The sequence below is a fragment of the Hevea brasiliensis genome, chromosome 3 (genome assembly GCF_030052815.1).
Source record: "Hevea brasiliensis isolate MT/VB/25A 57/8 chromosome 3, ASM3005281v1, whole genome shotgun sequence".
Classification (NCBI taxonomy): domain Eukaryota; kingdom Viridiplantae; phylum Streptophyta; class Magnoliopsida; order Malpighiales; family Euphorbiaceae; genus Hevea; species Hevea brasiliensis.
In genome coordinates, this window is record NC_079495.1 from 84,196,457 (window position 1) to 84,268,545 (window position 72,089).

At 34.9% G+C, this 72,089-nt stretch overlaps 1 protein-coding gene across 6 annotated transcripts; it reads left to right on the top strand.

The window, feature by feature from the left end:
* The first annotated feature begins 33,879 nt into the window (after positions 1 to 33,879).
* LOC110658270 (heterogeneous nuclear ribonucleoprotein 1) lies at positions 33,880 to 39,659 on the top strand. Of its 6 annotated transcripts, none has more exons than XM_021815809.2 (5): positions 33,880 to 34,084; positions 34,198 to 34,326; positions 34,601 to 34,834; positions 36,090 to 37,293; positions 39,067 to 39,659. In XM_021815809.2, exons 3-4 carry the CDS (start codon positions 34,613 to 34,615, stop codon positions 37,281 to 37,283), a joined length of 1,416 nt encoding a protein of 471 aa, XP_021671501.2. In that variant the 5' UTR covers positions 33,880 to 34,084; positions 34,198 to 34,326; positions 34,601 to 34,612; the 3' UTR covers positions 37,284 to 37,293; positions 39,067 to 39,659. The 6 variants fall into 6 exon arrangements, with proteins under 6 accessions (XP_021671501.2, XP_021671503.2, XP_021671505.2 ...); XM_021815811.2 differs by having other exon boundaries at positions 34,611 to 34,834; XM_021815813.2 differs by having other exon boundaries at positions 34,198 to 34,289.
* Positions 39,660 to 72,089: the final 32,430 nt, after the last annotated feature.

The window sequence follows — 72,089 nt, forward strand, 5'->3', positions numbered from 1 at the left end:
ACTAAGTGATGCACAATAACAATTTGAAATGTGATACATAAATCTTTTACTGACAATTCACAAAATCCCATTTAATAAATAACTTAATTAATTTCTTATTGACATCATTCATGATGTCATCACCTTTGACTTTTCTATCTTCTTCTTCTTTTTTCTTTTCTATTAGTTCTTTAATTTAATTCTCGATTCTGAAATTTTCGTTTCTCCGATTTTATTTGACAGTTAGGTCAGGAGTCAGCTCTCGGAGTCAATTGACCAAATTGCCCCTCGCCGGTTCATCCCGGTTTGCAAATAATTCCATATTTCTTCCAGCTCCTTGACCTAATTATTTGACTGACTAAACAGTTCTTTTTCGTGATTTTCTCTTTTTCACTGTGTTCATAAGGGTCCTAAGGACCGCGGCGTCATTTTTTACGGTTCGAAATTTGAGTTTAAAATGACTTCGCAGTCGTTCCCGAGGAGGTCACTCATTGCTGTGACTCTCAGCTCGTTTAACTTCTTATGTTCTGTTTTTCTTATTTATAGTTAACTAATTAAACATTACTAATTATTTGTGTTTATGGCTTTTCAAGTTGTCTTAAGTGTGGCTCTAATCTCCTTAATTGTCCGGATCGACACCGGTCACCGGAACAGTGAAATATACCAGGCTATGCAAACGGGGGTGTTACAATTCTCCCCCCCCCCTAAATAAATTTCGTCTCGAAATTTTACCTGGTATCAATTTCTGAACAGCTGTGGGTGTTGTCTCCTCATGTCCTCCTCTCGTTCCCAAGTAGCTTCTTGGCCCGAATGATGGTTCCACAACACTTTTACCAACGGTATCTGCTTGTTCCGTAGCTGCTTCACCTCATAAGCGAGAATTTGTATGGGTTCTTCTTCATATGTGTAACACCCCTCACCCGACTACAGTGTAGTCGAGCAAAGTGTGCTACAGTCGGTGCCGGAGCACCCTATCTTATCTTTCTTTATTCCTTTCATAATTTGATCTCATTATATTTTAATATTAATTATTTTTTTGACGGAGAAACCAGCGGAGTTTCCCCTATTTTATTACCAGTTGACGTGTTTTACTATTTACCTGTTTGAAAGTTTCAACAATATTTTCCGAATAAAGTCTTATCCATGCTAATCATAATTATCTCATCAATCATTCTCATAATTTTCTCATATTTCAAATCTCATTCATACATTTCAATTTCATAATCATTTCCATGCATACTCAATTCGTATGTAAACATTCTCAAATTACATAAGCAAAATTTTCAAATTTCCTTAATTTACATAATTTATAAAATAATTACAAAATTTCATAATTTACATGATATACAAATTAATTACAATTTGCTAATTTATATTACAATATAAGAAATAATTAAAATACACAAAATACATGATATGCTTAATGTGAGCCCTATCTACATGCATTGCTGAGGAGGTGACAACCTTTGACACTCTGCAGATCTTAAATCTCAATATTTCGATCCAAACGTCGGTGGGTTCTAGCTTGATACTGCTGCGAGGAAACAATTCCATCGCGCTAAGCATTGCTGCTTAGTGGTGCAATAATATAACAAGGAAATAATATACAAATAAAGATAGACATAAAACATAATTCAAATAATCAAGATTTATTTATACTTCACATGCGGTTTCTAAAATTTAATGTGTTATATCCTAATTTAGTCTTCTTTGAAAGTGTTTATTTGCCAATGTACAGTAATAATGTACAAAGAAAAATGATTTGAAAATAATAAATTTATGCTTATATTATTATGTAAGTCTCATTTGCAATATTTATTTATTTTATAATTTTCTTTGCTAATCTTTTAGCATTTTCCCAATACTTGCTAGGTTGTCTCAGATTATCTCATAATAAGTAAATTTTAATATCTGTCCAGTTCATTTCGATTCTTTCTAATAAATAACTATTCTAATTTATTTTAGGTCATCTTACTCATTTATTTTATTTAATTTCTAATATTTTAAATTGCTAATATTCTTAACTTATCTCAATAAATTTCACTGCCCAAGTAACCTATGACAGGCTGACTAAACTGGATAACGGGTCGTTGGCACTGGACACCGCGGTGCCTCGGGCAGTCATACCATGGGACGCAGAACGTCAACCACGTATGCAGTCAGTATGGCTAAAAGGGCCATGACAACACAATCGGGCATAAAAGCCATAAATGTTGGCATAAAGCCATGAATACGGGCATAAAGCCATGAATATAGGCATAAAGCCTTTCGCAGTACTGCTAAAACAATACCCTATTGGCATGCCAATCTATCCAATCTGACACACGTGTCTAGGCAATACAAGGGCACATAATATGATTAAATATTAATATATTGTGTTTTATGAATTCATTATTTCATGATAAATTTCAATTATAATTCATACATTCATTTGATCATTTTTATGATCACAATTCACATCAATTATCCTTTTATACCATAGTACTCAAAATACTTCTCCTCTCTACAATAATGAGAACTAATGTCTCATTCATACATTAATATGGTTCATTTATTCATTCATTATGTTATTCATATTGATGACAATTCTAAACAATGGTTCACATGTACCATTGTATTCAAACATTTTTCCTTTCTCATTTATACATTCAAGAATCTACTTTTGTAATTACAAATTTTATATTTCAAGTTGAGTTACTAATATTTTATGAATTCCATTTGTGATGGGCATATAAGCCCTAACTATCTATTCACATCAATTAGGTGACTTATTTATCATGTTTCAAGTAATCCATGAAAATTTCATGGATTTCAAATTTATGCTCTTAATTTCCTTTTAACAGTTTTGACTAAGATGCATAGTCCACATTTGTCATACAATTCTAAGCATTTAAGCTTAGAATTGGTTCTAGGTCTTCATCTTAGTTTGTTACTTATTTTGATTACTATTCACCTTACTAGTCAACCAAAATGTTGACTTTTTCATACTTAAGGGATATGTTAATTCTAATTACACCAAGATCCCACATTTTGAGTTTTACATTTGCTAGTATCAATTGCCAATTGTAATTTAAAGTCCCCTAGATGCATTTCTAATTTCAAATTTTGAATTTCAAGTTTTGGTGTCACTATTCACCTCATTGGTTAACAAAAATGTTGACTTTTGGATAGAAAATAGGTGTATTGGTTTTAACACCCCAAACATACCACATTTTGTATTTAAAACTTGTTGGAATTGATTGCCATTACCATTTCTATGCTTAAAACCAAGAGGGCAGAATTTTCAGTTTTTGAAGCCTAACTTTACTGTTTCATTAAGCCCTGTTGCAGTGGGAATTTGAGGAAATGGTAAACATGAAAGTTGTTCCTTATTTTGTCTAGTTGAATTTCCTTTTTTGAATCACTCCATTTGAAGTTTTTTAGCTCCATATATGGTCCAAAAACCACAGCTAGCCGGATTGCCAAACTGCAGAATTGACCATATCTACAGTAACATGAACAGTGACTGGAATCACTTTGTTGGATGGGTTCTGGCCATAATTTGGGATAGGTTTCTTCATGAAAGTTGTTTGTCTATGTCTTATCTTGTTTCTGTAAACATTTCAGGTCAATTGACCATTTCTACAGTGAGTTATGGCCAAATGAACAGTTTCATTTGGTCATTCTGCAGAATTGGCTTGCAGGGTACCCGGGTTGGGGCCAACTTTTGGTCCACTTGCTTTGGTCTTTTGGGCATGGTTTCTTCAGCAAAAATGTGCCATTATAAGTCTAGTTTCATGTCCAATTTGCCAAACACCAATTGAACCTACACAGCCAAAGTTATGGCTGTCCAAGTGGGCTTGAATCACAGCCTCATTGCTGCTGTCATTAGGCAGCCTACCAATTGGGTTTGTAACACTTTAGTTCAGTTCAAATTATGATTAACTTGCCTCAAATGGTCACTAATTGACCATTAGAATGTCCATTAATCATTTCATAAGCCAAAACCAAATTTCACTCCTCAAAATCCTAATTCAACAATTCAAAACCATGTATAATCATTTCATTTATGAATTCACTTATAAGTTACACTTTAAGGGCAGCCATACTTGCATATTAGATTCCCAAAAGTTATCACCATATCACCTTAACCTTGGCTGCCCAAAATTTAGGGTTAGCATACCAATGTCTTTTATCAAAATTTCTTTGTCATTTAATCACCTATATAGCTCTTAAACATGAAATTGAAGTGAGATTTAAAGTTTAGGGCACTAACCTTATTAAAGCTCCCACTTGAGCTTGTCAATCTTTAAAATTTCTCCCTCTAATGGCTGTCTAAATATGATTTAGGATGTAAGGATAAATTTTTGTGAAGTGAGGATGAGGTTTTGTGGTGTAAAGGGTGAGGTTTTAGCAAGAAAAAGAGAAAGTTTTAATGGAGATTGTGAGGGAAATAGGGGCTGCTGGAAATGGAAGAAGATGAGCAGAAAAATTTCTCAAATTTGAACTCCTTTTTGACCTTTTTTAATTGGTTTAAGAGTGCTTGTTGAAATTTGATTGGTTGGGAGAAAGTAAATGACATCATGTGATGTCATTATCCTTAATTTCCACTATTTTTCTTTTCTTTTCTTTTCTACCACATTTCAATTTAATTTTTAGCAATATTTATTCATATTTTGAGTTATAATAATTATTTACTTAACTGGACAAGTCGGCCAAAAATCACCTCTGAAGGCAAAATGACCAAAATGCCCTCCGTTTGGCTTAACGGGCCAAAATTGTCTGTACCGATTGAAAAATTTTTCTAAATATTTTCTTGGCATTCTAATGCCATAGGAACCTCAATGACCCTTCTCTGGAGTCCCAAAAATTATTTTATGAATTTTTCCCCGGGTCTAGGGCTCCTCGTTGCGAGAACCGCAACTTCCCTCTGGTTACCCATCGCTTGGGCACCAGCTCGTTTAACTTGGTTGTATTTTATTTCTAAAATTTTTTCTAAATTTTTCTTATTAATATTTGAGTTAATTATGGTTCCTCACTTTAATTTAAATATTTTTCCCGACGTTCTAGCAGATCACGAGCACCGATGAGAATGTACGGAGTTGCTACCGGGAGGGTGTTACAATATGTGAGATCTGGATTCACTTCAATTTCTTCTACTGGTAGTACATGAGATGGGTCTGATTGATACCTCCTCAACATAGACACATGGAAGACATTATGTATCTTTTCCAACTCTGGAGGTAGTGCCAACCGATATGCCAAAGGACCCACTCTTTCTAGAACCTCATATGGCCCAATGAAACGAGGACTCAGTTTCCCCTTTCTGCCGAATCTCATAATTCTCTTCCAAGGAGAAACCTTGAGGAAAACTTTCTCACCCACTGCATACTGAATATCCCTTCTTTTCAAATCAATGTAGGACTTCTGACGGTCTGATGCAGTCTTAAGTCGACCTCTAATCACCTTGATTTTCTCTTCAGTTTGCTGAACGATTTCGGGTCCAATCATCTTTCTTTCACCTACGTCATCTCAACACAACGGGGTTCTACATTTTCTGCCATACAAAGCTTCATATGGAGGCATTCCAATGCTTGATTGGTAGCTGTTGTTGTAAGCAAACTCAATCAAAGGCAAGTGTGTATCCCAACTACCCTCAAACTCAATCACACAAGCCTATAGCATGTCCTCCAAGATCTGAATTACCCTCTCAGACTGGCCATCTGTCTGTGGGTGGAATGCAGTACTAAAGTTCAATCTAGTTCCTAGGGCTCTCTGAAGACTACCCCAGAATCTAGAAGTGAACCTAGGATCTCTGTCTGACACGATGGATACTGGCACTCCATGCAGTCTCACAATCTCATCTATGTATACCTTGGCCAATCTTTCCAAACTATAATCCACCCGGACTGGCAGAAAATGAGCAGACTTAGTTAGTCTGTCGATAATGACCCATACTGCATCATGACTCTTCTGTGTCCTCGGAAGTCCCATCACAAAATCCATCGTTATTCTTTCCCATTTCCATTCGGGCACTGGTAGTGGATGTAACAACCCAGTGGGTACTTGATGCTCTACCTTTACTTGTTGACAAGTTAGGCATTTGGATACAAACTCTGCTACATCTCGTTTCATACCCATCCACTAGTAATGCTCCTTTAGCCCCCTATACATTTTTGTGCCACCAGGGTGCATGGAAAAAGGAGACTCATGTGCTTCCTTCAAAATGATCTTCCTCAATTCAACATCATTGGGAACACATATTCTGCCCTGGTGTAGCAGTAGACTGTCATCTCTGATTGAGAATTCTGGTTTCTTGCCCTGCCTGACTTCTTCCATCAACTTCTGATACTTCTGATCATTCTGAGCAACCATTCTAATCTGATCAATCAACACTGGCTGTACATGCCATGCAACTGCTGTCTACCCATCATTATTAATCTCTAAGCTGGCATGCAATGATCTTAACTCATGTACCAAAGACAAAGGAGTAACCCGTAGACTTGCCATAGTCTTGCGACTTAAGGCATCAGCCACAACATTAGCTTTCCCTGGCCGATAGTCTATCAGACAATCATAGTCTTTTATCAACTCTAACCATCTCCTCTGTCTCAAATTCAGCTCTTTTTGGGTGCCCAAATACTTTAAACTCTTATGATCTGTGTAGATGTAACACTTTTCCCCATACAAATAGTGCCTCCAGATCTTAAGAGCAAACACAATAGCTGTAAGCTCCAAATCATGTGTTGGATAGTTCCTCTCATGCGATTTTAGATGGCGTGATGCATAGGCAATGACATTTCGATCTTGCATTAATACACAGCCTAACCCATTGTGAGAAGCATCACTATATATCGTATATTCTTTACCGAGTAGGTAAAGTCGGATCGAGCCTCGACCAAACATCTGTTCAATTCATCAAAACTTTGCTGGCATTTGTCCGTCCACTGAAATTTCACATCCTTTCTAAGCAGCTTGGTCAATGGAGATGCCAACATGGAGAATCCCTTCACAAATCTACGGTAGTATCCAGCTAAACCCAGAAAACTGCGAATTTCTGTGACATTTCTGGGTGGCCTCCAATTAAGGACAGCTTCAATCTTACTTGGATCTACCTTAATGCCCTCTGCTGATACTATGTGGCCCAAAAAGGATATGTCCTTCAGCCAAAATTCACACTTCGACAATTTAGCATATAGCTGTTTCTCTCTCAAAGTCTGTAGTACAATCCACAGATGTCTATCATGCTCTTCTGCATTCCTCGAATAGACCAATATATCATCTATGAATACCACAACAAACTGGTCGAGGTATGGTCTGAAGATAGTGTTCATCAGATCCATAAAAGCAGCCGGAGCATTAGTTAACCCGAATGGCATGACCAAGAACTCGTAATGGCCATAACGGGTTCTGAAGGCAGTTTTAGGAATACTCTGCTCTTGTACTTTCAGCTGATAATAACCTGATCTCAGGTCAATTTTGGAGAACATACCGCACCCTCAACTGATCAAACAAGTCATCAATACGGGGTAATGGATATCTATTCTTTATTGTCACCTTATTCAACTGCCGATAATCGATGCATAACCGAAGAGTGCCATCTTTCTTCTTTACAAACAACACTGGCGCTCCCCAAGGTGACACACTAGGGCGGATAATGCCCTTGTCAAGCAACTCTTGCAATTGTACTTTCAACTCTTTTAATTCTGTAGGTGCCATTCTATATGGTGTTATGGAGATTGGGTCCACACCAGGCATAACATCAATTTCAAACTGCACCTCTCTTTCTGGAGGTAATCCTGGCAATTCATCAGAAAATACATCCGAAAAGTCACATACAGTAGGGATGTCCTTCAGTGCTGGACTCCCCACTTGGGTGTCTACTACATGTGCCAAGTATGCTTAACACCCCTTTCTGATCATTCTTCTGGCTAGTGCAGTCGAAATGAAGTTTGATGGCAGTAACTGCCTCTCCCCGTGTATTACCACATCACCGTATAAAGGGAGACCAAAAGTGACTGTCTTCAGTCTACAGTCAATCATCGCATGATGCCTGGTTAACCAATCCATGCCCAAGATGATATCATACTCTCTGAAGGGCATTTCAATCAAGTCTGACAGGAAAACATGTCCTTGGATCACCAAAGGACAGTCTCTATAAATTTTATTGACCGGGACCTCTTGTCCTAATGGACTAGTTACTAGCACTTCAAAACCCATTTGCACACATGGAACAACAAGTGAACTAACTATGCTAGCACTAACATATGAATGGGTTGAACCCGAATCAAACAACACAAATACTTCTTGATCAGAGATAGAGAATGTACCAGCTACCACATCAGAAGTCTCAGCCTCTTCTCGCTGTCTCATTGTGTAGATTCTGGTCGAAGCACTTCCTTGTCCTGACTGACCAACTGTGCCTTGACTGCCTGAAGCAGTGCCTCTACCTCTGCCTCTTCCTCTGCCAACAGACTGTGAACCTCTGGGAGCAGGACTCTGAATAGATCCCTCGGCTGTAGTAGGAGCTAGACCATATTTTGGAGCACTAGTACAGTCTTTAGCTATATGGCCCTTGCCTCCGCAGTTAAAGCAGGCTCCAGTGGCCCAGTAACACTCCCCCCCATGAATCTTGCCACAAGTCTCACAGGGGCGGGCAGAATATGAACCCCTGCTTGACTGCTGACCAGACCTAGGGGGTCTCTGTCCGGAGAATCGGCCCCTACTGAATCTTCCACCTCGACCCCTGCTGGGTCCACTAAACTTCTTTCTCTTTCCAGAGGTAGCACCAGAACTCTGTTCAACTGATTTTTCCCCCTTGTCTTTTTCTGATTTCTCAGCTTTTTCTGATTTTTCTTTCCTTGGGGTTACTTCTGATTCAATTCTCTCCAGTTCAAGTGCTTGCGACATAAGGTCTGAGAAGTTGCTGTGTCGAAATCCCACAACTTGCATCCTTATGCTGGGCTTCAAACCCGTCTCAAATCTCTTGCATCTTGCCTTGCTGGTAGTAAGGAGGCTTCCCGCATAGTGACTCAGGCGGGAGAACTCCCTCTCATACTCTGCCACCGATCGGTTTCCTTGTTTCAGACTCAAAAATTCTTGCAGTTTCTGGTCAACATACGCATCTGGGATGTATTTTTGTCTAAACTCTCTGATGAAGTTATCCCAGGTCAGCACTGGTGGTTCAACCAAGCTGTGGAGGATGGTCTTCCACCAATCATACACATCCCCTTGCAGTAGAGACACGGAATACTCAAACTTCAGCTCATCTTGGCAGTGCAGTTTCTTAAACACTCTGTCCATTCTTTCAAGCCATTGCTCTGCCTCTAAAGGGTCCACTGTACCCTTAAATTCTGACCCCATACTTGATAGTTTATCATATTGTGCAGTGGAGGCAGTGGTTGTGCCACAGGTGGTTGGGGTGGAGCTTGAACAAGCATACCCCCAGCCATTTGTTGAAACATTGCCGCCATCTGGCTGCAAGTATGCGAGGCTGCGGCATTTGTGGGGCTGGTGCTGCTGACCCACTAACATTCGGTAAAGCTGGGGCTTCCCCTTGTGCCTCAGCTTCAATAGACTACTCAACTGAGCGATCCCCTTCATCCATAACAGTCTGGAGTAGGGTATCTCCTGAATAAGTAAAACATGGAGATTTCCCTCTGTTAGTTCATATTCATGATGTAATGCTCTGTATGTAACAATTATGGACATTGAGCAGTTATACTTAACAAAGAAAAGACACAAATTCATAAGTTAAAACATACTTCAAAAACTTGCTCTGATACCACAAAAACATGTCACACCTTACCCCTCTGTAAGGCATAACATGATCCCATAGAATACCTAATGAACTACCGAACTTCACCTATCGATAACTCATTAAGTACCCTACAAAGGATTTTAAAACAATTTTCTTATTTTTGACAAGTGGTGAGCATTTTCTAGTAAGTACTTAAAACATTTAGTTAAAATTAAAGCTAGTTAATATTTTAGTCCATTTTAGTTTTCCGTAAATTCTATAAAAATTTTGACAGAGTTTCCTCTGTATTTTGAGAAAACCGTTCTTCAAATACCTGTAAAAAGCACTTCTAAAAATTTTCTCAACCACTACTTCAAATTTCACAATCAAACTCAATAAATTTCTCAACATACTAGCAATACATTTCATTAGTGACAACACAATTTATATACATTCTTACAAAATTTACATCAAAAGAAATACAACTAAACTTTATTACAACTTCATACAAATTTTTGTACAAGCTACTCAAGACCCATTTTTACATGTCCATACATTTATGTGCAATATATACATCAAAAGAAGTATTTACAATTGGGGTATAAATTATACCCGAAAACTTTAAGCTGATGCTCCTCACACCTCAGCAGCTCAGTCTGCTGCTCTTCTAGTCTCTATATCTGTGACAGCAATAGAAGCTATCGCTGAGTACTAGGACTCAGTGGTGCACAACATACTAAAATAATCTTTATGCAAAACTTAAATCACATTTATTCAAAAATTTGACTAAACATGAGCATTAAACACAAAAACATAAATTATGAGATTTTAATGCAAATCAGGTTCATTTCAAAGTATCAAAACACATTTCATAAAACCCACAGTTAGATCATGCCATTCGAAACAAATAGAATCTCAATAGCCAGAGGCTAAAGAGAAATCATATCACAAGGCTAGCTAGCTCAAATATATGGATATCCATTCACATCCTCTTCTACTGGCACACCTCAACACTTCTCCAGAGAAGGAATTAAAATTCGAAACTAATTACCCCCACTAGTCATGCTAGTGAGGTGTTCAAATATATGGTCATGACACTGTGGTTTTAAAACTTATCTTAACAATTTGCTAAACATTTTCATTTCAAATATACACAATAACTTTCAACAATTTAAGTCAAAACATCATAAATAATGTCACAAATAAATTTTTAACAATTCGAAGCAAATGTAAAATACATATTTCATTCACTTTATCAATAACTTTAAAACATGGTGATGTTGTTCACAAACCTCAAGCAAGTCACCTCTTAGCCTCGACTCAGTTCCTCGGGTTCCTTCCCGATATTCTTTTCAATTGAAACACACAATTTTATAATGTTTCAGCACTAGAACTTAACACAAATCTAAAATAAATTTAACTTCACATTTACTTAGTTCTAACGTGTTAAATTCGACGTTCTCGAAATTTTTGTGTTTCGGGTTACTACTCACTGCACTATTCAAGTCAAATAGTTGACTTTCTAAGGCTTAATAGGTATGAGAACTCCAACTTCACCCACATACCACATTTTGATCATTAAACTTGTTGGTTTTGGTCATTTTCTCAAAGCTTAGGTCATTTTGGCAAAATTGCCAATTTTCGGTTTTGGTGCTCTGAAGTTGCACTGTTCCATTGGTCGATCTACTGTTGGAATTTGACAAAACTTCCTTCATAGAAAATGTTCCTTATTGTCTTAAGTGTATTCTCATTTTTGGATCACCTCAATTGGAGTTTTGTAGCTCAAGTTATAGCCAAAATAAGTTTACTGTTCACGTGCACTGTTCATACTGGTATTTTGGGTCTGGCAGATTTTTGGTCCAACTTTGTTCAGTAATTTGATCAAGTTAAGTTCATAGTTTGGTCTAACTTTCTTCATACGAAATGTTCTACTATGTCTTAGGTTTCCATCGATTCAAGAATCACCTAAATCCGAGTTTCCTAGAGAGAGTTATAGCCCTTCAAACATTACTGCTCAAATAGAATTCTACAGAATCGCAGGTTTGGAAACTCAACATTGCTCAATAATTTGAATGGGTTAATGGCCTAATTTGGGTTGGTGTTCTTCATGAAAGTTTTAGGTCTATATCATATCTAATTGTTGGTAAAATTTCAGGTCATTTTGACCTTCCTAATTCGAGTTATGACCTTACTGTTCATTTGGTCAGTTTGGTGCAGTGGCAGCCTGCTCTCATTTCACTTTGGTCAATTTATTCACCAAGTTTTAGTCAGTTTTTGGCCATGGTTCCTTAATGAAAATTGTGCTATTTTATGTTTATTTTCATCTCCAATTGGTGGCATATCAATTGGGCTTGTAAAATTTGAGTTTTGGTCCTTCAAAGTGGGTTTGGTCATGCTGCCAGCAGCATGACCATTTGACCTACGAATTTGATTTTCATTCCAACAATTCCCACACATCTCTTTTGGTCATTATTGACCATTTTTCATCTCACAATAGACCAAGGTCATCATTTATGCATTTCTCCAAATTTTGGTTCACAAACCCTAGCCTCCAAACCCTAATTCACTTAAATTGTGCAATTAACTAAATTCAAAACTTTAAACTATAATCAATCAACTAAGTAGGGTTCCTAAACTCACTCAAACCCATTAAATTCATGCAATCCATACTCTCTTTAGGCTGGCCGAAATTTCAGTTTACTCCTTCTCCCATGTTTGTTTCATTTCAAGTTTATTTACAAGCTTTTGATGCCACACTAACACTAATTAAACAAAAAAAAATTGAAGTTTATAATACTATACCTTGAGCAGAATTTTCTTCCTCCTTTTCTTCAAATTTTTCTTCTTTCTTTTCCTTGAATCTTCTTTCTTAGTTGCCCAAACAAGGTCTAGTTATGGTAAGACAATTTTGTATGGTTGGATTTTAGTTTTTCAAGCTCAAAAATGAGCTTTCATGGTGGTTTTGTGAGGGAGATAAGAGAGTGACGTTTTTGAGAAGATGAAGATGACTTTTTGTTGTTAATTTTTTTCTTTTCTTAATTTATTTTAGTTGATGGAAGACCACAAAATCCCATTTAATAAATAACTTAATTAATTTCTTATTGACATCATTCATGATGTCATCACCTTCGACTTTTCTATCTTCTTCTTCTTCTTTTTTTCTATTAGTTCTTTAATTTAATTCTCGATTCCGAAATTTTCTTTTCTTCGATTTTATTTGACAGTTAGGTCAGGAGTCAGCTCTCGGGGTCAATTGACCAAATTGCCCCTCGCCGGTTCATCCCAATTTGCAAATAATTCCATATTTCTTCCGGCTCCCTAACCTAATTATTTGACTGACTTAACAGTTCTTCTTCGTGATTTTCTCTTTTTCACTGTGTTCATAAGGGTCCTAAGGACCGCGGCATCACTTTTTACGGTTCAAAATTTGAGTTTAAAACGACTTCGCAGTCGTTCCCGAGGAGATCACTCATCGCTGTGACTCTCGGCTTGTTTAACTTCTTATGTTCTGTTTTTCTTATTTATTGTTAACTAATTAAACATTACTAATTATTTGTGTTTATGGCTTCTCAAGTTGTCTTAAGTGTGGCTCTAATCTCCTTAATTGTCCGGACCGACACCGGTCACCGGAACAGTAAAATATACCAGGCTATGCAAACGGGGGTGTTACAAACACAATTTAAATGCTGCACAATTACATTTCACAAATTATCAAAGCTCATTATAGAAAAATTTTGGGTCAAATAATTTAATAAACACAGTGTTGCCAATTCATACACAACTTAAGCCATGACACAAAATTTCTGATCAATGCCGTGTTGTACACCACGACAAAGCAATCTACAATCCCACTAATCAAAATCAATGAGGGAGGTGGCTAGCTAGCTTATGAATACTCATCCGATCTACAACCTCAACTGGTAAACCAGAGAGGGAGGAAAAGAATCACACTCACCCCAGACTGATAAGTCAAAGAGGGAGGAATATAATCACACTCACCCCATAAATTCAGGAGGAATATAGTAACAGTGTCATGCCAAGTGTCAATCAAAACAATTCCAAATCACAATATTTAAATATTTCATACAAATCACAAATCATATTTTATCTCAAAATTTCCATTTGCAAAGTAGGCAACACAATAATTTCCAAATAAGATTCTCAAAGCCAAAACAATAAAAAATTATTCATAACTCATTTCTCCAAATAAATTTTCTAGTAAAAGCAGTGAATATAAAAAGTATTGTGCACAGACACAATTTAAAACTATAATGTTCAAATAAATTTTTAAGTAGAAAATAAGAAATCAAAAGTATTGTGCACAAACACAATTTAAAACAATAACATACAATAAATCATAATTTATTTCAATTGAAAAATTCAAAAGAAATAACTATTGTGCACAAGCACAATTTAAAACAATAACATACAATAAATCATAATTTATTTCAATTGAAAAATTCAAAAGAAATAACTATTGTGCACAAGCACAATTTAAAACAATAACATACAATTAATCATAATTTATTTCAATTGAAAAATTCAAAAGAAATAACTATTGTGCAAAAACCTCTGATAACTGTCTCTTGGCTCTGACTTAATGTTTCTTTCCCTTTCCCTGAGTCTTTGCTAATTGAGAAACACAATTTGAAGTTTTTTAGTACTCATTTAAATTGTCTCTAACGATAATGCTTAATAATTAATTCATTGAGTTCTATTATTTCCTTAGTCAACCTGAGATGTCGACCCTCGATGCATTCTAGGTGAATTAGGTTTTAATATTACCAATATGTCACATTTGTAGCCTTTTAGGGTTAGTACATGTTACCCAATTTATTTCCATGTATATTGAGTTTTATTGCAATTTGCCAGATCCCGGTATACTAATTTGACCTAGCCGGATGACTTAGTTTCCTCAGTTTTCGGGTTTCGGTCAAAACTAAAAACTTGTAGATTTATGTCTTATTGCACGCGGGGTAAAATTTCAGGTCATTCTGAGTTATGTAGAGCAAGTTATGGTCATTTTACTATTGCTGGTCAGAATGTACCAAAATTGGTCACTTTAGGTCATTTTAGGTTCGGCCAGTTTTTGAACCCGAACTTGTGTAAGCTATTTGATTTGCTTATGGTTATTTCTGGGATTTGGTGTCTTCATAATACTTGTATATATATGTCTCAACTATTCATGGTAAAAGTTTCAGGTCAATTGGACCTGTTTTGAGTGAGTTATGGCCAAAACACTAACTGCTGCCCAAATGGTCAATTTTCAGGCCTTAAGTGCACTAATCCGGATTTGGTCATTTTTCAAGTTACCTTACAAGCAGAATTTTGGTAAGCTTCCTTCATGAAAGTTGGCACATTTTGTGCCTAGTTTCATCTCCAATTGGTTTCATACCAATTGGAGCCATACACTTAAAGTTCTAGGCCAAAATGCACACTGCCCTATTGCACATTGTCCATCATTCATCAAGGATACATTTAACACCTACCAAATTACACATTCATGCCATTTCTGTTTTGTACCATAACCTAAACACATTTCACAACATATTTTTGGTCACTTTGGCAGCTTATAACCACACTCAATATGCACCTTATAGTACAGAATTTTTCAAGTTCAAATTACAAACAATTCATCACCTAACCTAGCTCATTTACATGTCCAACCTCACACCATCATACATATACGCAAGCTGCCATAGCAAGTACTACAATTCAACATTAATATTCCATAAACCAAACCATGAAATAACATTTTTATGTTTCACCATTCAAGCTGCCGATTCATACATCACTCTCCATTAATTTTCAAGCTTCCAAATTCAAGTATACATTCACATATACTTAGTATACATCACCCAAATTAATTCCTACACACATAAACACTTAATCAACCCTTTAATCTACCATTTACATGCAAGAATAAACTGCCCTTAAGGAGTTTCCATGGCTGCCAAAAATACACATCTCCCTTTAAACATCAAACCTCAAAAATCTCTCCACAATTAAAGTACCCATAACATCCACACAATCTTTAATGAAGCAATAATAAAAAACACATACTTACCTCTTTGGAAACTCTTCAAAACTTCACCAAAACTTGGTCTTCTTGCTGCCTATCTACTGCCCATGGTGTGAGGATTAACTTTAATGAAGACAACTTGTGAAGATCATGGCTTGAAGGTGGTGAAATGGGAGCTTGCATGCAATTTGGCTATGGTGTTTTTGGGAGCTTCATTTCGGCCATCAATGGAGGAGTGAAGGAGATGAAGTGGTTTGTGGAAAATTTAGTCCACTTATATCTATTTATATGTCCCACTAATCTCCACTAACTCAAAGTTAATTATTTAATTAATCAACTTTTAATTATTCTAACTCATACCCCTTAATTTCTCTTATTTTCATTACATATTTAATTTCCTTTTTCATGGGGTTCCCAAAATTTAATACTACTTATTTTTAATGGATATTTAGGTCAAAAGACAACTTGGGGTGTCAAATGACCACAATGCCTTTCTGATTTTTTGGTAACACCGAGTTTTGCCGTTTTCTCGATTTCTCGTTTTTCTTTGTACTAATTAATTAATTTTTCTTTGATATTTCTAATGGTATTTATACTTCAATAGACATTTATTTAAGTCCTAAAATATTTTCCAGGGTTCCCCGCAGTCCAGGGCTAGTCAACGGTCCACACCGTAACTTCCCGGTGCGGTCACCCATCGCTAGGGTTCTCGGCTCGTTTAACTTGGTTACATTTCATTGTTATTATTTTTTCTTTGTTTTTCTTGTATTTTCTTTTCTTATATTTCATTATTTTATGTCTCTTCACTAATATTTAAATATAGTTCTAGGCATTCTAGCTGTCCGAACAGACACTGGTCACCGGAGCAGTAGAACGCATTACCGAACATAGGGGTGTTACACCATGTCAGTTTAAGATCAAAGTTATTAGCCTCCACTGTGGGCCTGGTAACACTAGATTAGAATCCTTGGATAGTTAGGGCTCTATAGTCCCTCAAGGGCCTTGGCTTATTGTTGGCGGCTATGGCTGGAGTTTCAAAAACTATTGGTTCTGGTTCTTAATGTCTCCTTCCTCTCTTGATGGCTCAAGAGTCTTGTCTATTTCAAGATCCAATTCAAGCAACTCTTTTTCAGGTTTAGTTCTGATCATAAATGAAATAGAGAGCCTAAAAAATGATTAAAAAGTAAAAGAAAAATAAGTAAATTAAGTAAACAAAAACAAATGCATAAATCATCTAAATTGCTTATTGCTTAATATTACTAAATTTCGTAGCAACTATGCCAAAAATTTGTTTGCTGTTTTACAACCCAGCAAGTGCACAGTCGTGAGCAAGTAATATAGTAATGAGTGGAGTATTGTTCCTTTGAGGAATTTGTAAGTACCAAGCTAGAAAGTAACTTTGACTATTTAGACTACTGATTATGATGAGAAATTTAATTTAAACTAATTCAGGGTGTTGAGGACAAAAGAAGACAAAACAATAAACTTAAATTTAAAAATCAGTTTACTAAAGTAATTCTAGAATTAAGATTTCACACTTCAATCTTATTATGGACTTAACCTTACCTATTTAACAAATTAAGAATTGTTATTTTCATGAAAATTAAACTTAAGATATCTTAAGTCCTCTCGCAAGGCACCTAAGATATATTTTAATTAACTTGAACCCTACTTTCATGACAATCAATCTTAATTAAAATCCTTTAAGCTCTTTGATTAATTATGGAACTCCATAAAGGATTTCAATCTATCTCTATGTCAGATTTCCTAGGTTCAAAATCCTAATTTCCAATATAAATTTTAACCTTTCAGTTCTTCAATTAGTATCTTATATCATAACTGGGTAGTTACCAACACATAACATGCATTAAGAACATAGAATATTGAATCAAATAACAAAACTCAAATTCATTGAATCATTTTAGTATAGATCCATAACAAAAACTGAAAGTGCTACTCTCCTAACCTTAAAATTAAACAAACTACTCACTCATGGTGAGTTGAATAAACATAATGAAATTAAAATAAAAGAACATAAAACAATTTGAAGAAATAAAACAAAAGAACCCAGAATAAAGATCTACAGCTTTGAACTTTTGAAACTTCAGCTTAGAGTCTTTCTCTTTAAGCTTGATCCAAAGTCCCAAAAGCCTTAGAAGTCTATTTGTAATGAGTGCAGTAGAACCCTGGTCGAAATAGAAGTCTATCTGATGCAAGGTACACGGCCTGTTTGGCACTACATGGCCCTAGCTCATGTAAATCTCTAGATAACTTCGTACTTCATGTTTTAGGGAGGACAGTAAGTTACACGGGGTCTTGAGTGTTATATAGGGCAAACCACATGGCCCGTATACTGGAGTTCTTCTATGCTTCTTCAAATTTTGTTCAGCTAGAAGGTTACATGGGTTATGCCTTTGGCTTACACGACCCATGTACTGTTGTGCAGCAAGCTTTCTTGATTCTTCTGACTTCTCAACCTATTTAATTGACTTATATGCCTTGGATCTCCATTAGAACATCTGAAAAAAAAATATAAAAAACATGAAATGAAGCAGTGATTATCGAACTTAACAAAAACTAATGAACCTAAGTAAAATTTATGTAATTAACTACCTAAATGCTATGAAATGCAATGCAAAGTTGCCTTAAAATACCTATATGATACAGCTGTATCACTAATAGGGTAGATAATATAACTTGGTAGCAGTTTGTTATAGAGTTTACCAACTAGGCTTGTCCAAAAAGCTCTAGAGAATTAAAAGTGGTGGATTTTAAACAACTATGGTAGATAGCTAACATGAGTGTGAATGAGTACACAGACAAGTTTGTGGACCTTCTGTTATATGTGCGGTAGGAGTATGACACAAATAAGAAAAAGGCTAAATGTACACTCAAAGGTTGTACTCCCATTACTCTTTACTTGTCACACCTTACCCCTTCGTAAGGTATAACATGATCCCATAGCATACCTAATGAATTACCGAACTTCGCCTACCGATAACCCATTAAATATACTACAAGGGATTTTAAACCAATTTTTATTCATTTTGAAGTGTAGGGTAATGATGAACAATTAATAAAAAGCCTTTAATTAAGGTTTATGTCATAGGATAAAATTTTGATTTATTTGGGATTTCGAAAATTTTACAAAAATTTCGGCAGAATGCCTACTATAAATAGAGAAAACAGTTCTTCAAAACCTGTAAAAAACACTCTCAATATACATATATCACCCTCAACTCCAATTAAATCAACACAATCCAACTCAATCAAGACAATTTCAAGCAATTTTAATATCATTTCCTTCAATTTAACTCAAATATAAAATTTGCAATTCTAGAGAAGAGAACAAAATATTATTATAGTTTTGATTGTGCAACTGCTCGACTAGTTCAATAGATATATATATATATATATATATATATATATATATATATATATATATATATATATAAATTACACCAAAAAGAAATTTACAAGGGTATAAAGTGTTAAACCCATTCAAGATCCAAAAATAGATTTCCCCTGCAGCTATAGAAGTTCACTCTACTACTTTACCCATCTCCCTATATGCGATAGTAAGAAAAAACCATCGCTGAGTAATTTTACTCAGTGATGCATAATAATAATTTCTAAAATCATAAAAAATATAATCATTCATTGATAATAGGAATTTAAAAATTTTCACAATCACAGTTCACAAAGTTGATGTCAAGATTTTTAATAATAATTTATCAAAATAAATTGTAAACAATGGTGTTGCCAATTAATACATAACTTAGATCATGACATAAAATTTCACGATCAATATCGTGTTGTACACCATGGCAAAGCAATCTACAACCTCATTAACCGAAACTAATGAGAGAGGTGACTAGCTAGCTATATGAGTACTCATCCGATCTCAACCTCAAAATGGCAAGTTAGAGAGGGAGGAATATAATCAATCTCGACTCCATAGATGGAGGAGGAACACAATAAAGTTTCCATGCCAAGTGTGATTTCAAAATCAAATTCAAATCACATCATTGAAATACTTCATATAAATCACAATTCATATTTTATTCCAAAATTTTCATTTACAAAGTAGACAACACCCTAAATTTCAAATAAAATTCCCAAGGTCAAAACAATAAAAAAATTATTCATAACTCTATTCAATTAGCTGTTAAGTAGAAACAATGAAATTAAAATATGTGCACAAACCTCTATTGCTCGTCTTGCTTTAATCTACTCTTCCTCGTTCCTTGGAGGGCTCCTTTTCAACTGAAACACATAATTTAAAGTGTTTCAATACTCATTCAAATCACTTCTACTAATTAATCAAATAATTAAATTTTGCATACTTAATTTTTTTTCTTATAATTTCTCCTAAAGGTTGAGTTCTTTGTATTAGATAATATTGTGATTACTATTTATTCAAAATATTGACTTTTTCATAATTAATAGGTATACCATTTCTAAACATGTGGTCATACCATATTTTGGGTCACAATTTTGTTGGCATTGGTTGCCAATTGAAATTCAAGGCCTATTAGAATTAATCCCAAATTTTCAGATTTGGTCACAAATGTTTACTATTCTATTAGACCAATCTACAGTGAAAATTTGGCTAAACTTTTATCATCAAAGTTGTTCCCTAATGTGTCTAGTTTAATTCCCTTTTTGAATCACTCAATTTGGAGTTTTTTAGCTCAAGTTATGGCATTTTTACCATAACTGGCCGGATTAGTCATTTCCAGATTTTTTTGGGCAAATTAGGGTTTTGGCAGTTTTGGTTAGCTAACTTTGGTTAGTAATTTGATTAGGTTATGGTCAGAATTTGGGTTTCTGTTCTCCATAAAAGTTGTTCTACTATGTCTAAGCTTTCCAATGGTTTAAAAATCAGGTCATTTGGACCTCTCTACACAAAGTTATGACCATTTGAGCATATATTGTTCATTTGGTCAATTCTGCCCAGAATCAGGGCACCTATTCCGGATTCAACCTAATTTTAGACCAACTTGTAGTCAGTTTTTGAGCAAAGTTTCTCCATAAAAAAATGTAGCATTATGACCCTAATTTCATCCCCAATTAGCCTCACACTAATTGGAGTCATGCAATTCAACTTATAACCTCTTAAATGGACAAAGGTCAAGCTATCCAGAATTCAATAAAACCACATCATCAACTTCTCAATTCCATTCATTAATTCTCAATTCATAACACACTAATTAATCAAAATTGAGCATCACAAATACCAATTAGTCAAAAGTCCTCAAAACCCTAATTTTCAACCAAAACTCTAATTCTCCTTTTTCCCAATTCTTGGAAAGTCATATCATTCAAGTATACTAATCACTTATCCTTGATCATTTAAACTTGAATACACCTTTAATTGAATTAAAACACATCAACACCTCACAACACCATGGCTGGCCAAAATTTGTGGGTACCCTAACATGCAATTTATGTTTCAATTTCAACAAATCCTAACTCAATTTAAGTGTTTAATCATGAATAAAGAGAGAGAAGTGTAAGAACTAACACTGACCTCAAGTAGCTTAAGTCCAAGCTAACCAAACTTCAAGCTTTTCCTCTCTTTTTTGATCCCAAAGTGTAAAGCAAGGTTTAGTGATAAACTTTTGTATTGGGACTTAGGGAAATTATGGTAGAGAACTAGGGAATTTTAAGCTTCACAACCTTAACAATGGTGGAAAGGAAAAAAAAAAATAGAGAGAAATGGAGAGAGAGGGACGGCACCAAGAAGAAGAAGGTTATTTTATTTTTCTTTTTTTTTTTATTTGTCTCTTTATGTAGAAAATTATCCCAAATTTTCAAAAATTTAAATTATAAAATTTTTTATTATGTCATGCTTACATGTAGGTGAAGTCATAATTCACTTTAAAATTGAATTTTTCTTTTTCCTCATTCTTTCCTTCCATACACCTCTTCAATTTAAATCTATTTTTCATAATTTTAATTTCCTATATTTTAATGAACATTTAGGACAAGAGTCACCTCTAAGGGTGAATTGACCATATTGCCCCTTATTGGTCTGATCCATTTTTCTAGTAACACTGAGTTACTTCCTGAACTCTGATTCAATTATTTGAGCTTGTTCTCTATTCTTTTCTGTGGTTTTCACATTACCATTAGCTTCGCAATTTTCTCTAGGCCTGGGGTGTCACAGGGTCCCACACGAAATTAGGATAGTAACTAAGCTCGCAGTTACTTCTCGGTACGGTCACCCATCGCGGGGACCTCGGCTCATTTAACCTTTAATACTTTATTTTTCTTATTTGTATTTTACCTTCTTATAATTTCTATTATTTTTTTTGTCATGACTTTTCTATATAACACAAACATAGTTCTAGACATCCTAATTGTCTGGACAGACATTAGTCACCGGAATAATAAAATGTATAGACTACTTAATATGGGGGTATTACATTTCTGATTTTGGCTGTAAAAACCTATAACTTCCATTCTATAATAGATGCTACAAGGAAGATTGAAATGGGAGCTATCATTGAAGGGAGTATGGATATAAAAAATACTAGGTCTACCATTCCTAAAGCCATAGATGTAGGAAGGTTCAGTCACTTAACTAATATTACTTTTCCATCTGGAACTAAGAAAGAGAAAGGGGAAAAGTTTGGTAGAAAATAAAAGAAAAACAAGTTCTAGAGCAAGATCAAATCTAGTCTTGGAATGGGGAGTGGATATAGTTCATGTTCTAATACATCGTGGTGTGTGAGATGTGGAAAACCCCATAAGGGACCTTGCAAGTTTGGAACCTTTGAATGTTATAGGTGTGGGTAAGAGGGACACATGGCAAGGGAGTATCCTAACATGGAAGCGATGGCCTCATTAAAGCAAGCAGAGCCAGGTAATGTAGCTCAACTAGCTGCAAGGCAAGTTCTTATGTTTCCTTCTCAGGGAAAAGGATAAGGGAGAGGAAGATGAACTTCTTCCTCCATGGAAAGTTCTTAAGGAAGGGATTGTACTTCATTGGCTCAGATATTCATCATGACATTGAAAGAAACGAACACCTTCAACATAATAATATCAAGTAAAATTCATATAGGAAGCTTCAGTGTGAATGTTCTAATTAATAGAGGTGCTTCACATTCTTTTGTTACCCTTAATATAATCCAAAAGCTAGGATTGATGGTTTTAAGGCCAAAGTGTCCTTTGTTAGTTAGTGTGCCCAAGTGTGATTGTTTAGTAATGAAAATGATCTATTACTCCTGTCCAGTCATGGTTGAGGACAGATGCCTTCTAGCCAACCTAGTGATTTTAGAGTTGATTGATTTTAACATCATTCTAGGGATGGATTGGCTCTTAGCCAATTATGCTAGCTTAGATTATAGAAATAAGGTAGTGAAGTTTAAGCGATAAGATGCGTCAGAAGTAGTGTTTTAAGGAGATTAAGCACCAATTCTGAAGGGGGTGATTTCTGCTATGTAAGCCAGAAAGATGCTCAAAAAAGAATGTAGACAGTTCCTAGTTCATGTCAGGGAAGTTAATGTGAAATAGTTGGATCAGAGTCAGTTCCAAAAGTGAGGGAGTTCTTAGATGTTTTCCCAAAGGAACTACTTGGGTTACCACCTAAGAGGGAGATAGACTTTGAGATTGATCTAGTAACTAGTACTAGACCTATTTTTATCCCTCCTTACAAAATGGCTCGTGCAAAAACTAAATGTGTTAAAGGAGCAATTGTAGGATCTAGTAGACAATGGGTTCAACAAACTGAGTACCTTTCCCTGGGGTGCTTCGATATTGCTTGTTAAAAACAAGGATGGTTCTCTGAGGTGATACTTAGATTATAGACAGTTAAAGAAAGTAACCATGAAGAACAAGTAACCTTTGCCCTACATCGATGATTTGTTTAGTAAGCTAGTAGGAATTAGTTGTTTCTATAAGATTGATTTAGGGTCTAGATATCACCAATTGAGAATCAAAGAGATAGACATCCCAAAAACTACTTTCTGGACCAAGTATGGGCATTATGAGTTTCTTGTGATGCCATTTGGGTTAACTAATGCCCCAGCTGCATTCATGGATCTCATGAATAGGGTATTCAAACCTTTTCTGGATCACTTTATGATTGTCTTCATTGATGACATCTTAATGTATTCCAGTAGCCTAGAAAAGCACGCATAACATTTGAGAGTGGCTTTCTAGACTCTAAACGAGTGTCAGTAGTATACTAAGTTTTCAAAGTGTGAGTTCTAGTTGAAGATTATATCTTTTCTAGGGCATGTGGTGTCAGAGAATGGTATTGAAGTGGACCCTAAGAAAGTTAAAGCAATGGCAGATTGGCCAAAGCCAACCACCATGACAAAGATCAAAAGCTTCCTAGGCTTGGCTAGCTATTATAAGATATTTCTACTAGATTTCTCTAAGATAGCTGCTCCTATAACTAGGATGACTCTGAAGAACAAAAAGTTTGAATGGACAGATCAATGTGAAGAAATTTTTCAAAAGTTAAAGAAGTGTTTAGTTATGACACCAGTATTAACTTTGCCTTCAGGCAATGAAGATTTCAAAGTGTACTGCGATGCCTCCAGGGTGAGGTTAGAGTGCATTCTCATGCAGAATGGCAAGGTAATAGCTTATGCTTCAAGGCTGCTGAAGAAATATGAAGCTAACTATCCCGCACATGATCTAGAGAGGGCAGCTATAGTTTTTACGCTTAAAATGTGGAGACATTATCTTGATGAGGCAAAATGTGAAATTTTCACAAGCTATAAAAGTCTCTAGCACATCTTTAATATAATAGAGTTGAATCTAAGATAGAGAAGGTCAGTAAAACTGCTTAGTGATTATAATTGTACTATCTAGTATCACCAGGTAAGGCAAATGTAGCCGCAAATGTCCTTAGCTGGAAATCATTTGGTAATTTGGCTCAAATATCAGTGGAAAGATGACCCATCTTGAAAGAGTTCCACCAACCATTAAGCAAAGGGTTATAGTTGGAGTTATCAGCCAAAGGCACATGGATAGCAAAGATGAAAGTAGCACCAGTGTATTTGAGCAAGTTGTAGAGAAAGAGCATGAAGATCCAAAATTGGTAAAAATAGTAAAAATAGTTTAGAAGGGTAAGAATAATGAGTTTCAGTTTGATGGAAAATGAGTTTTAAGGTATGGTAGCAGATTGTGTGTACCAGATCATATCGTGCTCAAAGGAGATATTATGAGAGAAGCTCATAATGCTATGTACAGTCTACATCTCGAGACCACTAAAATGTATCAAGATTTGAAGTGAGTGTTTTGGTGGCCTTCTATAAAAAAAGAGATTACTTAGTTTGTGGTGGCATGTGAGGTGTGTTAGAGGATGAAACTGGAACATCAAAAACCTATAATGATGCTTAACCCAATACCCATTCTAAAGTGAAAATGGGAAAATGTGATGATCGACTTTGTTATGGATTTTCCAATAATCTTTAGCAGACATGACTCAATATGGGTAATAGTGGACAAGTTGACCAAGACTGTCCATTTCATCCTTATAAGATCTAACCATTCTATGGATAAATTAGCTCAGATGTACGTTACAAAACTAGTAAGATTACATGGAGCTCCAGTGACAATAGTTTCAGACAGGGGACCACAATTCACAAAAAGGATTTAGCATAGTCTTCAAAATGAGATGGGCACCAAGTTGGATTTTAGCATTGCTTTTCATCCTCAGACTGATGAACAGTCAGAAAGTACTATACAAACTCTAAAAGATATGCTAAGGATGTGTGTGCTCGACTTTGGAGGATCATAAAAGAAGTATCTTCCTTTAGTTGAGTTTGCATACAATAACAACTATCACTCTAGTATTGGAATAGCACCATATAAAGCTCTGTATGGGAGGAAATGCAAGTCTCAAGTGTGTTGGGAAGAAGTTGGTGAGTGAGCTCTAGCAGATACTGAGTTGGTGGAAGTCACCAATCAAGCAACGCCTTTGATCAAGGCAAGGTTAAAGACAGCAAACAGCAGACAAAAGAGTTATGAAAATCTTCACTAAAAGGAAGTAGTTTTCCAAGAAGGCAACATGGTGCTTTTAAAGGTATCTCCTATGAAAGGTGTAATCCAATTTGGCAAGAAAGGTAAGCTAGCTCTAAGGCACACATAATCGTATGAAGTACTATAGAAGGTCGAGAATGTATCTTACAAGCTAGCCTTACCATCAGAAATAGATAAAAACCATCTAGTTTTTCATGTTTCTATGCTATAGAAGTTTGTGTCAAATCCAAACAAGATTATAGTTGAGTCGAATATGGAAATTTCATAAGATCTTTCTTAGTTGAGTAGCTTATCTAGATTGTAAACACACAAGTCAAAAGGTTGAGGAACAGAGAGATACCAATGGTTAAAGTCATGTGGAGTCACCACAACATGGAAAAATGCATATGGGAGACTCGTGACTCCATATTGCAACAATATACCCACTTGTTTTAGGTGTGTTCTTGAGTTGTTTAACATTTAGTGATGAATGTTCCAAAGGGGGGAGAATGTAACATCCACCACTTTCTGATGCAGGATTTCTGCCAGTGGAGGGAATTTCCAGTGAAACCTAGGGTTTCACGAATGGTGGACGAATGCTGAAGGGTCCAAGTGTAGTATGAATGTTTTTTGTAGCTTGGTAGGTTGAGAATTGAGGATTTGGAGTTAAAAAAATGAAAATGAAGAAAGAAGAACTTTCAACTATCGAAATCCCCTTTTTCCACTATCGAAAGTGCTTCAAGTGTCAAGGGTATATAAAAACCTAAATAGATGAAAATTTGGTAAAATTCACCATTTTTCTCTATCCAAGTACAATGACACTTGAAGCACCCATTTTGTTATGTGCTTTCTCTTCTTGAATAGATTTTGATAATATTAAATGTTTTTCTTGGGTTTTAGAGTATATGTGAGAGTTAAGGAGTTTCAAGGGGAAGTTCTTCCATGCAAATTGAAGTCTAGGAGTTTAATCTTTAAAGAGGTAAGTCTCTCTTGCATGTGTAGCTAATTTTCCCATAATAGCTTGAGTCCATATGTTTGAACAAAGAAAAGAGTAAGATTTTAATTTCTGAAAGAGGATGGGTATCTATTAGTGAAGTTATGAATGTAATAAGTTTAAGTTGATGAATGTTATGTTTTGGTTATTTGTTGTTAGTTGTACTGTTAGTGCTAAAAATAGGATTTGAATAAAGAAGTTATATATTGGAATTTTGGTTTTAATTGTTTAGAACTTGTTAATTGTTTGAGTTATGTGTTTTAGGGTTTTTGGTAATTCATGTTGTTTTTCGAGGGTTAAAAGAGTTAGTTGATCAGTTTAATGCATGAATATATGTTTGAGTTGAGTTTTTGGAGCTTTAGACATGTTTGATATGTTTTAGGAATGGGAAGTTGCTACAAATTTTGAATTCGAAATTTTGGAAATTCCCAGGTTCAGTTACCAAAAACCATTATTTCGACAATCAAAGTAGCTATTGCTTCTTAAAGACATTGAAGTTTAGGACATTGGAAGCCGAAGTTCCCTACTCCAGCAGCCGAAGCTCCCTACTCCAGCAGCCGAAGGAGCTACTGCCTTTCAAAGGCATTTGAGGTTTAAGACTTTGACAGCCAAAGTTCCTTCTGCCTGCCTTATTTCCTTTTTCGTTTTAAGGCCCCAAAATTTGTTTTTAGACCTAAATTGACTTAGAATAAATTGTATGATGTACGTGTAGAGGTATAGAGATCCAGATAACTCATTAGGATCTATCTTTTACAGGATCAAACTTGAGGGATTCATAAAGCTAAGGTTGAAAGGAATAGTGTTTGATAGGCTATAAGAGGTGAGTAACACTAATCCTAATATATGGTAATCTCTTTAATTAATTAAATTGAGCTCATAATCATTCACATGCTGTTATTGAAAAGGTGAGAATAAGAAGTTGAAGCTAGAGAAGAGCTTATTTTGTAATGTGATGGATTATGATTGGTACATGTTTTATGTTGTGAATTCATGATTTTTGGATGCTCTGCAAGTTTCTTTGGTTCTTTAACTTATATATATTTGTTGCTCCATACCTTTACCCTAGCCCCATTGCAACCCTGATAAAGACCTTCTAATTTATGTTATGCACATAGTTTAAGTAGTGGAGATGAGATGAACAAGCAAGCTTATGGTAAGTCATGTTCAGGGATTAAATTTTGAGAGTAAACACGTTACCTTAAACACATGAGAGATAGAGTGATTCTTGTGCCTATGTGAGGATCTTCCATATTGGTATGTTTAGCTTTTTAATGAGATTGCTATTTTAAGTTAAGTTCTAATGTTTGTGAAGAGATTTTTTTTCATGATATTTATGATTCTTAGAGCTTGGTTATATTCATCCCTATGATATTTTTATCTTTGATAATCTGGGGAAGTACAAATTGGGTCATTGTTTTATGCTTTAGTTAGTTTTGATCGAGGATGACTAAAAGTTAAGTGTGAGGGAATTTGATAGTTACTTAAAATGTCATATCTTTATTATTGCATACCTAGTCTTTTGAGTTTGTTTCTTGTTTAATTAGCTCCTTAATGCTTGCTTTTTTATTTTTAGTTGTTTACAAGAGTATGAAAGAGCTTATGAAGTATAAAAAGGTGAATTAAGCACAAAAAGAAGCAAAACACACATCAAGCTTTTTGAGGCATAAAGAGCTGTGATTTTAATGAGGACTTAGCCAATGACAAATTGGGTTTAGAGGTGTCTTATTCATAGTAAGAGGCTAATAGTGAAAAAAGAGCAAATTCGAACATCAATCCATGTTGAGCTTCTTTGGATAGCCTTAAAAGAGCTTGTGTGTGATTCACTATCTAGAGTTTGAATCTAACCTAATAGGCTTAGAGAGACCTTATTTGACATACTTTGAGGTGATATGCAAAAAATGAGAGCAATTGGGCCAGAATACATTAAGGGTCGCATGTTGAGTATGTTTGGGCTCTTTATGTTGGGTTATGTGGGACTAGGAGTTAGGGCCTTAATTAGTGGGTTTAATTATTTTATTTAAGACTAAAAATAAATAAAAAATAAGTGCGTGAGTCCACAAGGTTGTGCAAGTGATAGATTTGCACAAGGAGAGTTATTTTTAATTTGTTTTCCTACTTTAACTAAGATTCTTGAGAGTGTTTTAAGTCAGAATGCAACTAGGACTTTCAAATCAAATCTAGAGTCTTAGTTAACCTATTTTTCTCTATAAAAAGGGTCCAAAATATAGATCAGGAGCACATCAATTCCCTTCTACTTATTGTGGCCAAATTCCCTCTTTGTGCATTCAAAGGTGTTGATTGCTTGATCTAGTTGCTGGTGCGATTTCTTCTTCTTTAGCTTATGGAGCAGATCAATTCCCTTAATTAGATGTTTGCTTTGATTAATCTAATAAGTAAGGAGAATTAGAGAAATCGACACTTGTTTGGTTTCTACAGCTAATTTGTTTAATTGAAGGAATTATTGTAGTAGTGTTAATGATTAATAGTTAATTTCCATTGTAGATACTTATCTTTTTACTAAGCCATTTATCATATTGTTTTAGTTGCATTCTTAATACTTTTAGCTTTTAGTTTAATTTGCTTAGTTTAGTTTCCTTAGAATTTTTAAAATTCAAACCCCCTGTTTTCTTCATTGTTAGTGTGTATGAGTACTTGAGTTCACCTAGCTAATTAGTCAATCATTCTCTGTGGGATCGACCTCTACTTGCTCTTGCTACAATTTAGTTAGTCTAGTAAAGTATTTTATTTAATTGGTGAATTCGGCATACATCATTGAAAGATCCCATTTACACAAATTCCATTTCAAGCATTAGTAAGGAAGAATTGTCATGGTTTAGGCTTGCTAAGGGTTCCTGTGGCTTTATGCTTACTTGTTCTCTAGCATTAGTAAGGATCCTAGATTTAGGTCATTACAAAGTTGGTATCATAACACTATGTTACTAAAATAGGGCCTAGTCACTAATAATATTACTCTATGAAAAGATCTATGAAAAGAGTGAAGTCAAGTCATGTGAAGAGTATACATTTCGATCTATAAGCACAGTGAATTTTGAATACATGTCATTTTAAAGTAACAGAGTTTTTGGATATGCTTACTACTTATGATATTTTGTGGTGTGTTTTATGCCTTCCTTCTTATTCAAGGTGAAAGGTTAAAGGAAGTTTATAGTTATGTATCCATAAGCTACAAGTTTTGGTGCATTAACTATTTTTCAACTGGGATAGAGAACCTAAGGTGTAATAATTTAGTTAAGTCCCTTATTGGTTTTGAGATTTGGTATTGATATGGAAGGCTATAGTGAGAAAAGGAGTAGAATTATAGGCAAGAATGATGCATCTTCTCGCCTATAGACAAGTGGTAGCAATATCACATTTTAAGAAGGGACACTAGTTTTGAACTGATGTGAACTCCAAGTGAGATAAGAACTAAAGTTCAATACTATTAAGGAGGAAGAATCCCTTAAAGATAAATATTCCATAAGAAGACATATGGTACAATATTATGTCTAAATAAAGGAAAGTATGAAGGTGTATAAGGAAGAGTTATGTCCTTATCACTACCCCAACAATATTATTAGCATGAACTAGTAGTGAGGGGTATATGCCATGAATATATGTGTTTTGCCTAGACCTAATATGAAACCCAAGGTTGGGAACCTGAGTAGGGAGTATAGTATCCTAGCTGAGTATTGGCCTTGTAAGCTGAAGATTATAGCAATTAATACGAAAGAGTGGAGTAGAACTATGTGCCATTTGTTAACATCTAAAAAGAATGTAAAGTTAAATTCCACATTAAATTGGTCTACACAAACATATGAATATGTCTAATCCTAAACTACTTGGGGTCTGTTTTTTTTTTTTTTTCTTTCCTTCTAGCTCTTTTTGAGTTTTAGCTCTTTTTGAGACTAATTCTGAATTAATATTCAAAATTTGTAAATCTTTTGATATTACTTTCCTCTATGTCATTTTATGTCTCCCCCTTTTTCTCCTCACTCCATCCACCACTGATTTATCACATTTTCATATTAAAGCATTTGATTCTCTACATTAGATTTGAACAAATCACTTTAATCAACACTCTTTCATTTTATCCCCAATATTCTCTACAAGCACTCTTGGGCAAATGTTGTTATTACTAATCTTATCCATTATTGTAATTCTAGGCATCCATCTTAATATCTGCATTTTTGCCACTCTCATCTTGTGGACATGTTGTATCTTAAATGCCCAACATTCATTCCCATGCAAAATACCTGGCCTAACCATAGTTCTATCGAACTTACTTTTCACTTTTCCAAGGATCTTATGATCACATAGCACAATTGTTGCACTCTTCCACTTCATCAATCTTTTTTTTTTTTTTTTGATCCTATGAGTTACATTCTTATCTATTACTATTTCTTTTGGATTATACAACCTAAATACTTGAATTGGTTACATTTTGGCTCTAAAATTTCATCCAATCAAACATCTTCTCCATTCATTCCATGAGAGAGAAATTCACAATGCATACATTTTATTTTATTTCTATTTAGCCTAAAACCCTTACTTTGAAAAGTCCTTCATAACTTCAACTTTGGATTAAACCTTTCATTAGTTTCATCTATTAAGATAACATCATTCGCAAAATAACATGCATTATAAGACATCATCATGAATATGACTTTTAAATCATCCATAACTGATGCAAACAATTATGACTCAAAGTTGATGACTAATGTAAACCTATTGTAATGGGAAACTCATACATACCCTCTCCCACTTTCTTATACTTATAATTAATCCCTCATGCATGTTCTTAATGGCATTTATACATTTGAGATTGACTCCTTTACTCTTTTGTAACCACTAAAGAACTTCCCTCAATACTTTATTGTATGCCTTTTATAGATTAATGAATAGTATGTGGAGATCCTTCTTCCTCTCCTTATAAATTTTTATTAATCTTTTTAACAAAAAAATAGGCTTTGTTGTAGATTTACTAGCCATTAAACCCAACGAGTTCTCTGATACCTTAGTAGTGCCCTAAAGTTTGCGCTTAATCACCCTTTCCTACATGTTCATCATGTAACCCATCAGTTTAATGTCTTAATAGTTTGTGCAACTTTGGATGCCTCCTTTATTCTTAAAGACAAGAATCATAGTGCTTTTCCTCTACTTATTTGGTACTTTTTCAGATTTTAATATGCCATTAAATAGTTTACTTAGCTAAACTACTCTAACCTTCCTAACGCACTTCCATACTTCTATAAGGATACTATTTGGTTCACAAGCTCTTCCTATCTTCATATTGTTTATGGCCTCTTTAACATCAACAAACCTGATTCTATTAGTCTAATTGAGATTCTTCTCTATCAAAGGAACATTAAGATTTGTAAAGCCATCTTCATGACTTGCATTGAACAACTGATCAAAGTAGCATATCCATCTCTATTTAATATCATTATTTTCTAACAAAAATTATTGATTATCATCTTTAATGTGTTTGACCTTATTTAGATCTCTATCCCTATTTTCCTTTAGCCGTGCGAGCTTGTAAATCTCCTCCTCCTACTTTGGTTACAAATTGGCTAGAGATTTTTCATAAGCCTCGTTATTTGCTTTCTTAGCTTCTGTCCATGCCAACTTGTATTTCTCAAAGGCATCCCCATATTTTGTCATAGGTAACTTTCTATACCATTCTCTTTTTCATCTTAATGCCTTTTAAACCCCTAGTCCACCACCGAGACTCTTGTGGATGTGGTCCTCTACCTTTGGATACAGCTAGTATATGCACTACGACTATCATAGTGTAGCATATCATCACCTTGCATGCAGTATTAACATTATCATCTAAAGTCCTTACACCTTTTATCACTAGCTTCTCTTTTAAAGCTAATTGGTTTGTGCTTTTTAGGTTCCATCATCAAGTTTTAGGTTTCTTAAATTTCTTTTCTTTCTTCAATTTGCTCTTTAACTTTATTTTTAAAGCATCTAGCATGTGCTGAGTAGTTAGAAACTCATTAGGGATAGCTTTGCAATTTTTACATAAAAGCTTGTCCCCTTTTTCTAGTGAAGATGAATAATTCTATTTGACTATGATTATCTCTACTCTTAAAGGTAATTAAGTGTGATTCTCTTTTTTAGGAAAAGGTATTTGCTAAAATCAGATCATAAGCTAAAGCAAATTGTAGAATTGTTTTCCCTTATTCTTATTCCCATATGTGAACCCTCCATGCACCCATTCAAAATTGCCATTGTTATTACCCACATGTCCATTCAATTCTTAATACAAAAAGTCTACGATCATTGGCAACCAATTGAACCAAAGCATCTATATATTCTCAAAATTTTCTTTTAGTTTTCTCGTCTAGACCTATTTGAGATGTATATGCAATGATGATAATAATAGTCTCTTTTCCCAACACTAATTTCAAGGAGATAATCTTATCAATTCTCTTTACTTTCACTATCTTATCTTTGAATCCTTGTTGTCTATGATTCCTTATCCGTTTTGATAGTACCAAAACTTATAATCTATATTACCAAAGTTTTTCTCCTTTTCTCATCTATTTAGTTTCTTGAAGACAAATTATGTCAACCATTGTCCTCTTTATCATATGCACAATGCTCATCGACTTTCCGGTTCATGATCCATGTTCTAACTACCAAGGATCTTACTTTCATGAAGTAACTTTTTAATTTGCGCTCATCCATAAGTATGAGTGAACCTCTTCCTACTCTGCACCACACTCAAGTGCCAATATAGTAGAACAAACTTTTGTTACCTACACTTGATGTGGGAATCCTTGCCAATACCTTGACACATCCAAAAAGCAACATGTCAAAATCCCTTACTGATTCAATACATTTGGGTGCTGATGTTGTGCATTTCTAAGTGGGCACGTCACTACGTTCATATAAAAAATATGAACATTTATAAGTATTGACTAAGTTTCATATTGATAATCTAGCACGATCTTTATTTTTTTTCTCTAGATTTTAAAACTGACTATACTTTACAAAGCTCACATAGATGAAGTTCCAAATTAAAATACTAAAAAAAAAATTAATTAGAATCAACTCAAAATGTTAAAGAGTTGAATAAAAATCAAATTAAATCGGATTGAAAAATAATGATAATAAGTTCAGTTTAGAAACAACGGCAACCGAACCGTGCACACCCGCTGTATATAAATTTGCACATCTCTTGTCCCTCGCATCTTTTTCCCTCTGATAAATAAAATCTTACTATCCATTACGCCTTTTAAATACATTCAATTGAATCATTAACAGTAATTGTATAGAGAGACAGAGAGGGAGAAAGCAGAAAAAGAGGGCCTTTTACGCCCTCTCTTCTTGTTATGCCTCCTCTCAGATCTTAGATTCTCCCAGTTTTTCTTTTTCTTTGGTAAATTTTCCATAATAAAAGCTTCACTTTCGATTTTCTGTTGCATAGCTTCTGGGTTTTGGATCCTGTAATCATTCCTTGTCAATTTTGATATTCTTCTTATTGTTTCTTAGGAATTCTGATCTCTGATTGATCCATTTTTGATCGGTGGAAGGTCTTTTATGCCTTTGGATTAAATCCAAGAGTGCCCATTTCGTAAATACCTGTAAATATCCAAGCTTTGTTTTATTTCTTTTGAGGAGGTATTGTTGTTCTCTTTGTTTAATGGCATTTTGATATTATGTATCTGATTGTTTTTATAAATATAATATAATATTCTATCTTTTGAAATATCTCATGTCTGTGAGTATTGGTTGTCCTCATTCTGCGTGCATCTAATTCTGTGTTGCAATTTAGATCTGGTGTTTGGTTGGTACACTACTAGAAATGGTTTATTCATTGATCAGAGTTTGGTTTTATGTTTCTATTCATTTTGTTTTTTTTTTTTTGGTATTTTTGGGATTTTCTTGATGTTAGTTGTTATCAGAAATGGAAATGGAGCTTGGAAAGTTATTCATTGGTGGGATTTCATGGGACACAAATGAAGACCGTCTTAGACAGTATTTTCAGTCTTTTGGTGAAGTTGTGGAGGCTGTGATAATGAAGGATCGGGCTACTGGTCGTGCCCGTGGCTTCGGATTTGTTGTTTTTGCAGACCCTTCTGTTGCTGAAAGAGTTGTGATGCAAAAGCATCTCATAGACGGTAGAAATGTAAGTTTTGAGGTTTAAATTCTCAACAATTCATGTTTGGATTAATGTTTCCCTTCTTTTGTTTGTACTCCAATTTTTTTTTCTTTTACGGAGAGACTTATTCAAAAAAATAAATTTTGGTTAAGAATAAAATGGTGGTGCTATAATATGAGATGACAACAACAGATGATTGATGCTCCTCTATCGGTTAACAATCAATTCAGTCGTTTTCTTTTCCTTGTGGGGCTGGTGGAGGTGTTGTATTGGCTACATGTCACTATTGGACAATTCAAATTACTGAAAACCATGTACACTCAACAGTCTTCAGCAATGTATTAATTCCTGAGATGCAGCAAGTAATCATAGGATTACCAATATCAAAGTTCATAATTTGGCAACTCTAAACATCAACCAGAAATCAGAATTTTAACAATAGAAGGAATTCCAGTTTTAGAACTTACTGATTTTGTTTTAGAAGGAAAGAAACTGTGTTAAATGGTGTTAGAAGTGGATTCTTCATGAGTCAATTCAATTGGAAGGTGTAGTTAAGTATCAATGAAAAACACTGTAATTAATCTCATTCAATTAGTGTGATGCTAATGGCAACTACAGCTACATCTGTTTGAAAGTTGAGGAAGGGTAAGACTGGGGAATCAACTACTTCTAGATAAGGAAGATGTTCATCAGATATGGCTTTGGATACCATAATTTTGATTGTCTGGCCATAGCTTTTATTTTCTTGACAGTTAAAATGGTAAATGGTTTCTGGTTCATGGATCCTCTTGATTAGTTGGAAAGTTGATGAAAACTTCTATGCTGCCTTTCACAAGTATATGCGGCATATGCAACATGATTGATAAATTTCAACTTTAACTAATTCTTAATCAGAAAATAGTTGGGGTTGGCTATATGGATCTATTTCCTCCATTCCCCCTGGTTCATGTTAAAAATCATTGATAAATTTATGATGAAATATGAAAGCCATTAATCCTCTCTCACTTCTCATGTAAGCTCAAGCTACATTACCATTCATTTTTGTAATCACCATTAATTAAAAATTACTGTAATATTCATGAAGAAAAAGGCTGAGTTGACATGAATTTTGATTCAGTCTCTCAATTTTTCAGGATATATGCTCATTTTTGGCAATTTCACATAGTTTACAGGCCTTCTTTAATTCCAAATTGTGTTATAGTTTAAGAAGATAGAAACTTTGGTCTATTTCTAACCGTGGGATATGGTGTAGAATTTTCATTATTTAGCTTTTGATTCTCAGGTTGAAGCAAAGAAGGCAGTTCCTAGGGAGGATCAAAACATTCTGAATAGAAACAGCGGCAGCAGCATACATGGTTCACCTGGTCCAGCTTGTACAAAGAAGATATTTGTAGGAGGTTTAGCATCTACAGTCACAGAGACGGACTTTAAGAAGTACTTTGATCAGTTTGGGGTAATTACGGATGTTGTGGTTATGTATGACCACAATACTCAAAGGCCAAGGGGTTTTGGTTTTATTACTTATGATTCAGAGGAAGCAGTAGATAAAGTGTTGCACAAAACCTTTCATGAACTCAATGGTAAAATGGTTGAGGTCAAGCGGGCTGTTCCCAAAGAATTATCACCAGGTCCAACTCGGAGCCAGTTAAGTGGATTTAGTTATGGTCCAAGTAGAATTGGTAGCTTCCTGAATGGTTACACTCAGACTCAGGGATACATGACAAACTCAACTGGAGGACTTGGTGTTAGAATGGATGGTAGGTTTAGTCCTGTTACTGTTGGTCGTAGTAACTTTTCTCCGTTTGGTCCTGGTTTTGGGATGGGGCTGAATTTTGAGCAGGTGTTGAGTCCTAGTTATGGTGGAAATTTAAACCTAAGTTCTAACTTTGGCTATGGAAGATTGAGTCCTTCATATAGTGGAAATTCAAGCAGGTATGATAGCCCTATTGGATACAATGGAGTCAATGGTGGAAATAGTTCTGCCTTAAATTTGACAGCTCGAACTTTGTGGGGTGATGGAAGCATTAATCATGCTTCAAACTCCACAAATTCTAGTACTTTTATGGGCTTTGGAACTGGGAATTCAAGAGTGGGTTCTTTCGGGAATATTGGAGGAGTCTGGGCTTCCTCAGCTAATTCTGGACAAGGTGAAGGTGGTGGCTCTGGCTATAGCAGTGGCAATCTTAGCTACAATAGTGGAGATTTCAGTGTTGGCCTTGGACGGGTAGGGTATGGAAGAAACAGTAGGACACGTCCTGCACCAGTTTCATCTCATGCTGCATCATATGATTATGGTGGACCTTATGCAGACATTTATGATAATGGTCCACTGTATGGGCAATCTGCATTGCAATATTCACCTTTAGAGGTAGAGGGTTCTGGCTCATTTGGCTTTGGGCTTGGAAATGCAGCTACTGATGTTGTGACTAAAAACTCTTCTGGTTATGTTGGTGGCTATAGTGTTGCCAATAGATAAGAAAATAGAGGTAATTTTGCCCTCTCTTTTTATTCTTTTCAACTTCTGTTAACTTTGGAGAAATTACTAATACACCCCTACAACCCCCTCCCCCCCCCCCCCCCAAAAAAAAAAAAAAAAAATAAATAAATAAATGAAGTTGTAGAAGTCTACACATCAGCCTCTTGCGCTAGATGTTCTGTTGGAATTCTTTGATATTTCACTCCAATGTCGTGGCAGTGTTTACAACACAATTGATTCAGCAATGCTGTATTATTTCATTCATTTGCATGATAAGCATATAAAAAAAAAGTGATTTGAGTTTAGCGCTTTTTTCCCCTACTTTTTGTTCAATTTTGTGATTTTTGACCTCTATGATAAATTACTGGGTTTGCTAATTGACCATTACTAACTAATTATTTGGGTTTTAAAATGTAGCAATCTTTTGCTTGCTGTGCTATCAGTTGCAGCTTTACTCATGAAACTGAATCTACCTTAGAGACTTAGAAATGTTCTTGGTTTATTATTGCTTAGCCATTCGCGGTAATTGGCTTGTAGTAGATGTAGAGATTTGTGGCTAATAGACTCCATATTCAATATTTTCCTGACCCATACAAAGCAGGGGGCCCTCATGAATTGGGGATGTTCTTTATTAGATCTTTTTTATCATGTTAGAAACTTGCCTTCACCCATTCTGCCCTGAAGAATAGCATTTTATTTTTTTTGTTTCCCTTATAGGGATATGGAGACTCCAAACATTATCTGACCTCCGCTGCACATTAATTTTCAATTAATGAAATGGATTTTTATAATGTAGTAAATTAGGGATTAGATGAAAGTGGCTGTGGACCAAATATCAACGACACTTATAGGACCTCAAAATGGATGGCATGTGTGAACTGAGACACATTTATTCATTTTTTGTTGCTTTCTTTTTGAACATATAACTAACACTCTGTTTGGGTGAACGAATTTCAAATAAGGGGATTTGGTTGTGAATATAATTTTGGTTTCAGTTGTTTGAATTCCCAATAAGTTGAAAGGAAAATTTTACCGTACAGCCATACGACCGGCTATATTATATGGTAGTGAGTGTTGGGCACTGAGGAGTCATATGTGTCTAAAATAAGAGTTGTAGAGATGAGAATGTTAAGGTGGATGAGTGGCCATACTAGACTAGATAAAGTCTGTAATGAGAGTATTAGAGAAAAAATAGGAGTGGTGCCAATTGAGGATAAGTTGAGAGAAGGGAGATTGAGGTGGTTTGGTCATGTGAAGCGTAGACATATGGAGGCTCCAGTTAGACAAGTAGAGCACATTAGGTTAGAGGATAGAAAGAAAAAAAGGGGTAGACCTAAATTGACTTAGAGGAGAGTAGTACAATATGACCTAGAAGGATTACACATTTCTTTCTGAGGATTTAACCCAAAATCGTTTAGAGTGGAGAAAGCGAATCCATATAGCCGACCCCAAATTTTTGGGATAAAAGTTTAGTTGAGTTGAGTTCAGTTCAGTTGTCTGAATGAAACTTAGCACATTATTTAATTCACTAAATTCATGAATATTGATGCGAACTTATTTGTGGTGGATTTGAAATTTCGCCAAGTATTTTGAATTTACTCTCAAAATAGGCTTACAATCATGAACCAAGTCTAAGATTCGTAATACATATCCAAATCTCCCAATTTCAATCCCTTTGGCCCAAATGCAATGTAAAGTTAGTTAAATGCGTTTTTATTAACATGCTATTCTAATTTATTGTTATTGTGACAATTTTACATCCTGTTGGTATTGTTTGTTTCAGGAATTGCTGCTTAGGATGATCAAGATGTGAATGTCAAGAGCTTGTTGTAGGTGAAGTATATCTGATTAAGTGAATTTTGTACACTTTCCTTGCCCTGATGTTTCAGCTTATATGAGAACTTGATTAGAGCTAATCGGTTTGCCTGTTTTAATGAATTTATGGTAGAGTGCAATCACAAGGAATTCTGTGTAAAGGTTTGAGCTTTGAGGTTTTTATGGTATAGGTTTTTCTTCCTTGGAATTTGATTATGATGTAAAATCAGTTCGCCGGTATACGCGGAATTACTGTATCATGCATCTCTGGTGACACAGTGATACAAAAGAGAATGAACATTTTCTTTTTTTTATAAATCCCCCTCCCCGCCACGCTATTTCGGGTTCTTTTTTTTTTTTCTTTCTCATTTCTGTGATATCCAGCAAATTGCTGGTTCTTGTCAAGTATGTTGTTTTTGTTATAATATCCCTTTATTAGTTTTTTCTTTTCAACAGATTGTAAAAGATTCTTGTTTGATTTGCTAGTTTGAAACTCGAGGGTGGTCATCCAGCCTCCAAATGAATAACCAAATAACAAGTTGCTCTATGGTGATTCATTCATGTTCATTGTCCATTTTTTAGCATCTATTCTATACATTTTTTACAAACATATTTTTTCATCTTTCTTGTTACTGATGCAGTCTTGAAATATTTGAACTTCACTGGTCATTGCAGTAATCTGGCTGAACCAGAGTGTGCCTGTTTAATATTCAGTTCAAGAAAAATTCATTTTAAATGCTGTTCAAATATACAATTTAAAATAATATATTTTGTTATTCTAGTGCTTTTATGATTAAAATTTATCAAATTTAATTTAAATCAGTTTAAACTATTTTTTAATACTCTTTAATTAATATATTTAAAAAATATTATATATTTAAAAAGTATTTTTTTTAATAACAGTTTTAACAATAATATTAAATGTATCCTGCAATATGGATTATAGATTTTTGTAAAATAAAATTAAAATTTAAAAATTTTTTAATAATAAAAATAAAGTTAAAATAAAATATGGATCAAATCATATAAAAATTACTATGTTAACTATTGAAATACAATCTTATAAATAAAATATATTAAAATAATTTTTAACTTTTTAGTAGTAGAATATATTTTAAAAAAAATATATAACAAAATAATTTTATGATTAGTATAATTATATTCCACAAAATATAACATGTTATCAAGGTTTTTAAATTTGATCTGGTCATTAAATAAATGAAGGCAAAAAAATTAAGTGTCTAAAATTTAATTGGGTCAAATCAAATTCAATTAGTGTACTATTAAATAAATATTCATTATATATCATAAAATTAATGATCTCTAAAATAATAATAATTCAGTTTTTGCAATTATTAATTTAATATATTTTATAAGTAATTGTTAAAATAAAGTTAGTTATACTTTAAAATGTAACTTTCAAAAATAATTTTAATCTTAACTAAAATTTTACATTTAGATAATAATATTTTATAGCCGGAATACTTAACATAAAATTTCACAATAATAAATATATTTATGTGAATAAAAAAATTTGATATATTAAAATTTTATAATACAATAAATAAGTAAGATTATATATTTTTATGATATAAAAAATTTTATAATATAAAAATACTTGACAATTTAAGTTAACAAATTAAGAAAATAAATTATTGACATAATAAATTTTAATTTTTCTTCATAAATTTTCACAAGTGATTCAAATTCGACTTGGTAACTGATAACCCCTCAGGTTATACGGGTCAACTCCAACATTCATAATAAGAGCATTTTAAATTTGAATTAAATCAATTATTGATTCAGTTTTCAATTAAATTAAATCAATCTACCAATTTAACTTGATTTTAACAATGATGTATATTATAATAAAAGACTAAAAAAAAAGAAATTAAAAATAAATGATTATATTTATAAAACAAATAAAATAATTATGAAGAAGAAAGCTGCAACTTCATGCATGTGCACTGTATACAACAATTTAAAAAAAAAATGTTAATATGCTGATGCATCCATCTGTTGGGTTCTGTGGATGAGTGGAAGGAAAAGCGATTGTCTTTCACACTTCTCCTACCTTTTTCATTTTTTATAATAATAATAATAATAATAATAATAATAATAAAAAGGTTGTATGCAAAGTTGTTTTTTTCTTAATTTCTATTTTTATTTTATAAAATCTTGTTTTATATTTAAACATTTATAGGCTAAATTCATTAGTGGGATATGATTTCTCAGTTTTACCTATCTACTTATATACATTTTCAAAGTCATCTCCACCTTATTCTATGACCTTCCCCTTTTGCCTCTTCATCAAGCAATCTTTTTAGTCTTTATGCTACTTTAATTTCCCTTAATGCCATTAAATTAATAATTTAAAAGTCAAAAGCCTATTTTGTGATATAAAATATCAGAATTTATCATATAGATGGAATATATATATATTTCCTTTGTGAAAATCTTGCAATCCCTATATAAGATGGAATGTTTTTTTTTTTTTTTTATTTTACTTTTTTTTATTGTACGAAGTAAAATTAGTAGATATTAAAATTATATATATATATATATGTGTGTGTGCGCGTGCGCGCGCGCATAACCTTTTATATTTGATAATAAATTATTAGGCATGATATATTTCAAGTAAGAAGATATGGAAGTATTATTAGGCTAACTTACAAAATATAATCATCTCTCTTTTTGTTTCTCATTATGCTCTCTCTAAAATTACAATAACCAAATCAACAAAATTTAAGAACTAAATTAACAAATTCAACCAAAATAAAGTTTTTCTCTACAAAAGAACCAAAAACCTAATTATCAATTCTAACCTCTTAAAAGCAAAATTCAATTGAAATTATAACCAAGCTAGGGAGGTGAGGTGATGAGGAGGGCTTACGAAAATCAGAGCAGTAATGGGAGGTGCACTTGACATCCTGCAAGAAAAGGCCCCTTACTCTAGAACAAGCAACGAATGAGCAACAAAAAGATGAGGGCTTGACATAGCAAGGTAGTAGAGGGGAAGGGTTATGAATAGAGCAGTGAAGGTAGGCCACTCGATCTCTTAATAATGAATAGTAGGAATAACATCTTCTCTCTCCTCAAAACGGCAAGACACCAATTATTTCCTTATAGCTGCCAATAAAAGACACAATGGATAAAATAATAAATCAAAATTTTGAATATTTTATTTGCCTAACTAGATGAACCCTGACTCAATTGAATCTTGCTCCAATCAGAGCCCAAGAACCAAGGTAACAAGAATGAAAACTATGGGAGGTATTCCACTATTTGCTCTCTTTATTTCTTGAAATCCAAACAGGAGATAAGAAATCCATAAGGAAATAGGTTCAAATAAAATTATGGGCTTCACCATGTCCTGAGGTTAAACCGTGTGCCTCTATTTACGGATCTTTAGAGAAACTAAAGCAGAAAGAAAGCAACCAACTAGAGAAATCCTCATTTACTTTTAGCCATTAGGTCTTCACTCCCTTTGATACTATCTGCTCCCTGAACCCCATCAATGCAAGTATGCAACCACCTCATTTGGTTACCATGATAGGGTAATATCATAATTCTTTCAAACAAAGCAAGTTTCTCAAATTAAATGGGTCTGCAAAGAGTGTGGGTATGTTTCTCTCTCCAGTATAGCCATGGCATAGAGAAGTGAAGTGTTACTAAGGAGAGAAAATTTGAGGGAAGTGAAATTTCTAAAATTAAAAAAATATAATATTTAATTATTTTAAAATGCCACATAAGCATCACTTTTTTTTTAAACTTTGCTCACATTTCAAAGTGTTCTTTGCTAATTGGAAAAACTTGTGTTTAATAATATTAAAAATGAAAAATTAGTGTGCCATCAAAATTTTTTATGTAAAACTCAAGGGACAAATATAATACCAATGACCAGGGCTGGATGAAATTTATAACTAGGAACGAAATGTTTCTTGAGATTCTAGGTGATAAGAGGGTTTAGTTCTAATTGCTGAGAGAGAAATATATATTGAGAGAGAGAGAAAGAAAGAGCTTCCACAACTCTCTCCCTTTCTCTAGAACCTTTCCATTCCCCTCTCTATTCCCTTTTATTCTCCCTTTCCCTTTTCCATTTCCCTAATAACCTAATTCTAATCTCCAACTCAAGACCCATATATTCCTTCTCCCCATTCATTCAAGAGGGACTAGGTGGGACAATTGGAAAGGAGATTGCATCACTTACTAGGAGTAAGTTTACAAGTGAGCACTTCTTTTCCTTCTAACTTTACTTAAATAAATTTAGGTATAGTTAATAATTGATGTATTTAAAAGATTAAACAAGGTTTAGGGTCAATTTATATAATTTAGATGAATTAATAAACCAATTAGCTTTAGATGGGATTCAAATGATGTAAGAGGTGATTTAAAATATATAAAGGTAATGAATGGAATAAGAAAGTAAAATGAACTAGAGTTAAAGAGAATATGACTTTTAACTGAAAGATGTATTCTGTGAAATTCCAGGTTTGATTAACGAAAGCTTAACCTTTAATCACCGAACAATCTATTAAAAGGGAACTAATACCTCTTTTGCTTAGTTTATTAACTCAAAACCTAAAGACCTTTAGTACATTTTGTAAACGTAAAGAAAATAATTCAAGAATTACATTAGAATTCAAGGTCTTCCGGAAGGAAAGGATAATATAATTCAAGGTCTTCTGGAAGGAAAGGGTAATATTTAAATAGTTAACTATCCAGGTGAGTAAAAACTACAATTGAGTTTTCAAACAAAATTTTATTCATTATATGCATACATACATCATGAATTATTTTATTAGATATATCCTTACATCTTCTCTCTCTCTCTCTCTCTCTCTCTCTCTCTCTCTCTCTCTCTCTCTCTCTCTCTCTCTCTCTCTATATATATATATATATATATATTAAATTCATGAAGGTGTTGCATTTATTATCTGTGTTGTGTCGGTAGTTCATGGATGATCCATTAGAGGGATTAAGAGAAGGGAATAGTTGTGGCATGCATGCAATATGAGTTCAATGTATCCATGTTATGGGATGTCCAGGTAAGGCAATTCTGTGTCTTCGACATCCACTATGATATATGATGATAAAAGTAAGCCATGAGGAGCTCCCACAAGTGGCCAAGCATATTAGATCAAATAGATGGAATAATGGTACAACTTATGGTGACATGGCTACCTTGTTTGAATTATTTGTGCTATGAAAAATTAATGTGAAAGTTGCATTTCATATGCCTCAAGCTTTTTTTATCAACTTCTTTATTTTCCTTAGTAGTTTCTCTACTCATTGAGTTATATTCTCACTCCTATTCTTCTATTTATTCCTTCAAGGACAAAAATAAGGCATGCAGTTAGTAGATTTTGGGATAAGTAAGCTTCAAGGTGCAATATGGCATTTTGCATGGGACGTGCATAATTTTAGTTACTTTTTATATTGTGCTTGCTATTGTTAGATTTTTGTATTAATATAATATGTGGAGAAGATATTAAAACTTCATTGCATGCCTATTTCAATTATTTCTGATCATAAGACCTAATTCACATCCCAACTTTAAAGGAAACTTCATAAGGCACTTGGTAGGAATCTTGACTTTAGCATTGCCTGAGTGCACTATCCAAACACTCAAGTATGAGCTACATACATGGTCATTGATTTTAGAGGATAGTAGGATGAGTTTCTTTGTTTGGTAGAATTTGCTTACAATAATAGTTATCATGTTAGAATTGATATGACAACACATAAAGCTGTATATAAAAGAGAGTTTCATGCTCTCTTGTCTTGGGAAATTAAAGAAAACTATATAGACTTGAGTAAGCTTAGGTGACAACTAAGAAGGTGTCATTAATCTAAGAAAGGTTAAAAATAACTTTTAGTAGACAAAAAGAGTTATGTTGATGTTTAGAGAAGGGATATTACTCTTAAAGCTGGAGATCACATATTCCTTGAAATCTCCCTAATGAAGGAAGTCATGAGATTTAGGAAAAAATGAAAGCTCACTCCAATATTTGTTGGTCCATATCAAATCTTAGAGAAAATGATTGCAGTGGCATACTGTTTGCACTACCTTCAAATTTATCTCAAGTACATCTAGTGTTTCATGTCTCTATGCTAAATAAAACATTCATCTTTTAAATAAAAGTCATTACATGAGGAGCAACCAATGGAAACAGTTGATAGTAAGTTGTGCAAGCTTTGATCTAAGGAAATTTTTATGGTAAAAGTCTTATGGTAGAATCATAATTTTGAGGAGTATACATGGGATACCGACTAAGACATGAGGAAGAAATTATATCCCCCCTTTTTTCAAAAAAAATAGAATTGGGGGATGAATTTCTATAAAGGGAAGACAATAATATCTTAAAATTTTTAAAACTCCTATGAAAATAAAATTGAGAATTTTAACTTTAGTAACGTAATTTGTGATGTAAGGAGAAATTTTAGCAAAATTTTGAAGTTAAAGAAATTTGAAAAATAAAATAGAATGGAAATTGTCACACCTTATCCCTTCATAAGGCATGACATGATCCTGTAATATATCTAATAAATTACTGAACTTTGCCTTATAATAACTCATTAAATATACTACAAGGGATTTTAAAACAATTTTGATTCATTTTAAAGTTTGGAGTGGTAGTAATTAATTATTAAAGGGCTTTTAAAATAAGGTTTATATCATAAATTTCAATTTGAATTAATTTGGTATATCTAAAATTTTAGAGAAATTTTGGCAGAGTAACGGCTAAAAATTAAGAAAATAGTTCTTCAAAACCTGTGAAAAACAATTTATAAAAATATATAATTCACAATTCAACTCAATCTAGCATTGAAACATCTCATTCTAGTCTCAATAATTTCATCATAGAATATAATTCATCATTTGCAAAATTCCAAAAAGAAATTTAAATGTTTATATTCATTGAGATATCAAAGTTGATATTACAAAATTTACATTAATTGAAGTGACCAAAATCACATTACAAAGATTTTTATACAACTACTCAAGTCTTGTACATAAATATATATAGATACATGTACATCAAAATAAATATACGAGGGTATACCTAAAATGTATACCCGAAATTACGCTCTATCCCAATCAACGCTGCTCACTCTACAGCTCCTTCCTTTTTCTTACTTGTGACAGCATGAAACAACTATCGATGAGTGGTGAACTCAGCGGTGCACAATTTAAAATTTAAAACTTAATACAAAATATAGTTTATCAAAAGGGGTAAACAAGAGTTTACAACATTCACATTTTGATAAATCATGAAACTAACATCCACATTTTTAATAACGTTTTATCAAAAAAATTTCAAACACTAGTGTTGCCACAATTTACATAACTTAGGACATAACACAAAATTTTCAATCGATGTCGTGTGGTACACCCACGACAAAGCAATCTAGTATCTCATTAACAAAAATTAATGAGGGAGGTGGCTAGCTAGCTAAATGAGTACTCATCCGAAATCAACCTCAACTGGGAAGCCAAAGAGGGAGGAAATATAATCAAACTCAACTCCATAGATGGAGGAGGAACACACAAAAAAATTGTCATGTCAAGTGTGGTTTCAAAAACCAATCCAACAATTTCATTGCAAATCAATTGTCATATTTCATTCATAAATTTCCCATATAGGGTAAGCAACACACTTTTTTTCAAATTAATTTTTTTTTAGTGCCATAAGAATCATAAATCATTCATACAAACTTATCCAAATCAATTTCCAAATGAAAACAAAGAATTTAGATTAGTTGTGAACAAACCTTTATTGTATCCTTTCTTTCCTTAGCTCACCTCTCCTTGTCCTTTGAGGTTTCTTTCTTCACTGAAAATACACAATGGAGATGTCTCAATATTTAATTCAACTACCACTAATAGCTAATTAATTAAATGCCTAATGAATGATTAAGTTACTTAAGTAATTTCAAAAAATTCTGGTTTTGAACAGTACTAGACTCCAAGGTTTGAATCCAAATTCAACCTAGTTCCTATCCAAATTTGGTGAAGTGATCTAAATGAAAGTTGTTACTCTATCTCTTAGTTTTATTTTCCAATTTGAATCACTCCATTTGGAGTTTTATAGCTTTAGATATGATCAATTTATCAAGACTAGTTCACTGACCCTTTGATATTCCAGAACCTGGCAGATTCTGGAATCTCATTTTGTCTAACCAATTGGACCAGTTACAATTATATTTTGGCCTAATGTTCTTCATATGAGTTATTCCCCTATGTGTCCTTAGGTTCACAATTATAAATTTTTAAGTTATGTATGGTGAGTTATGGTAATTTAACTGACCTGCCCTGTGCATCAGGATTTCAGGTTTAGGTCAGTGTCTTGCATTTCACTTTTGAGGTCCTTATCCTCAGAATTTGAGTAAGGTTTCTAAACCAAAGTTGTAGCCCTAAGTCTTAAGTTTGCAGATCATTTTGGCTCATCCCATTTGGGATTTTCTAGTGAAAGTTATGGTCTAATGACTGTACTGGGGTCAAATGGATAAATTGGTTCCAATGCAGGAATTCCAAATTGTGAAAGCCTGAGTTTTCCTAACAATTTCCCTAAGTTCTTTTAGGATCTAGGCTCTGGCCAAAACATCAAAGTTGTAGTTCTAGGTCTTATGAAGATTTTGGCTTTTGAATCACTTCATTTGCAATTTTGTGACCCAAGTTATGACATTTTTACCAAAATTAGTCGGATGGCCATTTGTCCAGGATTTCTAGGTCAAGTTTGGTTCTGGCAGATTTATTGGACTAAATTTGCTTAGCAATTTGACCAACTTAGGGTCATTATTTGGGTTCATGATCTCCATAAAAAATGTTCTACTATGTTTCAGATTTCCATTGATTCAATAATCACCATATTTAGAGTTTTCTAGTGTGAGTTATGCCTAATTGAAGATGTATTGTTCATTTGGTCAATTCTGGTCAGGTCCACAACACCAATTCCGGATTCAAGCAAATTTTAGACCAACTTATGGTCAATTTTTGAGCAAGGTTTCTTCATGAAAATTGTGGCATTTGGTCTTAGGCCTTTTAACCATTAATTAGTCAACATTCCACAAAACCCTGATTCTCTTCTTCCTAATCCATGCAAATTCATGCAAATTCACTTCACCAACCACATATACAACTTCATTTTAAGTTCAAATTCATGTTCAATTTAAATTGAACACATCAAAACCCTAAGGTCCATGGCTGGCTGAAATTCACACATCCATAATCAAGCATGATTTTTTAATTTTTCATGTAATTCCCACTTATTCAACATCATTTCTATAAGTATATACTAAGTTAAGTTAGAAGAGAGAGACTTACCTCTATGAAGCTTTTCAATCTTTAACTTCCCTTACTTAATTCTTGAATTTCTCTTTTCTAATCTTCTTACCAAGGCCTAATTAGAGGTTTTTGGTGAAGTGACTATAAAAATTATGGGTTAATTTTAGGGTTTGAAGAGCTTGGATTAAGCATCAATGGTGGGAAATTGAACACAGAGAGAGAGAGAGAGAGTAGAGTCGGCTAACATGGGTAGAAGAAGATGAGCATTTTTTATTTTTAATTTATCTCTTATCTTATTTATTTATAATTTTAATTGTGTCATGCATATGTCATTGATGATGTCATAATTCAATTTAATATTTGAATTTCATTTCTTTCTTTTTCATTTCCCTACACTTCTCTATATTTTTAATTATTTTTCATTATTTTAATCTCATACATTTTAATGGACATTTAGGTCAAAAGTCACCTTTAGGGGTGAATTTACCAAAATGCCCCTCACCGGTTCTAATTTATCTTTTAATAACACCTGATAATTCCTTGAGTTCTGATTCCCTTATTTGAGGTTGTTTTCTTTTCTTTTCTATGCTTTTCACATTCCCAATAATTTTACAATTATCCCTTGACCTAGGGTGTCATGGAGTCCCACAAGAATTTAGGGTAGCAACTGAGCTCGCAGTCGCTTCCCGGGTCGGTCACCCATCGCCGGGACCTCGGCTCGTTCAACCCAATTGTGCTTCATTTCTTCTATTTTTATCCACCTTCATTTAATCTTTATCAATGTTATTTATAACTTCTCTATGCGATTTAAGTTTAACCCTAGACATTCTAACTGTCCGGATAGACATTGGTCACTAGAACAATAGAATGCACAGGATTGCTTATTATGAGGGTGTTACAGAAATGGACTAGACTGGGCCCAAATTGTGTGCCAAGCTCAGCAAAGCCAAACAAGATAACATGTAAGGCCTAAGCTCAGGATGTGCGCAGCTTAGGGCCAACAACAAATGACACTGCTTAGGTTTAAAACATGGTGTAATAGTGCACTCCTTACACATGTCGAGTATGATACTAGTGGCAAGAGCAAGTAGAGAAATAATGTCACTTAGACTAAAATGTAGCATGTCAACTAATGTGCATAACACAATCATGAAAAACATAAAAAAAAAATAAGGCATCGTTTGCTTCATCTTCCACCAGCAAAATGGTGATTCGTGTAGCCATTGCCACCACATTTCCTACCACTTAACACAAAGATCGTTTAGCCTTCCATTAAATAGCATGGTGTGATCCTCTTTGAGCTATTTTTAGCATATCAAAACCCTTTAGCTCTTTGAAATTAAAAGCAACAGAAAATGCAAAGAACCTAAAACTTCCTAAACTCTCTTTGACCCTTTAGGCTTTCTCTATCACAAGTAGCCACTTCCTTTCCCAAAGAGCCCAAAACACACTATAAAAATCATTGACATTTCCAAAGATGAGACATTCGAAAATCTCCACTCCCTTTTGTCCCTATAAATTCTCAGCTATCAAAGCCATATCTTAATAAGTATAACCTACCAAAAAGTCCCCCTAGCAAAATGAGTCAAGTGATGTCCTCTTCGTCATGAAATTCCACTAGTGTCCTAGAACTCTAGTGATGAGTTATCGAGCATATAGAATATGCAAGCAACACATGGACAAATCAAACAAAGCCACATGATTGCTAAGTATCATCTTGTTAATACATCATTCATATCAAATGTTGAGCATGGAACCAAACTTTTACTACCACATGGCATCTCTATGGACCCCAACTCTAATAACATGTTTAAATAATTTTTGTTGTTTTAAAACATTTAAATTCTAGGAATGCCCATAGAATCGATTTAAAATGGCTTATTGGCCCCTAGTTAAAGTGAGATGTGCCATCAGTGGTGTGGAGTAGTCAGAGAAGGATTGAGCAATGATTTTTAGATTCTTGTTATAATATGCATAGGTAATAATATTTTATCCATAAAATGCAAAGTTTGTATGTGAACTATTAAATTATAGTTGTATACATAAAGCAAAGGAAAACTAAAATTATGTTAATAGTTGGTAAATTAAATTTATAGAAGTTGTGTGTACTATTAATGTATTCTTGTTTTCTCTCATTCTTTTTTTCAGTCCTTGGGTTCTAGCCGAGCAACTTTGCTTTTTCAAAGGCTTCCCCTACCCCTTCTGGGTAGAGGGAAGCTCCTTTTTCTAGCATAGGTTATGGGTTCACCCTCCCCATGAGTGGGTCAATGTAAATAGTTTTTTTTTTTTTTTTTATGTTTATTTTGGAGAAAATCTACACAAATGGTAAGGGTGATTATTTGATCTATTGCTATAGATGTTTTAGTAGTTTTGTTGTGTTATTGGTTTAGTTTGGTGGCCATGCATGTTGAAGTTGTTTGGGGGCAGGGTGGCCATGCATGTTGAAGTTGTTTGGGGGCAGTACCTACTCTATGGGTTTCATTTTCTTTGGGTTAGATTGTGTGGTGAATGAGGTTTAATGTTTGCAGATCTGCCTAGTTTAGGAAATATAGAGCCTTTCTCACTCTTTGCATTGGTGTATGCTTTGTTTCTCTCTGATCTGGCATGGAACACATTTGGTGTGGCAACTTATGGGATGTGACATAAAAGATTAGCCCAAAAAGTGTGAATGGGACATAGAAGAGACCCATCGTCGATGTCCTATGCTTGTTGTGTCGTTAATGCAAAGCTTTGTTTTGAGTTTTGCATGCTGCCTCCCCTATTTTACCAGCCTAAGGTTATTGATACTATGGTAACCAAAATAATAGTAAAGGCTAAGTAAAGGATCTTAAACACCTGGACGCTGTGATAAGGAAGTTATTCGCCTAATTAGTGATACTCGGATCACCACTGAAGATAAGGATCTTAAGATATTTGCCTTAATCCCATCTGTATAAGGATATGATTAGTGAAACAGTAATCCCATCTGTATAGGGATATGATTAGTGAAGCAAACTCTTAATACTACTTAACTATAAAACTCTTAATCCTAATAGGAGACTATGACAAAAACTTATGTAAAGGCTATCAGGTATGAACACTAATCAATTATTCTATTCATTCATCATATTGTCCAGTTTCTATTATTGACTTGGGCATCAGAGTGGTGGTCATCTAACCCACCTGGTGTTCTTCTTTCTTGTAGGCTTGATTCAACATCTAGTTATCTGCCCAAGAGGAGGATAGCATCATTGGCGCCATCTGTGGGAATTGATTAGTCTAATAATCCTTTCTCACAAAAACAAATCTCTGTGGTTATTATCTCTGCTTCCAAATCCTTTACCCATGGAACCACAACCTATCCTAATCGATTTTCTAATGGTAATGGCACCACTAAGGGTGCCAACATCGGTGAAGTCACTCCCCCTCAACCTCCCATGACTTTAGAGCAACTGACACAATGCATCAAAGAACTAAAAGTAGAAAATGTTGGACTAAAAACATAATACCCATCTGAAAAGCTCTAGAGCCCCTGAAAATAGTGCCATCTTAGATCCACAAAAACTTCAATAATCAAAGGGCAAAGAGAAAGTTAGCAACTATGAGGCCAATTCCACAAAAGGAGGTATTGATTGGGGTAAAATTAAGACCCTGCTGAAATTTCAAAACAACTATAACCCTGAAGAAGATTTTGGCGAGGGAGACTACTCTCCTTTAACAGATGAAATTTTGGCTGAACTTTTTCCCCCAAAGTTTAAATTGTCCAACCTTAACAAATATGATGGTAGATCCGATCCCAGGAGTCACTTGACCAATTGCAGAATTACAATGTAGTTGTAGAATGTTAATAATTTTCAGGACTTGCTCAGACGTGGTACCAACAGCTTCACCCTAGTTAAATCTCGAGTTTCCAACACTTGGCCTTGGAGTTCAAACAAAGATTCATTACCTGCATCCCACCAAAGAAACTGTCATCTAACTTACAAAAAGGTTAAGCAAAATTCGAGCGAGTCACTCAGAAGCTACATTGATCATTTCAATGTAAAAGCCATCCAAGTCGAGCAACTCAATCAAGAAACTAATTATAAAGATATCAAAAAGGGATCCCCCCAATGTCAAATTTGTAGATTTCCTCATTAAAAACCCTACCAGAAAATATTACTAGCTCATGGAATGGGCCCAGAAGTACATTTACCTAGATGATGAAAAGCAGTTATTAAAGTTAGACAAAGAAATCAAAAATGGAGGAGAAGAAGAGCATCTCGGATAAAGTCTCAAAATGATAAAGCAATTCTTTTGGTGATAGGGAAAGAGGGCAAGATAAATATAAAAACTATACTTCCTTAATAAGCCTCAGTCCAAAGTGCTAATGTGGATTCAGAAGAATGGGGAGCCAATCAAATATCCAAGAAAGCTAAATCCCAGAATAGCAGATAAGCGAGACCAGAATAAATTTTATACATTTCATAATGATTTTAGCCACAACACTGATGAATGTAAATAGGTAAAAGATGAGATTGAAATGATAGTCAAGGACGGTGCACTAAGGCATTTCTCTCGCCACACTCAGTCTGACTCAGATAGAGATAAGAGATAGATTCGAGAATAAACCATGATAGGGTGAGGATGAAAAACCCATCGGCACCATTAATGTAATAGCAAGAGGGTCCCAATCCTACTCAACAAGATAAAAAGAGAAAGTCAATAAACCATTCTGATATAGTACTTGCAATGGAAGAACTATGTCAGTTGCCCATAACATTCGGTAATGAGGATGATAAAGTAACTTGCCCACACTATGACCATCTGGTTATCTACCTTCGGATGAACAAATACATGGTGAAACGTGTTCTAATAGACATTAGAAGTTATGTGAACCTCATTACTATTTGCTAGTTTTTTAACCCCGCAAGTGCACGGATCGCTAAAAAGTAATAAAGTAGTGAGTAGAGTATCGTCCCACGAGGAATTTAATTAGTAAGTACCAAACTAAGCAGCAATTTTGGCTGTCTAGGCTATCAAACAAAATAGGGAAGAATCTAATCTATTTCGAATGCTAAAGACTAGAAGAGTAATGAATTAAAAATGAAACAATCTATTTGAAATAATTTCAGAATTAAGATTTCACACTTTAACCTTATTATGGATTTAATCTTGTCTATTTATTGGATTGAGGATTGTTGCCTTGATGGAAATTAATCCTAAGATATCTTAGGTCCTCTCTCAAGGCACCTAAGATGTGTTTTGATTAGAGCTAAACCCTACTTTTATTGGTGATTAGTTCCAATAAAAACTCTTTAAGATCTATGATTAATTATGAAACTTCCACAATGGTCATCAACCTATCTCTAGGTCAGATTTCCTAGGTTCAAAGTTTTGATTTTCCAATACTAATCTTCATCTTTCAGTTCTTCGATTAATATCTTAGATCATAACTAGGTGGGTGCCAACACATAGCATACATTAAGAATACAAGAAATTGAATCAAAGAACAAATCTCAATTCCAATAAATAAAACTCAATATTTATCCATAATAATGATTACAAGCGTTACTCTCCTAATTCTAGAATAAAGAAACTACTCACTCATGGTGAGTTTAGTTTAGTAAACATAATAAAAAAATGAAATAAAATAACATAAACACCGCTTAAAGAAATAAAACAAAAGAACCAAAAGGAATCTGCAGCTTTGAACTTGTGGAACTTCAGCTAAGGACTCCTCTTTGATGCTAGTGAACTATTCCTCAAGACGGATTGGAGAGAATGACAAAAATGTATGAAAATGTGTATCTAAAGATTTTTTTATCCTTCTTCTTCCTCCCTTTCTTTGTTTTCTACGGCTTCTATTTATATTGAATATCTAGGGTTAGGTTTTTAAAGTCCCAAAAGCATTAGAAGTCTCTTTTCTCTGTAAAAACTGGAGCTGGAACCCTAATTAGGAAACTGGCTGTTGGCTGATACATGGCCGTGTGCCACTACACAGCCCAGGGCCATGTAACTCACTGGAGCTTTGAATATTGCATCTTGTGTCAGGGCAGAAGCTTACACGAGCCTCAGCTAGTTACACGGGTCTAATTACATGGCCCGTGTACTTTTGTTCTTCCAGGAATTCTTCGAGCTTTGCCAGGCAGAAGCTTACATGGGTCTTTGAAGATTACACGGATCATGTTACACAGCCCGTGTACTGTGTTTCTTCTTTGGTTTCTTTAGCTTTCTCCAGGTAGCAAGTTACATGGGTCTCTGGTGTATTTACATGACCCGTGTACTATGTATCAGCAATAATATTCTTTCCTTGAGTCTTTATGAGCTTCCTTCTTTGCTCCTATTCTTTGAAACTTCTTCACAACACTTGGAAATATGAAGAAAACATAGAATTTAGTGCAGAGTGATGAAATTTACAAATGTTAATGAATTTAGAGATTATGCATGAAATTTCCTATCTAAATGCCGTGGAATGTTATATAAATGTGTTTAAAAACATCTTTATAATATAAGTGTATCAAATACCTCCAAACTCAAACTTTTGCTTGTCCTCAAGCAAATAAAAACCTTTTTAGAGCACTTTTTAGGAGATAACATAGAAACACAACCATAAATTCAATTTGCACATAATTGAACTCCTTCAATCCTTTATACCAATTACCCTTTTTCAAGGCATAACGGTTTCAATAGCTGCCTATTTAAAGCTTCACCCCCTTTCATGGTATTTCAACTAATTGCTCCTCTATGCAAGGCTATTAATAAATTACAAATAACCTGTTCTAGTAGGATAGCTTTAAAAAACACTTACTCCCCTAAATTTTTCCTCTATTATAGGAATTACTGAGTTTGATTTAGTTCTAACTCCATAAGCACATCTTAATTTCCTATCTCTACTAATGTAGCACACATTTTCAAAAGATCAAAAGGTCTTTAGAAAGGTTGTAATGGGGTTAAGGGTTAATGATTTGGTTACCAATGAAGGGTTTTAAGGAATTCAAATATGAGGATAGCCTTTCATGCACAAAGTTCAAAAGATCAAAAGGTCTTTAGAAAGGTTGTAATAGGGTTAAGGGTTAATGATTTGGTTACCAATGAAGGGTTTTAAGGAATTCAAATATGAGGATAGCCTTTCATGCACAAAGTTCTAAGTATACCAAGTTTACTTTGTTGATTTTGCATGGGGAAGAAGGGTTCTTTATAATGCTAAGCATACTGTCATGATATTTATTTTGGGACTTTTTTTTTATTTTATGTCCCTTTTTGTCTTCTTCCCCAAACTCATTGCTTTTGTTGGGCTGAAAAGATAAATTTTTCTTTATTTTAATTGCACACTCGCACTCTTCTTAGTTTATACATCTTCTCCTCATGTTTTCTTTTACACTTGATATATCTATCCTTCATACACTAGACTTCCTCAAAAGGGCTAAGGTGAGTATTTAGGCTAGGGGCTAGGTAAATATTTGTGGGTAAATAAGGAAGATTATATGAGTAAAAATATAGGCTCAAGTTGGCTGCAAGGTCTATATAATTTAATTAGGGATGGCTAAGGCTTAGTGAGGCTATATCAAAGAATGACTTAATCATCTCTTTTATTGAGCATATGCTAGGATTTTGCCTTGATAGATCCAAGAGACATGTTCTAGAGCTGGTGAGGCATTTTTAGGTTTATTTGTATTTCAAAAATTTTCTCCTGACCTTGCAAGTTCAATGTGACAAATTAATAGCTATAAAGGAGATTAACTAGTCTAGCTCCACTAAGGTGATTAAATCTTTCACAAATAACAAATTAAATCTCTTTTTGCCTATCTAGATACGTTCATTCTGCAATTCCATGGAGTCCAATTATTAGCTTATTAATATTCATGGTTATAATTCTAAGTTAAAAACTATTTTGAAAAGTAAAAATTTTGCAAAATTTTCTGAAATTTTGATACATAAATATAATATGGATATATTTAAGCAATGTAATGAAATGTGATGAATGCAGAGCATGAAATGCATCTGTATCGCCAAACTCAAAACTGACATTTTCTTTAATGGCAACATAATATGCAAAATTAAGATATAGCACAAAAATTATGAAAAAAAGCATATTATGTATTAAGAACTGAAAGTTTGGACAAAAAGCAAGTAATAGAGACTTAAAAGCATAGTTTAGGACTAAGGCATATAAATTTTATATGAAAAAACCTATCCTAAAGTCCTAACTCTAGAAGGTTTCTGATGGTGATGATGGTCCCTCTTCGCCAAGACACTCTATTATGATATCAAGCTTGTTGTGGGCTTCTTGGAGGCTGTCTTTGAGCGCTTGCATCCTATTATTGAGTGTGGTCTCCATGCGCTGAAGGTATGCAAGGATGGGGTTTGTCGGTCGTGGTGTGTAGGGAGCCACTCTAGCAGGGGACTCGTGGTGGAGTGGCTTTTAGGCTTCCTCCTGTGCCTGTGATGGCTCACCAGGGTCTTTTTGTGCTTCTTCCCACCTAGGGATAACATTCCCTTCGGTATCGACCAGGAAACATATGTTACCAACCTTCTTACATATCCCCATGGATATGTAGATGGTTTGGTCAATTCTAGCGATGCCAAGGATGGAGCACAGCTTGTGATGCCCTGAGATGAATCCAAATGAAGTGTGATGGCTATGATGAGACCACCAAGCACTATATGCCCTATCGGCTGGTGAGATATGCGATGAAGGTGGTTGCACAAGAAGAATCTGGTGCTGCAACACTGCCCGATGACCATACACCATAAAAAGAATAGAATGTTGGCATTCACCATGCCCAAGCTGTCGCCACGGCCCATGATCGTGTGGGCGGTGAGCCTATGCATATACCATAAAGTGGGGCTAGTGATGCCGGAGGATTTGGATTTGCTGGAGTTATAAACATCAGTTTTTGGTGTTATGGAGTGCTAAAAGTCCATGCTGTCATAGATCATTCTATTTTAAGGGATCTCCTAGAACCCGGTGCTTTCAAAGCCAAACATCATGTTGAACTCGTCCATGTTCATCACTCGATTTACACTAAGTAATCAGAATTTGATCCTCCCCCTGTCTTCTCTATCAGCGGGCCATAGGGTGGCCTTGAAGCTCCCAAGGAACTCCAATGTGGTGTCCCTGTATGTGGGGAATTGGAGTTGGGCGAATCTGGTCCAACTAATGCTGTCGAGCAGCCCATCAATCTCCTCTCGTAGGCCAATTTGTTCCAATAATCTGAAATCCATGTATTTGGTGGAGTTAATCCTCCTGTTGTTAAGTCGTGCACATAAGTCTCAGTGGATGGAATCGCGAAATGTCTAGGTGATGGAGAACTCAAGTTATGCTGGCTGTGAAGGCTGCAGTTGAGGTGTGGGTTGTGGTTAGGGTTGAGGTGGTGGAGGTGGGGCTTGCCTTGTTCTCGGGCGCTAGGGTGATGGCTGAGGAGGTGAGGGTGAGGAATCTCCTCCTTGCCTTAAGGAAGAGCCCATTCTCCTTGCAGGGCATTTTGCAGGTGCCATTAGAGCTTTTTAGGGGAGGAAAGGCTAGAGTTTTGTGAGGGGAGAGGAGATTTGAGAGGTTTTTAAAGAGAAGGAGGCATGGAGAGGAAAAGTCTTTGAGTGAGAGGGAGTTTAAGGGTGAGAGGGGAATTTAAAAGTTATTTTAACCCTTCATTTCGCGCTTTTTGTACCCCAGGTATCGCGCCTGTGACATGATACACAGGGCGCGTATCACTACATGGGTTTCGGTCTGAGGACCAATGTAATTTTTTATCGGGAAATTTCATTTTTTGCTAAGTTACACGGCCCATGTAAATATGTTTGAGGACCCGTGTAACTTTTTGTTCGCAAGTCTCTTTTAACATTTAAGTTACACGGCCTGTGTAAATTTATTAGGGGACCTGTGTAACTCTCTGTCTTCCTTAAACTCAAAATTTTTCTCTCCTTTTTTAAAGCACGGGGCGTGTAACGTTATACAGGGTGAACCCATAAAAGTTTTTGGAGTCTATGCAAGTGCAGTTCCAGCGCTCTAAAATGTTACACGGGGCGTGTAAAATTTTTACACTACCCGTGTAATTTTTTGCCTTTCCGATTCCTTCTTTTATGTACTTCATTCATGCTAGGGTATTTCTATTTATATGAATGAGATGAATACAAGTATTAGCAACATGGTTACTTTCCTGGTTTTGTGCAATCTCCTCTTGTGTGATTTTGGTTAAAGATTCCTCTTCCCTTGCCTTTAATTCCTTGCTTTTGCAGAATTATGAATTAGGGTACCTTCAAAAATTAAAGAACATAAAGTAAAGTAAATGAAAATAAAAAGAGAGGTTACAAAAGTGTTTGGGTTGCCTCATAAAGAGCTCTTATTTATAGTCATTAGCTGGACTATTCTTCAGCTTCATTGTGGAGGTAAAGGGGTGCTGTAGGATTGGATGAATCCATCTTCAATTTTATCTGCTGAGAAGTATGGCTTCAATCTTTGATCATTGACCTTGAAGTAGCTTGAGGTTTCATTCCATACTTTTACAACTCCAATGTCTTCCTGTGGCTTGCTCCTGGGCTGTTCTTCTTTTCGCTCTTGCACCTTAAAAGCTTGAGGCAAGGGTAAGGGTGGATTAGCTGTTAAAGAATGCGTACAAGTTGCAGTTTTTGTGTTCTCATTATCTGCTGTGTGGTTGTGCACTATGCATGCTTCAAGAGAATCTTCAGGATGTGCTTTTATGAAATTCCTCTTTAGCTATCTTGTCAACTATATCAACCTTTAAGCATTCATCAAGTTCAAGTTTGTGTTTCATTGTTCTGAATAGGTTGAATTCCACTTTTTCATCTCCTACCTTGAGAGTTAACCGCCCATTTTTAACATCTATGATAGCTCCGGTGGTTGCCAAGAAAAGTCTTCCTAGGATGATAGGAATTTGGATGTCTTCCTCCATTTCCAAAATAATAAAATCAACTGGGATGAAGAACTTTTCCACCTTAATCGGGATGTTTTCTAGGATGCCCACAGGGTACTTTACAGACCGATCAGTCAATTGTAGTGAAATTGTTATAGATTTAAGCTCTCCTTCATCCAGCTTCTTGCATATTAACAAAGGCATCAGACTTACACTTACACCTATGTCACAGAGTGCCTTGTCTATATTCATGTTGCCAATAAGACAGGGTATGGAGAAGCTTTTTGGATCCTTCAGCTTTGGTGGCAGCTTGTTTTACAGTATGGTGCTACATTCCTCTGTAAGAGTAATAGTCTCATAGTCTTCCAGGTTTTTTTTCTTCGAAAGAATTTCTTTAAAAAACTTGGTGTAAGATGGCATCTGAGACAGTGCTTCTGTAAAGGGAATGTTGATGTAGAGTTTCTTCAAAACTTCTAAAAACTTTCCAAACTGCTTATCCAATTTAGCCTTCTGGAATCTCTAGGGAAAAGGTAGAGGGGGCTGATATGGCTCTGGTAACTTTTTCTTCTTTTTGATTTCCTCCTCCTGCCCCTTTTTAGCTTCTTCTTTTTTCTCCTCTGTTTAGTTTTCAGGTCTATCAGGGGTTTGTTCAGTTGATTTTCCCTTTGATGGTTGCTTTTCTAATGTTCTGCTGCTCCTCAAGGTAACTGCCTTACAGTGCTCTTTGGGGTTTATTTCTAGTTGATTTGGCAATTTACCAGTAGCTTTGCTTGAAGAACTTGCCTGCTGAGCAATTTGGTTTTCAAGCATCTTATTGTGGGTGGCTAGTTGGTCCATTCTGGAAGCTAACTGCTTTATCATTTCATTTTGCTATTATTGGGCTGCTAGGAAGCCTTTCATCATGGATTCCATAGTCAACTTTGGTTCAGGCTATTGAGGTTGAGGAGGTGGCGATGGCTGTGCAAAGTTTTGTCCTCTATTCTAAAATCCTGGGGGTGCTAGTGGTCTATACACTTACTGTTTATTCATGGGCTGATTCTGCGGGTTAGACCATGAGAAGTTAGGGCAGTTTCTCTATCCAGGGTTATAGGTATTTGTGTATGGATTGTTGAGCTGCCTCTGGTTGAAGTTTCCTCTGTTATTCACATAGTTCAATTGTTCCATAGAGGGTTCATTGCAATCATTGCATTCTGAAGTCATACACCCTCCTCTGGAGTTGTCGCAGTGTTAATTATTCATCCCTACAGCATTGGCTTGCATTCTATTAAGCCTTTTTGTGAGCTGGTCAAACTGAGCATCTATCATGCTTAGGACATCCACTTTTAGGATCCCTGCTATTCTTCTTGTGCTTCCCCTTTCATTTGACCACTCATAGTTGTGATAAACAACCCTCTCTAGAAGTTTAAGTGCTTGTTCTACTGTTTTCTCCATTAGGTTACCTTCTACAGCTGAATCTATTATGCTCCTTGTAGAGGGCAGTAGCCCATTATAGAAATTCTTAACTAGGAGTCAATCTTCTATGCTATGGTGTGGACATTCCCTCTGTAGGTCTTTATATCTCTCCCATGCATCATAGAGTGATTCACCTTCCCTTTGCCTAAATGTATTGAGTTCAACCCTCAACTTTTTAATCTTTACAGGTGGGAAATACCTTACCAGAAAAGCTTGTGAGAGGACTTCCCAAGTGGTGAATGTTCCAGCTAGTTGTGAAAGTAACCACTTCCTTGCTCTATCTCGAAGGGAGAATGGGAATGCTCTGAGTCTTATAGCTTGATCAAAGACTCCATTCATCTTAAATGTGTCACATAGGGCAAGAAAGCATTGGAGCTGGTAATGTGGATCTTCTGTAGGTGAACCTCCAAACTTGGTCTGTTGAATCATTTGGAGCCATACTGATTTTAATTCAAAGTTATTGGCTTCCACAGTAGGTCTCATAACACTGGGCTGAAATCCTTGTATAGATGGAGCTCCGTAGTCCCTTAGGAGTCTTGGTCTGTTGTTATCATCAGCCATGATGAGAGTTTCTAGATTTCCCTAATTTTGTTCTTGGCATTTCCTCTCTCTCCTGATGGTTCTTAGAGTCCTATCTATTTCGGGATCTAAGTCTAAGACTTCTTTCTCTGGTTTTGTTCTAGTCATGCACCAAACCAAATACCTAAGAGAAAATAAAAAGAAATACAACAAATTAAGTAAAATTAAATAATAAATGCAAATGCCTAAATCAGCTAAATTATCTATCGCTTAATATTACTAAAATTAAAGTCCCTAGTAATGGCACCAAAAACTTGTTTGCTAGTTTTTCAACCTCGCAAGTGCACAGATCGCTAAGAAGTAATAAAGTAGTGAGTAGAGTATCATCCCATGAGAAATTTAATTAGTAAGTACCAAACTACATAGCAATTTTGACTGTTTAGGCTATCGAATAAAATAGGGAAGAATCTAATCTATTTTGAATGCTAAAGACTAGAAGAGTAATGAACTAAAAATGAAACAATCTATTTGAAACAATTTCACAATTAAGATTTCATACTTTAACCTTATTATGGATTTAATCTTATCTATTCATTGGATTGAGGATTGTTACTTTGATGGAAATTAATCCTAAGATATCTTAGGTCCTCTCTCAAGGTACCTAAGGTGTGTTTCGATTAGAGCTAAACCCTACTTTCGTTGGTGATTAGTTCTAATAAAAACCCTTTAAAATATATAATTAATTATGGAACTTCCATAAAGGTCATCAACCTATCTCTAGGTCAGATTTTCTAGGTTCAAAGTCTTGATTTTCCAATACTAATCTTCATCTTTCAGTTCTTCGATTAATATCTTAGATCATAACTAGGTGGGTACCAACACATAGCATGCATTAAGAATATAAAAAATTGAATCAAAGAACAAATCTCAATTCTAATAAATAAAACTCAATATTTATCCATGATAATGATAACAAGCATTACTCTCCTAATTCTAGAATAAAGAAACTACTCACTCATGGTGAATTTAGCAAACATAATAAAAAAAAATGAAATAAAAGAATATAAACATCGCTTAAAGAAATAGAACAAAAGAACCAAAAGGAATCTGTAGCTTTAAACTTATGGAACTTTGGCTAAGGACTCCTCTTTGATGCTAGTAAACTATTCCTCAAGACGGCTTAGAGAGAATGACGAAAATGTATGAAAATGTGTATCTGAAGATTTTTTATCCTTCTTCTTCCTCCCTTTCTTTGTTTTCTACAGCTTCTATTTATATTGAATGTTTAGGGTTAAGTTTTAGAGTCCCAAAAGCATTAGAAGTCTCTTTTCTCTATAAAAACTAGAGCTAGAACCCTAATCAGGAAACTGGCTATCGGCTAATACACGGCCCATGTGCCACTACATGGCCCTAGGCCGTGTAACTTACTGGATCTTTGAATATTGCATCTTGTGTAGGGTAGTTACACGGGTCCAATTACACGGCCTGTGTACTTTTGTTCTTCTAGGAATTCTTTGAGCTTTGCCAAGCAGAAGCTTACACGGGTCTCTGGAGGTTACACGGGTTGTGTTACATGGCCTGTGTACTGTGTTTCTTCTTTGGTCTCTTTAGCTTTCTCCTGGCAATAAGTTACATGGGTCTTTGGTGTAGTTACATGACCCGTGTACTATGCATCAGCAATAATCTTCTTTCCTTGAGTCTTTCTGAGCTTCCTTCTTTGCTCCTATGCTTTGAAACTTCTTCAAAACACCTGGAAATATGCAGAAAACATAGAATTCAGTGTAGAGTGATGAAATTTACAAATGTTAATGAATTTAGAGATTATGCATGAAATTTCCTATCTAAATGCTATGAAATATTGTACAAATGTGCTTAAAAACATCTATATAATACAAGTGTATCAATTACTTTTAATGTGTATGAGAAACTAGGCCTCCAGAGAAAAGACTTATCAAAAGTCCCTTACCCTTTAATGGGTCTAAGTGACAAATCTGTATGTATGTTGGATACCATAAACATGACTATGGTTATCGGAGATGAACAATTCAAAAGGGAGATGCATGCTTAGTTTGCCATGGTTGAAATTCCTTTCTCCTACAATTCAATATTGGGAAGGCCAGTACTGAATAACCACGGCATAGTCATTAACATGGAGAATTATGCCTAAAACTTCCTATAATAGAAGGAATAGCAGTTGCTCAAAAGAGCAAAAAATCTACCCAGGAGTGCTATAGATAGTGCACCAAGACCATATCCCAATGGTTAATCCCAATTGAATTGTTGGAAAAACTAGAGGGCACAATAAATGCTAAGCCAGTCAATGATGGATGTGAAATCGAGTTAGATAAGGGAAAGAAGGTAAAACTTAGGTCGACGATCAATGGTCAAAGCAGGGACGCAGTAATCCAGACACTCAAACCAGGATATCAACTTTTGGCTGGAAACTAGACAATGTGAAGGGAATAGACCCAAGGGTCATGACTTTGTGTTGGTAAAAGTCAAACATTGTATTGATAAAAAAAAGGCAAATATCAAATGGAGGATGTGTATTGATTTCACTGATTTGAATAAAGTTTGCCCAAAAGACCATTATAACAATTGATCACCTGGTAGATGCAATAGCAGGCCATGCAGTATGCTCCTTAGTAGATGCCATCGCGGGCTACCACCAAATACTAATGGAGCTGGGAGACTCAGAAAAAATAGTTTTCATAACAAATGAAGGTGTTTTCTACTACAAAGTCATGCCCTTTCGACTAAAAGATGTAGGTGCAACCTATCAAAGGTTAGTTAATGGAATTTTTAGAGATTTAATTAAAAAAACAATTGAAGTGTATGTTGATGACATGATAATTAAGCTGGAAGATCATGCAACCAACATAGCTAAAGCCTTTGATGTCCTAGACAAAGTGGGCATGAAGCTCAACCTAGAAAATGCACTTTCAGCATAAAGGCTGAGAAATTCCTTGTACCTGGTGTCCGAAAGGGGAATTAAAGCAAACCTAGAAAAGATCAAAGAAATCATGGAGATGCAACCTTAAAAACCATAAAATATGTGCAAATGTTAAATGGGCAAGTAACTGCACTCATCTGATTTATTTCATGCTCGGCCAGAAGGTGCCTCCCCTTTTACAAAGCTCTCAAAGCTAAAAAAAAAAAGACAATTCAAATGGGGAGAAGATTGCTAAATAGCATTCCAAGAACTAAAGGATTTTCTCACTCAATTGCCTCTACTAGACATACCTAGACCTGGTGAAACTTTTTATTTATATTTGTTTGTAACTAATGAAACTATTAGTTTAGTGTTGGTCAGGGAAGAATAGGGCAAGCAATATCCCATCTACTACACTAGCCAGGTACTAAAAGTAGAGCATGCAATTATTCGGCTCTAGAAAAGTTAGCATTCGCAGTAGTTACAGCCGCTAAAAAACTCAGACCATACTTTGAAGCTCATACAGTGAAATTTGAAGTAATTACCCACTCAGAAAAATTCTACATAAATTAGAGGCTACCGGGTGAGTCAAGCAATGGGCAATCTATTTAGGAGCATATGATGTTTGGTATAGCCCCAGACCAACACTAAAAGTATAGGTCCTAGCTGATTTTGTAGTAGAACTCACACAAGTTCCTTGCCAAGAGTAAGAGCCTAAGCAGGAATGGAAAGTACGGATAGACGGGGCAACTAGTTCAGATGGAGCAAGCATGGTATAATACTTGAAGGGCCATATAAAGTAAAGCTCCAATATGTGGCCAAACTAACATTCAAAGCCACTAATAATGTGGCTAAGTATGAAGCATTATTAATGTCACTGAGGATTTTGAAGGAAGTTGGTGCAACACACATGACCATACATTCTGACTCACAGCTCATGCTCAATCAATGCTAAGGTAATTTCTAAGTGAATGACCAAAACCTGGCCAAATATGAAGTACGACGCTCCAATTTTCAGCTGATACACGGGCCGAAAGAGGGGAAATTGAGATTGCTCAAATCCCTAGGGAGGAGAACAGTGAAGCATATAGCCTAGCCAAACTTGCAGTAGCAAGCGAGTAACACATAACTCCCCTAATCGCTTTTGAAGAAATCGAAAGCTTGATAGTCAACTAAAAGGAAGCCTTCCCAATTGACATTAGCAAGACATGAATGAGCCCCCTCCTTTATTACCTGACTGAGGGAGTCCTCCCCTAAGATCCTATGAAAGTAGGTAAAATAGTAAAAAAGGCATCAAGATATGGAATTATTAACAGTTGGCTCTATTGCAGGTTCTATTTACAACCTTGGATCAAATGCATCACCTCTAAGGAGGGACTCCAAACTCTAAAGGTATTCTATGAGGGAATCTATAGCAGCCATGAAGGTGCTAGGGCTATAGCCAAAAAGGCCTTTCGCCAAGGACTATATTGGCCAATCTTAGTAAAGGATGCCAAACAGCTAGTCCGAACATGCTTGAAATGCCAGAAATTTGATCACATTTCCTGTCAACCCATAAGAAAACTAACTACCATTGGCAGCCTATGGCCCTTTTACCAATGGGGAATTGATATCATCGGCCCTTTCCTAAAAGCCTCGGGACAGCGCAAGTACATGAGAGTAGCAATAGACCACTTCACAAAGTGGGCAAAGGCCGAGGCAACAACAAAGACCAAAGAAAAAAGGGCCATCACCTTTGTCAAGACCAATATTCTAATAAGATTTGGTGTACCTAATATGATAATCACTTACAATGGCACCCAATTTGAGTCTAAAAAGTTTTAAGGATTTTGTGCAAAATTTCAAATTAACCTCCATTTCACATTAGTCTACCACCCACTATCCAATGGGATGACTAAAGTAACAAATAGAACAATTATATAGGGATTAAAGAAGTGGTTAGATAAAGCCAAAGGCAAACGGCTAGAGGAGCTCCCTAATGTTCTATGTGTGTATAGAACCACACTGAGATTAGGAATGGGTGAAACACCTGTCTCTTTAACTTACGGATACGAAGTAATAATTCTACCAAAATTCCATGCCCTGATAACAAAGGTTGAAAATTCAGAAGTTGTAACCAATTAGAGGACCTTAGATTTGCCCTCGACCAATTAGAAACTCAAAGGGAAAAGGCCTTCATTCACATAGCCACATGTAGACAGAAAATAGCCCGAATGTTCAATACCAAAGTCAAAGGACATGCCTTCTATATGGGTGACCTAGTAATAAAAAGAGCTAGGCTAGAGAAAGGCAGAGCCAGGATAGGAAAACTTAACTAGAACTGGGAAGGCCCATACTCAGTCATAAAAGTCATCCACCTCAGAGCTTATAAACTTGTAGATATGATTTGCAAACAACTCCCAAGAGCTTGGAACATCAGCAATCTCATAAAATACTGCCAGTAATCTATTCCATGTAGCAATATATGTGAACAGCTTTTTTATTGTCAATAAAGATAGTTTATTCTCCAAAATTATTATCAATAAGGCAACAGAATAATCAAGGGCACATGCCCACCTAAAAGGTGTTGACAAGCCACATAAGGGCACACATATACCTAAAGGGCATTGGCAAGTTGCACAAGGGTACAAGTCTACCTAAAAGGCATTGATAAGCCACACAAGGGTAAACGTCCACCTAAAAGGCATTAACAAGCCACACGAGAGCATGCGTCTACCTAAAAGGCATTGATAAACTATTCAAAGGCATACATCTGACTAAAAGGCATTGACAAACCACATAAAGTTACCAACAAAGAAGCTACAAAGCAAACCATGGCCAAAACTTAAAGTGAAAAGCACTAAATAAAACTCACAAAACAAATAAGTCAAGAGCACAAGGCTTCCAGGTACTCACTCGGACTTTCTCTTTTCAAAAAATTGAAGTACTTTCAATACTAGGTCAATTGGACAGTATTATCCCTCAAAGCCCTAACACCCTAATGACAAGGCTACTTAGGCTTTAGCCTCCCAAACACTTAGGCTCTGATTTTTTTTAAAAGCTTAAGTATTTTAATTACTAGGCTACTAGGGCCTTATTTCTTTTTAAAAGCCTAAGTATTTTAATTACTAGGTTACTCAGGCATAGTTTCTTTTTAAAAACCTAAGTATTTTAATTACTAGGTTATTCAAGTCCTATTTCTTTTTAAAAACCCTAAGTATTTTATTTACTAGGTTGCTCGAGTCTTATTTCTGTTTAAAAGCCTATGTACTTTGATTACCAGGCCACTCATTTTTCAACTTCTCACACTCACAAAAATCTTTAGATAAACACATAAACAATGAGCAAGCAAGAAAAACATTTTACAATTCATAGACATAAAATTAACATACAAGGAGATACACATAAAAAAGAATTTTTCAAAGATAAAATAAAAGAGCACAATTTCTAGGGTTTACTCGCCCCCGCCTTATCATCCCCGACGGGTGCGATAACCCCAACTTCATCCACCTCTTCCTCATCATCCTTTCCCTCATCACGCCCTCAGCAAAATTAGTTTAACCTAGCACCATTTCTTTAATCCACTCAAAGTTAACACCCGACTAATGCTTGGACAACCCCGACACAATCGTCATTTGTAAGGCAATGTACAAATCCACCAACCTTTCATTAGAAGATTTGGCCTTAGCTTCCAGCTCTTGGTTTTGCCCATTGATTCGATCTATCTCAGCTTCATAGTGGCTTTTTGTGGAAGATAATTCATTTGTTAATAAAGCCACCTTGCTATCAGAAGTCCCCATATCAGACTAAAGTTGCTTGATTTGGTCGTCCCACTCCTCCACTGCAAACTCAAAGAAGCTATAATTAGTTATAATTTGCCATAGCTATCATGTAGTGCCTAGAATCGCTCCTACAATTTTGTGGCAATTTGACTGTCACCCAAAACTATAATTTCGGGCTGAGCAGATAAGCTGCTGGAATCACTTCAAAACCTGGTCAAAGTTATAGGCTATCCCATAATTTTCAGACGCCCCAGACGCATTCCAAGCGTCAGAATTGGCATAGGTAAACCCGAACTCTGAGTTTTTTTAATTTTATAGTGCTGGGTTTAGAATAAAATTTCATAAAATATTTGTGGGTAGTTTGAAAATTATAATTCCTTTTGTATTAGCTTAGTAATATTGCTATGGACCGCGGGCAAAATTTTAGAATTTTTAGAGCTTATTTTGGTAGTTTTTGCAAAAAGTGTTAGTTGTAAGGACTAAATTGTAATTTTTTAAAATTGTGATTGTTGACTGTTTGGATGGGCCCAGGAGGGGCCATGTGACGTGATTGAGTTGTGTGACTTATGGATATAGAAGTGTATTTTTGAGCCCTTTTACAGATTAGGTAAGTCCTAGGTATAGGGAGAACTCTGCTGGATTTTCGGCACAACTTAGGGTGTCTTTGGTTCTTTTTAAGTTATATTGAGTCAATTATATTAAATAAATGTAATGTAATTATCAAGTGAGCTAGGACAGTCTTCCTCCTTTGTCAGCTACTACATTGACCTCGATTTATGTCTGTGAGTAAAATATTGATTTTAATTATAATTTTGATATTGTTATATGTTTAGGCATGCCCATGCATCACTTATAAATATATATCTATGTAGTTAAACACTAGGCTCATTTTATATTTGTAACACCGCTATGTTCGGTTGTGCGTTCTACTGTTCTGATGACAGTGTCTGTCCGGACAGCTAGGATGCCTAGAACTACGCTTAGATATGGGTGAAGAGACATAAAATAATGAAATACAAGAAAAGAAAATACAAGAAAAACAAAGGAAAATAATAGCAATGAAATGTAACCAAGTTAAACGAGCCGAAAACCATAGCGATGGGTGACCGCACTAGGAAGTTATGGCGTGGACTGTTGACTAGCCCTGGACCGCGGAGAACCCTGGAAAATATTTTTAAAACTTAAATAAACATCTATTGAAGTATAAATGTCATTAGAAATATCAAAGAAAAATTAATTAATTAGTACAAAGAAAAACGAGAAATCGAGGAAACGACAAAACTTGGTGTTACCGAAAAACGGGAATGCAACTCCAATAGGGGCATTGTGGTCATTTGACACCCCAATTTGTCTTTTGACCTAAATGTCCATTAAAAATAAATGATATTAAACTTTAAAAATACCATGAAAAATTAAAATGAGATACATTATGTAAATAGTGAAAGTGTGGTGGCCAAATTGCAAAAATCGGAAAGTTTAACATTAAAATAGATTTTTAATCAATTAGTGCTCCACTAACATCACTTAAGTGGACCTTTAATCAACCTTTGGATATAAAATTTTGTCATCTTCAACCTTTGGAAGAGTGGCCAAAATGAACTCCATGGGAGACTCCATGGCCAAACTTACATCCACACCCATGCATCCATGATTCAAGCTTCCTTTCACCATAAATCCTTCATTAAACCTTGCATACTCAGCTTGGGAAAAACATTGGCAGCAAAAAGAAGAAGTTTGGGTGAGGTTTTGAAGAACTTCAAAAGTGGTAAGTGAGTGTTTTCAATTCTTGTTTCATTAGAAGTGTAACCAAGGTTGTGGGTAGTTAATTTATGGAGGAATTTTTAAAGTTTGATGTTTTAATAGAGATGTACATTTTGGCAGCCATGGAAATTCAGTATATTTATGGTTGTTTAAGATGTTGTTATTGACGGCAGCATGGATATGTGTATAATGGTTTGGAATTGGGTATGTAAATGGGGTATGTTCATGTGGTTAAATGATGTAAATGGACTTTGGAAAATTCTATATTATAGTGTGCATATTGAGAATGGTTACAAGCTATCCAAAATGGCCAAAAAAGGTATTGTTAAAGGTGTTAATGGTAAGGTACAAACCAGATTTGGCATGAAGGAAGTAATTTGATAAGTGTTGAATATGTAATTGGTAAGTGATGAGAAGTGTGTAGTAGGGCAGTGAATGTTTTGGCTTAGAACCTTAAGTGTGTGACTCCAATTGGTATGAGACCAATTGGAGGTGAAACTAGGCACAAAATGTGCCAACTTTCATGAAGGAAGCTTACAAAAATTCTGCCTAGAAGGTGACTTAAAAAATGACCAAATCCGGATTAGTGACTTGAAAGCCTGAAAATTGACCATTTGGGCAGTAGTTAGTATTTTGGCCATAACTCACTCAAAACATGTCCAAATTACCTGAAAGTTTTACCATGAATAGTTTAGACATATATCTACAATTCTTATGAAGACACTAAAGCCCAAAAATGGCCAAAACTAAGCCAAATAGCTTACACAAGTTTAGGTACCAAAACTAGCCGAACCAAAAGTGACCTAAAAATGACCTAAAGTTACCATTTTGATGCATTCTGTCCAGCATTGGTAAATTAATCATAACTTGGTCTACACAACTCAGAACGACCTGAAATTTTGCCTTGCGTGCAATAAGACATAGACCTATAAGTTTGTAGTTTGGACCGAAACCCAAAAACGGAGGGAACTAGGTCGTCCGGCTAGGTCAAAATAGTACACCAAAATCCGGTAAATTGTAATAAAATGCAATACACTTGAAAATGAATTTGGTAACATATATCAACACCAAAGGGCTCTAAAATGTGACATATTGATAACATTGGAATTGACTCACTTAGAGTGCATCAAGGGTCAACATTATAAGTTGACTAATGAAATAAATTAAAGGGAATAGTACCAAGAAAATTTAGATATTGGATTTTATGTTTGGAAACAAATTCATTAAGTACTGAAACACTTTAAATTGTGTGTTTTAGTTGATAAGGATATTGAGAAGCATAAAGAACATTGATCAAGGCCTAGGAGCGACTCAAATCAGGTTTGTACACAACTAGTTTTCAACTAATTTTGTTCTGAATATTTCATATGATTAAATGACATATTTTTCTTATGTATTATGTTTAACAAGCATTGGATTTTATTCAATGATTATTGAAATTGTTATAGTATGTATAAATTTAGCTTTGTGAAATGGTATTTCCACAAGTATTAAGCATTATTGTGGATTGAATAAATTATATTTTAGAAAATTGTGATAGAACATGTTTTGAATTGTAATGGGCAATTTGCATAGAAAAATAAAAATTTATGATTTGAATTGTGATGAGCATAAAAATTATTAGATATTGGAATTGACTTTGAATCGAATTGTATTGTGATTTATGCTCACTAAAGGATTGTGATATTGTTTTATATCTCACTATAGATGCTGGACTAGGTTATTACCCATCTCTCTCATTTGTTAAGAAGATAATGGAGTTAGTTATGTTTTGATTATCATGGTACGTGCACAGGCTTAGATTCTCCTTTTATTAGAGGTTAGATCTAAGTTTTTCTTTTTTTGTTATGGCCCTTTCGGAAGATTCATTATTGTGATGTGTACTGTGCACGATGATTCGACCTCCCCGACCATAGGGAGTTAGAATCACCCCGAAGATGGCCCTTTCGGATTAGTCTTGCATAGTTAGTGAGATAAAGAATGGTTTTTGAATAGTAAAGAATTGTGATTTTAATTATGATTTATGTATAATTGATTTTGTTGGAATTACCTTAAATGGTTAGTTATGATTTGATAAATTGAATTTCGTGATCAAAGTCATTTTATACAAATGATTTATATTATTGGCAATGAATATTTTGAGTTTTGGAATTTGATGAGTATCCAGATTTCCAAATTATTTGCTGTAATTTTTGTTAAGGTATATTGTACTATGTTTTAAATTATAGTTGTGCACCACTGAGTTCACCACTCAGCGATAGCTTTATATGCTATCACAGGTGAAAAGAGCATAGAGCAATTGAATAAGCTTCTTTGAAGAGACATTCAGATTAGCTCCAAGTATACCCATGTACAGAGGTTTTAATGTATGCATGTAATAATATGTATGTAAATTATTTGAGCAGTTGTATAAAAACTCTTGTAAAATATTTTGGTATGTAATTA

Coding starts and splice junctions, on each gene's coding strand:
- LOC110658270 (XM_021815810.2), top strand. CDS start 34,613: ATGGAAATGGAGCTTGGAAAGTTATTCATTGGTGGGATTTCATGGGAC. Junction 34,835..36,089: donor ATCTCATAGACGGTAGAAAT/GTAAGTTTTGAG, acceptor TTTGATTCTCAG/GTTGAAGCAAAGAAGGCAGT.